The 72,089-nt window shown below is 46.4% G+C and overlaps 1 protein-coding gene and 1 long non-coding RNA gene across 2 annotated transcripts in view; one reads left to right on the top strand and one right to left on the bottom strand.

Annotated features, from left to right (window-relative positions):
- LOC149341321 (uncharacterized) overlaps positions 1–2,018 on the top strand; it is a 3,899-nt gene extending 1,881 nt beyond the window's left edge. Inside the window, exons 2-3 of the long non-coding RNA XR_016282916.1 lie at positions 75–258; positions 1,681–2,018. This is a non-coding gene — a long non-coding RNA (uncharacterized LOC149341321). The remainder of the gene's footprint in view (positions 1–74; positions 259–1,680) is intronic.
- Positions 2,019–36,172: 34,154 nt separating this feature from the next.
- GlyRS (glycine--tRNA ligase) lies at positions 36,173–67,059 on the bottom strand. Its single transcript, XM_089543348.1, has 17 exons — positions 66,719–67,059; positions 66,508–66,609; positions 65,124–65,226; positions 62,852–62,993; positions 61,019–61,107; positions 57,894–57,970; positions 55,163–55,308; positions 53,372–53,521; positions 52,682–52,844; positions 51,789–51,953; positions 45,485–45,592; positions 44,506–44,651; positions 43,830–43,915; positions 43,396–43,505; positions 42,890–42,983; positions 38,089–38,276; positions 36,173–37,515 (listed from the first exon to the last, which is right to left on the bottom strand). Exons 1-17 carry the CDS (start codon positions 66,944–66,946, stop codon positions 37,402–37,404), a joined length of 2,211 nt encoding a protein of 736 aa, XP_089399474.1. The 5' UTR covers positions 66,947–67,059; the 3' UTR covers positions 36,173–37,401.
- Between the last annotated feature and the right edge of the window lie 5,030 nt (positions 67,060–72,089).

Below are 72,089 nucleotides of genomic sequence, written 5' to 3'. Positions count from 1 at the left end.
CTGCCTTTTCCGCCGGACTTGGCGCGCTGACGTCAAGGTGTGCGTCGCCTCCCGCCTTCCCCCCCCCGATCCAGGCGCTGCTCGGAACAATGCCGTCGACGGCGATGGTCCGCAGCTGCGAGCACTGCTCGGCAGACCGCGCGACACTTGGGCACACATACGCCGCCGTGCTGCTGCTTCTTCTGCCCTTGCTGCTGCGTCGCTCGTGACGAGTGTGGCACCCTCCGTCCAGATGCCGGAAGAGGATGCACCGTGGAGGTTCGTCTTCCATGTAGCGTTTCCTCTTTTCTTGTTCACCCCCATTTTGGGGGCGGTTTTAGCAAACTCGTCTTTGCGCTTTCTTTGAGAAAAATGCTAAGCTGCGTGCACATATGGGGGCATATGCGAAACGCAACAATGGCGCCGATGACGTCAGACACTTCCGTTCTGTCCACAGACCATTAGTTGCAAGAGCTCTACCTTGAACTGGAAGCGAAATATAGGTACGCCTCCGCGTGCACGATATTAACCTGTAAAGCTAATGTGAGCATCTTCACTGAGTATTTTTCAACAAATTTTCGTTTCTCGACACAAGTACTTCGTCTTTTCAATGTGCGCTAGGCGTAACCTTGCTTAAAAATGGCGGGAAAAGAAACCGCGGTATTTGCTACAACAGATGGCGGAAGTGTAAGCTGAGCTTCGCCTTTATGTTGCGCATTGACAGGAGGATCAATCTGAAGCCATTATTACCAACCGCAATTTGTTCGGCTTTTTTTTTTTTTCCCTGTATGCCGAAGAGTTGGAACTGTGGGCTGGGGTTCTCGAGCCATCTGTTTCAACCACAGTGTTGCTTAATGCATAGCTGTTCAGTGCATCCAAAGCATCCAAAGACCGAAGCATCCAAAGACCTAAATTGGAACAGCGAATTACGAAGTATAATCGACCATGCGTAATTTAGCGGGAATGCAAGCGCCTGGTTGCGCGTAAACTGAATCGACGACTATGTCAAACGTTGCCAAAAAAAGCATTCTCTGCAGTCGTACCCTTGAAGACGGTCTCACACAAGTCTGCGATGCGCGACTGCGCTGCGATGAGCTTGCTGGCTGCGAACGCAAGGCGGCCAGAGCGCTTGAACGTTGGGCAGGACAGGAATTTACGACTCCTTTTCCGATATCTTCTAGTGTGGAACCAGATTCTAGAGTCTTCTATGGCAGTATCTCGATCCGCCCAACGTTAGCGGTCAACTTTCTGTTGATGGCACTGGAGTAGAGGCAAGGCAGTAAAGGGGAGGCCATGGGCCTTTGTCCCTTCCCGTGGGGAGTGAGTTGTTCGGGCTAAGGGTGAAGAAGGGAAGTTGGATTGACGGTGCGGAGTCGCTAGGTCTGAGGTGAAGCCCCTCTATGGTCGCTGACGAACCTGGTCGACAGAAGACGCTATGCAAGGGCTTTGATCTGAGTTGGCCCTTTCCCCACGGCACAAGGACAAAGGTCCGTCTCCTTCCCTTTCCTGCCTAGGCTTCGCTGCAGTGCCACAGAAAGTTGACCGGCAGTATAACAGCTCGCCATTATAAGTGATGTACACACGTGGTCAAACTATTTCGTGCCAACATGCACCTTACGGAGCGACAAAACAAATAGAGGGATAGAGGTGGGATAGTTTCATTTTAATTTGATTGTTGTTGCTGTTGTTTTACCATTGCAGAAACAAAAGCTAGGGAAAAGAAAAGAGTCACCGGAAAAGAATATTTATCGCTGACAGACTCTGAAACTACTCGGCCCTCTCGCGCCTGCTTCAGCTTTGCATCCCCTCATCCGCTACGAGCGATCGGGACTCCGCGGGACAGCGCACGCCCTGGGGCTGACTCGAGCTGCCCGTGCAAAACTGGAACCTCTGCGTTGTTTTGTTCGTTCGGCTCGAGTTAGGAACCGGCGTGGAAGCGTCGTTGGAAGCACAGCGCCGTCGCTATCTGCTCGCCGTGCACTTAACTTCCCTGTCCGGCAACTCTGCAAAGTGCAATGAAGGTGAATCGCGCTCTCCAAGCTGGCTCTTGCGTGTCGCTCTCGTTATGCGGGGCACCAGTTCGGATGCCAACTCTTTCAGATAAGTCGGAAGGGCAATAATGTATCTGCCCAGATAACCGACATCGAAAGCGTAATATGCGTCTCTGTGGCGTAAGAGATCTCTGGACACGGCCAGATAAGGCGGGATAAGATTGTACACTGCAGAAATACTGCGATTTCATGATTCCTGATACTGCGGTGACGTCTTCAGCCTTCTAGAATAAAAGAGAAAAGGAATCAGTACCGATGCTTCGGTCGATCGCGAACCGCATAATTTTCGAAGAGAATCTGCATTTTCCGCATTGCATTGCATTGAGAAGCGTTTAGAAATGAGTTTCAGTGGTGCGGCAATTACTGACAAGAAAACCCATAGCATATATGTGACACGATAGGCTCAAAATTGCGGGAAAAACTTATTATATGTCCGGGAAGGGGAGGGGGGGGGGGGGGGGGGTACGTCGCTTGGAAGACCTTCACCACTGTCCTACATTTGAATTCGCAATTAGTATACGTGTCAACAGTGCGAGGGAAAAGAAAGTGTCACGAAGCAAAGGCTAGTGGAATAGAAAGGAAATATTAATGTAGAAACCTACTGTCGCACTTTAGGACAACGAACAATGGTGCTAGATGACGCATAGATTCCATTCCAGTCCTATTACATATTTAATTTTTTTCTCTATCCGCCGTCACCTCGTGCGCGACCATGCCGCCGCCGCTGTGTCTGCCGCCGCTGTGTCTGCCGCAGAGAGATGGATACTGCAAGCAATCCCTTTCACCGCTGTGGTCAACATGGCGTCACCACTTTGCTGGGGAACCCTCGCCCACTCACCTCTAGAAATGTCGATCAAGTTCCCTACTTTGCTTCAGCTGCGCCGAACCATCACCACGTTGCGAAGCAGTTTATGGCGTTACTGCGTTCGCGCCCACAGCTGGCGAAGGATGATCCTTGAATCAGCTGGAGGTCAGGAAAACCTGGGCGATCATTGGGAGACAGTCCTGAATAAAGTTTTGTTCATTCTTTTATTCATTCATTCCTGATGGCTGGCCACACAACTCGTGACGAAAAGAGAGCCGCAGCTTAGTAAAATTTGAAGCAAACAAACAAACGAACAGACAGACAAACACAGACGCAGCTGTATAAGACAGCGCAATGGCGCGAAGGCTCCAGTTCTGCCGAAAATACGATGTCGTCGTCGGGCGTTGTGAGCGAAAAATCCTCGAAGAAACAATCTGGGTGGACTACATAGGTCACGGGACCTTGTGACGTCATCACGACCTGCCCACCTGATTGTGATTAAACAGACCACCGCAGCAGGTGACAGTTAAACTCGTGATTGGTCGCAAGAGGTGATTCGGGAAGAGCAACCCGGGGTCGCACAGGCCCCACCAGTGGCTGCACCTGCCATCCCAGGGCAGTGGCGCATTGCTTAACCGCTGCACCACTGCGCCAGGAGTGGTATTAGGACTCCCGGGGATCTGTGAGTGTAAAGCAGAGAATGAGCAATTCTGCATATATGTGCATTACACCATTAACGCTATCTCATCACACCCTTAAGGGAGAACTTATGTCACCCCTGCAATACTTGACTGCATTGGCGGACGTACGCCGCCCTGCTGGTGGCTAAATGAGAAAAATACTAACAGAATGTCTTTGCCTGAGCACATTCAGGTAGACGTTTATATTCGAAAAGACATTCCTTGAGCAGTGTAATGCTCATTGTAAGGGCTCGCAAGAGCATGGACCAGTGCTGTTCAGGGTATGCCGGAGTACAAGGGCATGTTGGACGTTTCTTACAATAGATGATGCTTTAAGATGCCCACAGCGTAGTTGCACGGCCACGGTGCTCTTCCGGGAAGCCTCTCGCTCCCTGAAACTCTGAATTCTAAATAAAGAGGAACAAAATAACCACGTTATGCTGATTTCATTGCACTCTAAACAGAAAGCAGTAAAAAAGGGAGTAACGTTGTTCTCTAGCGCACACCCTTTAAGAAAGGGAGTGCGCTAGAGGACAGCTTTACTTCCTTTTTACTCCCATATAGGCGTATTTGTATTTAGAGTGCACCGTGTGGACATGGCTGTAGGCATATCAGGAAAAATGAAAAATAAAGATGAATAAAAATTCATTTTTTTATTTATTTTGTCGCGTTGGTAGGAAAGAGGTTGTGTCACACTCTCAGCGCCCTAGTGGAGTAAAAACAATACCAGGCCAACATATATTTATTTTTATTTATTTTTTTTGAGACGCACAGGAAAACTGCAACTCCAAGACATATAATGCTGTGGATAAAAAAAAAATAAACAGTAACGACATTTTTATACTACTGCATCACACGGTTCGACCAATGTGACGGCAAAATATCACGAAATCTGTCCTGTCTGGCTCCAGCTGCTACTGGGCCAACAATGTAGAACAGCTTTGTTATAATTACCGCCAAACGACAGAAAATGATGTGCACGAATGTGCGTGGAAAAGAAACAAATTAAACGGCGATAACGATATAATGTCCGCTTGCTACGCTCGGCTGGCTTGGCCGGCGGGGTGAACAGTTTCGAACGTGTAGAAGTAGTATTGAACGGCATGGACTTTTCCGGATTTGTGTTGAACAATTCATGCTGCACGGCAATGTGGACCTTATGTGTCCATGGGCAATAACCTGCCCGTTAAATGTAAGTGAACAATTCGCGAGGAGGTGGCTGGTAGGGGTGGACGTGGGGGGCGGAGGTTTGGTTGGTTTGGTTAATGGGGTTTAACGTCCCAAAGCGACTAAGGCTATGAGAGACGCCGTAGTGGAGGGCTCGGGAAATTTCGACCACCTGGGGTTCTTTAACGTGCACTGACATCGCACAGTACAAGGGCCTCTAGAATTTCTCCTCCAAAGAAATTCAACCGCCGCGGCGGGGATCGAACCCGCGTCTTTCGGGTCAGCAGCCGAGCACCATAACCACTGAGCCACCGCGGCGGCGTGGGGGGCGGAGGCTCCTCACATGGGCTGCATGGAGGTTTCGCTTCAACAGACAGCAGATTTCCGAGGCGGTTACAGTAGCACAGCTTCCGCACTAAAAATTCGGGAGGGGGTGGGGTTTTCGTCTAGACTTGTAGAAATAGAACTACATCCCGGAACTTGAGGGCCAAAACTGTCACATATAACGAGAAATGACTGAGGAGGAAGTGGCGTGGGGGTCCATATCGCTGCAGAGCGTACTTTTCCAAAACCGCAGTGAAGTCAACTGAACTGCGAAGGGTTTCTGTTCAGGTGGTATATTCTGGCAACAGCGATCACTGTACCTGTGCAAGTCACTTCTTCACATTAAACAATACTTCTTCTACCTGTGCCCAGGTTGAGTCTGGCGTCCCCCAGGGATCCATTTTAGGACCACTTTTATTTTTATGTTCTAATGACATCCTGGCAGGGCTTTCAGTCTGCGTAAAATTTTACGCATATGATTGTATCTTGTACGAAGAAGTCTCGTCACATGACGACCAGGTGCGTCTAAACAATAACCTTGCGAAGGTCATTGCTTGGTGTGCCCAATGCAAATGTCCATTAATTTTGAAATACCGTTTATTGAGAATTAAACACAAGAATCCTCTTCAATTTGTGTATGGTGCTAACAACATATCGCTACTGGAAGTAACACAGTACAAATGTTTGGGCCTATGGATAACTAGCCATTTTTCGTGGACAAAACACATGAATGCTGCAGTAGCAAATTTTTTGCTTAAACTGCTTTTCTTGAAGTGCTCACTGAAGTCATCAACGCCTTGTGTTCGTCTTTTAGCATACGATTCATTTATTCACCCAGTGTTGGAATTTGCCTCTGGGACCCTTTCACGTTATCCACGATTAAAGGGAGGCTGGAAAGGATTTTTTTTTTTTTCATAATTCGAGGCTATTTAAATATTCGAATTCATGAAGCTTCTGGGTAAAGCGTGCCAAGTAGTTTTGCGTGACCATTTAAATACGTGACGTGATCGCCGATTTTAAAAACGCGACGATGTTCAGGCTTCTCCTCATTGTGGTTGAGAAGTGCGGAAAAACTCGTGATGACGTCATTGCTGCGAAATTCCAGATGTCCACTGCCTTCGCAACATGCTCCCGTGCGTCGTCCGATGCCGCCAAACAATACTGCGTGGGCTTCACCATCGGTGGCATCGATTTTTTTTTTTCCTTGAAGTCACTGGAAGTGTGGGGCCGTCGTACGTGACGTACGGCCTCTGCCCGTCTATTTAAAGAAGATCATTGCAGAGAAGCCTGAACGCCGACGTCACCATTTCAAACGCCAGCACAAAAAGATTTCGCATGCCTTACCTGCAAGTTTCACACATTCAAATACTTTAAATTTTTAACGTCGCATTCTAGAACCTCTTCAGTTGTACTGTAACAAATTAGACGGAATACAGCAGGAGGTAGTTAGATTTGTTTTGAATCATAAGGCCGTACATCTGTCAGCGAGCTCTTGAAACGCAGCAGGTTATCCTCAGTGACTGTGCGCAATCGTGTTAGCCGAATGAATTTTCTCTTTCAGTTGGTATACAGTCATTATAAAGTTATTACTTCTCAATTTTTTGCTTACTCGTCAGGTTATAAAAAGAGACGAAGGCATGCTCTAACAATAACGCTTTGAACGTGCGTAATAGCTGCTTTCAATAATTTTTTTTTTCCGAGAAAAATTACAGGCTGGAGCAACCTTAATAGCGTGATTGTTACCAAGAATTATTTGCTAATGTTTGCAAAATGGCAGCAAATGTTACTAACTGCGGCCGCCGCGGTGGCTCAGTGGTTATGGTGCTCGGCTGCTGACCCGAAAGACGCGGGTTCGATCCTGGCTGCGCGGTGGTCGCATTAAGATGGAGGCGGAACGCTATGGGCCTGTGAACTGTGTGATGACAGTGCACGTTGAAGAACACCAGGTGGTCGAAATTATTCGGAGCCCTCCACTACGTTGTCCCTCAAAGCCTGAGTCTCTTTGGGACGTTAAACGCCATGAAACCATGAAACCAAATGTTATGAATTGGGTGCTTTTATAGACTGTATGTATGACGTATACCCACCCCGCTGTGATCTAGTACATGAGCGCAGCATAAATAAATAAATAAATATAGCGACAGCATATCTATATACTTAGGACCATTCGTTTTCGAGTTTTTTTTTTCTTTAAGTATTCGGGGAGGGGATCGGGCGATATTTTTTTTTTTTTCAAATACTGGTACAAATCGGCCTAAAATTTCCGCAATTCGGGTTTTTTTTCGAGTCCTTTCTTTTTGCAGCAGCGGGCAATTTACTATCTCGTGTTTGTGTGGGATACAAAACGCTCTACTTTTTGCTCAATGCTTCACAGACAGCATGGAAATGAAAGGTTATCCAGAAAAAGCTGTTCACCAAATTAGATTTTTTTTTCTAACCTATTAAAGATATTTTGTTCGCGTAAACTTTCCACCTCCTATGCAGCACATCGCGTGCATGGAAGACCTGCCTGCTACCTTATACCCTGCGAAAACAGTCGTTAAACATCACAGAGGCTATTTAAAACGAGCAAGAGCCCTGGAGCAGTGTTTCGTTAACTTGGATATCGCTTGATACATGACACCGAATAAATGCCTGGTCGGTACCCGTGTTCTGCCTCTCGCTTCTAAAAGTTACTTTTCTAACATATCCTCAAACTAAACCACGTCATGAATAACTAGCGTTAAAAGAGGTTTAAGAGCACCACTTTAACGAACACTCCTCTAGAATCAGTACAGGATATCCGCTAATGTTCGTGCGTGTCTTGACTTTGGTCAGGTAAACTTAAGTTCTCTATGCCATTTCCTATGTACGTATATCTTAACGAGAAACACATTCCATTGCACTTGTGTATTCTCTAAAAGAGGCCGTTTAGGGAGAAATCCGGCTGCGCCTGATATTTGAGAAATTGGTTCGGGGTGTGATAATCGGTAAAATCGGGTTCTAGCGGAAAACGAAGCACTCTATACTCGATCTCGCAAGTCGTACGCAGTGGAGTCGGAGCTGTAGGAGCGCGAGGCGACGGTTTTCACAACTGTGGTATTCTGATGCGCTCGCGAGCCAACGCGACGTCTGGAAGCCGTCTCCGGCCCTCGTATATCTTGCACTCCACTGCGAACGACTTGTGATGCGTATAAATACCGTGAGCGAGCTGGATCCAGGTTATTTTGTGTGTGTGTGCGTGTGCGTGTGCGTGTGTGTGTGTGTGTGTGTGTGTGTGTGTGTGTGTGTGTGTGTGTGTGTGTGTGTGTGTGTGTGTGTGTGTGTGTGTGTGTGTGTGTGTGTGTGTGTGTGTGTGTGTGTGTGTACAGCAGTGTGAACTTGAGAGCTCATTTCGGTAACACACACTTGCTGCTGTGCTTGCTGTAGAGATCCAGGTACGCAATTTGCAGACAACAGCACTGCTGCGGATGCTCACAGGAATATTACGAGATACAACGAGGCTTTTTTTGTTGGTAAAGATATGTGATATTTGCAAAACGCACCTATACAAACCTATATTGTGACATCTCCTCGGTGATGGAAGAAACCGCCGTGCTTTATCATTTTGGTTGCTGTGTAATGACATTTTGAACACTTTTATGCACGACGTTGGAGCAAAAAAAAAAAATCTGCAGCTGTACTAAATGTGACTCCCCTTTAATTTCATGGTGCCACCGTGTCTTCTCTTTCTCTTTTTCTGTCGCGCTCTAGTTCACGGTCTTGGGCGAAGTGCTCAGAGCAGGCAGCATTCCAGAGGCTTGGCGCTTGCAAGCGCTGACGAGGCATTGCATGAGCTGCGCTTGCTACACAGACACCGCAGCTATGATTGAACTGCATGACTCGCAAACTTGGCGCAAAGGCAGTCAGGTTCTGTGTCGGGGATTTCGCTTTCTTCCAAACCTACGACTCCCTGCGGACTACGTCTCTGTCTTTGGCTTATCATGAGCATTGTTCTAACGTGCATCCAGCATCGCCTAAAAATGTACAACCACAAACGTCAAGCTTCGTTCTTATCTTCCCGGCGGTCCATGAAAGTAGCTAAGGCTTTTCGGTCAAGAGGCGGAGGAATTAGCTTCGTTGTACTGGGATGGCTCGTTCGAGGCCGCATGGGGTTGAGAGATGGCGGGCAGGGCTTCAGTAGCTCAGCTCACTTATTTACCGCGAGAGCTGTATCTACCACGTGCCCCGAGACGCACACGGGAAAGCTTCTTCGAGGTCACGTGACCAGCCCTGCACGTGCCTCGTGCTGCCTTTGTCTCCATCGGATGGGACGCGCGGTTGTAGGAGGCCAACATACGTTTCGAAAGGCCCCTCGGATGCTGCACGTAGCCGCAAGACGAGCGCTCGCAAACATGCGGCACGTTGAACACAGGGAGCACGGGACGCTGCCTGCAAGCGCGATGCCACGGGACATCCGCGCCGGAAAAGTGACAAGAATTGACACCGTTTATGCGATGCTGCATATATTGCGGGAAACTCAGAGATAGCAGTATTGCCTTTTTTCTCTAGTGGTGCTTCATACGTGATTCATACCCCTGCTTGAAGCCGCTTTGCCGAAGATCCAGAGATGCGCGTCTGCAGTGTTACTGTAGGTGGGCACCTGGGCCTAACCGTGGAGTAGAAGTGATTACGGAAGTGGTGAATGGGGAGATTAAAAAAAAAAAAAAACTGGCGGTTACGCTAGCTCTCGCTAAATTTGATTTAAACGACAAGCCTGCTCTTAGAACCCTGAGAGGCTGCGAAAAAAAAAAACCTTTTGATTTTAATTCATGCTGCTTGCGAATTAAGCGCGCTGCTTTGTTTATGAACGTTTGCGGAAAAAACTAATCGCGCGTCAGAAAAACCAACGCCACCACATGCGATGAATTTTAATTTGTTAGTTTTTAAAACTATTTCGAGTGATAAGCAAAACGAGTCGTGTTATTTGCTGCGGACTCCTGTTTAGATTAGTATGCGGAAGTCTTATCGAAGAAGATGTTATTGCGGGGACGATATGCCAATGCAATTAAAACGGTCTGTACGTAACCCACAGCGGCATGGCGAAAATCTTGGCACAAGACATGCGGAGATTTGACGAGGGAATATGCCACTGCGGCACATTTTCCGGCGGAAAACCCTGTGGCGAGCTCACTTCTGCCGGCCGAAAAACTGATCGCTCGCCGCTAGTAAATAGGAACGCAAGTAGGAGATTTGCTATCAGCCCCTCGCAAATTAGCTACTCGTATCTTGGCTCAGTCGCGCGGCTCGCGCCAGCGTAGCCTAAGTGCAAGCGCCGCAGCAATTCGGTGGTTGCGAATTTTTTCAACGTCCGTGCCCCATCACCTGGCGCAACCGAGCGCCGCTGGAGTCAGCGTCGTCGTTCGACAGCTCGACAACGCTTCCGCTCCTGTCACGGTGATTTAGAAACGTTTGGCGAAGGCTGTATACCTTCACAGAAAAGTGACGCGGAAGCAGTTGTAACCGGCCCACGCTGCCGGTCACGCGGTGCTGTGGTCTATTTTTTTTTTTATATATATACACATACGCCCGCCCTTAAAGCGTGAGCAGCGCGGCTCACGTGACAGGCGACACACGCTGCTTTGCGTGAGCCGTCCACATCGAGGAGCACGCAGGACGGGCTTGTTTGTTGCTTCAGCGTGCTGCGCACATGAACGCATCAAATGGCCGAAGGAGGGGAGGAGGAGGTGCAACAGATGCTTACACACGCACACATGCAGCATACACTGTAAGAGCTTTCGGCATTTGCCGATAGACACGTTTAGTGTTTGGTGGGTTCTATCTCCATATCTATATGCCTACCTGTCCGCCTCTGCCTGTCTGTATGCACGTGTGCGTGCGTGTGCGTGCGTGTGCGTGTGTGTGTGCGCGCGTGCGGGCGTGTGCGCGTGCGGGCGTGTGCGCGTGCGGGCGTGTGCGCGCGTGCGCATTATGCCTATTAGTCCTTTTCTAATCATCTTTGCATCTACTTCTCTCGAGAGCTTAAGCAGTGCTGTGCCGAACATGTCATGCGAGCAGTGAACTACTGGGCCTTCGACGTCGAGGTCGCGACTAGGTAAAGCGAGCATGCGTGTGCGTGCTTGAGTGTGCACGCATCTGTGCGTGTGCACAGGCCACCGCGTATACGTTATATAATATGATAACTGTGTAGTTTGCGTCATTTTGGTACAGCGTCCGATTTCCGACTACCGTATGACACATACAACATTATGATTTTTTCTTTGTACCTTCCGCCCACTACACGCATTTAAGGCGCACATATATAAGCCTATAAGGAATCATAAATTTATAACGCTGTCACCTTTCTATTTCTGGCTGAGTCTCGTCTCAAAGTGGGGAGAACTTCGAGCTCGAATAATCAAGCGAGGACGAATGATGAGCAGCCGAAGTATGGTTCGGTTGGTTTATGGGGTTTAACGTCCCAAAGCGACTCAGGCTATGAGAGACGCCGTAGTGAAGGGCTCCGGAAAATTCGACCACGTGGGGTTCTTTAACGTGCACTGCCATCGCACAGTACACGGGCGTTTAGAATTTCGCCTCCACCGAAATTCGGCCGCCGCGGCCGGGATCGACCCCGCGTCTTTCGGGTCAGCAGCCGAGCGCTGTAACCACTGAGCCACCGCGGCGGCGATGGTCGGCATGTCTTCAAGAGGTATGCTGACGGTACGACTTTTCAGGAAGGTGACCTTCAGAAAACGTTTCGTGAATAAATACTTCACAAAGCAGCGAGACAGAACGAGATAGATTTTCGAACTTAGTTAACAAGTATCACACTCAGCTCCCTTACTTAAAAAAAAAAAAAAATTAGCGAGGTTCAGTATCTGCGAGCCGCAAAAGTTCAACCGCTCTGGGAAAGGGACAGGTTTACGGCCAACTCTTGGAGTGAGCGGGGGAGAGCCACACTCCTTCGACAACCAATTTCTTGAACCTTTTCGTCGACAAAAAAAGCAGAGGGGGGGGGGGGGGGGGGGGTGTAAAAGTAGCAGTCCCTTTGCTCTTGCTTTCGACTAATAAAATGTCTCTTTCCAAACAAAACAAACCTAACCTAAATAACGAAAAAAGGACTTTTTGTATCGTTCATTGAAGTTTAGTGCATTCCGGATCAGACCTTAACATTTTGAGCGTGAGTGCCTTCGGTAGCAGTTCGTCACTGCCTCCTTGCGGGGTACACCATAACGAGCTTGAGGGCATTCCGTATGCAAGCGAGCGCGCGCGCCCTTCGCCGTAACCTTCTCGCCGAGAGGGAAGAAGCCATGCATTAGCAAAGCGAACAGATCGCGACATTCCGCGAAGGAGGCCACGGCTGCGGTGCGGAGACACAGCCTCCGCTCCGCAGCGGTGCAAGCGAGGCCGCTGTTTGTCTCGCGCACTGCAGCTGCGCTCTGGCTGGCTGGCATTCCATTGTGCGCGCGGAAAGCCGACCAGTAGAAGCGGACCGGCGCCTTAGTGTTTCACAAGATGTCACGCGCCGAAAGGGCGGCCACGCGACAGCCTCGGCTGCCGCGTCTGCCTCGACCCGTGACCTTTTTGGTGACGGCGACGATCTTCGCGGTGATCTGCCGAGAACGCGCTGCCCGTCGCGCGAGCGGCTGCAAATGGGATGTTTGCAGCCCCCTCCTCCACCCGATTTGACGCATCGACTTTGGCTTTTTCGCGGTACTGTTAGCTGTGTACGCCGAAGCCAATTCAGCCCTAATGTTATGTTTATCGGACGCGTTCGCTTGCGTGTTCCGGAGTCAATATTTACAAGTAAACGATATACTGATCGGTAGCCGATGAAATGCTAAATGCACTCAATCCGTGAAGGTTTCTTGGGCAGTCACAATTTTTAGATGCAGTCGGGAATGGACCCTTCGCAGCAGTGATTTTTGAAGGCACCCCCAAAATTCGTGTTTTTTTTTTTTTTTTCAGACGACGGGGATTTTTCGTAATCTTTGACGTCAGTGTTGGGAGTCATGAACATTGCTAGCCCTAGGCGACACATGGGCGACACAAAAACAAATAATACTAATGACAAAAAATGACTACCTCTTCTCGTCTACCTTCAGACCCCACCCCCTAGAAATTGGTCAGCTCCAACCTAATTTCAATTCCCGGGGAAACTTCTGCTGCGCAGTGCATGTAATTCGTGACATCCGCTTCGAATCTCCGGAGTCAAACGAAGTTGCACTCACTGGGCACCCCTGAAAACGCATTGGGGAACTCGGCGCAGCGCCAGCATTGGCTAGCACATGTACTGGAGCTGCCTCTTGCAAAACGCGAAATCTAGGCGGACAAGCATTGGCGAACAGGTGCTCACGAGAGCGGCCGCAGCCAGCAGCTCCTGCAAAGAGCACCTCGTAACTGCAGCGCTATTGTCGACGGCCGTGTCAGTGCTGTCAACGTGACGTCCAATTTCATGTCAAAGACGCTTTCTGTTTCGAGCAAATCGGTGCACTGCGCTGGCTATGCGTTGTGCACACTGCAAAAGAAAGAAAGAAAGAAAAAAGAAAGAAGGAGCGCGGGCTATGCGTTGTGCACTGTAAAGAAGAAAGAAAGAAAGAAAGAAAGAAAGAAAGAAAGAAAGAAAGAAAGAAAGAAAGAAAGAAAGAAAGAAGGAAAGAAAGAATGAAAGAAAGAAAGAAAGAAAGAAAGAAAGAAAGAAAGAAAGAAAGAAAGAAAGAAAGAAAGAAAGAAAGAAAGAAAGAAAGAAAGAAAGAAAGAAAGAAAGAAAGAAAGAAAGAAAGAAAGAAAGAAAGAAAGAAAGAAAGAAAGAAAGAAAGAAAGAAAGAAAGAAAGAAAGAAAGAAAGAAACCACCCAGTAACCGAATGCTTTGGAGGTCACTTTCGTGTTATCGCACAACATCGATAACGGGAGCACATGTCGACGCATGACTTCCTCGAAACTCTTCTACTCCACTTATACGGAGAAAAAGCCCTCCACGTATCTCCTCGGGAATAATGCGGCACAGTGGAATAAAGCGTACATACATTAAAATTTATTTTCCTACGATTCAGTTCTATTCGTACCCCCCACCCAACATGTAGCCGATGGTATCGATAGCGGAGGCGTGGTGTTTTCATCCCAGCCATTAACTAATGTCAAAGCAGAAGTCGCAGTGGAATAAAATTGGTACATACCTGTTTAATTAATCTGGCCAGCGGTCGCGCTTCTCTACGGCGCTCCTCCGAGCAGGCCGACGGATTGTGCTGGCATTGAGAAACAGAACTTAATTTCACGTCGACTTCAACGCAACCACGTATATGCACCTCATCTTATGGTCATGAAATTTCAATTCGTCGTGAATGTCACTTTCACTGTGTCCCTACGACAGCTGTAAAGCAGTGTTTCTTCATTCAAAAAATATCGCAACTATGGGCAAATTGTGCCTAACGAACAGCAAAATTGGACAACATTCAAACAGCAACAGCGTGTTGAGACACTTGATAATACGCAACAATTCTCGACAAAAGCACTCATCTACGGCGAAGAGTTAATGAACGAAATTTTTTTTTTTTCATATAATGCACGACTTCACTGTAGCAATCAATATATCCACATATCTCCTGTCGGCAGGCTTGCATTTTCTCTCTACTAACGTTTTTGCTGTTGTCAAAAACGTTCCCTTTGGTTTTCTATGGCAGTCTTGACTGCTCGATTCGAACAATGGAAAAACTTTAAAAGAATGATTTTTATACGCACCGGAAGAATGGTCCATTAACTTCAATATTCCCGTAGCAGTACCTTGTACAACATTTCAGTATTGCCGGGGACGATGTTCTTTTATTGGCTCGAGTGCAATTGCAATGAACACAGTTCATTCAGTGTGTTGTGTACAATGTGCTCCTCTCTTTTCTTTTTTTTTTTTCTGGTACAGATCTGTTCACTTTGTTTTCATGCATTACATTCTCAGTTATTTCAGAGTATTGTGCAAGTCTATTCCTCACTTTTATTGGCACAAATCTGTTCGATTTGTTTTCGTGTATTTATATGGATATGTTGCTGAACAATGAACGAGCGTAAGAGCCTTGTCAGGCAGAGCATATCTGCCTTTTTCCCCAACACCTCAGGTAGCTTATGCATCTTAATAAATTGAAAATTGTGATTGAAAGCAATTGCGTGAACCTACCCAAAGGACTACCACGGTTTCATTGCGAGGGCTCAGCTGGACCATCTCCAAAGTGTGCGGTAACTGAGGCATTCAAATGAGCCTAAAAACTACCGTTTCGAAGTCGTATCAACAAAAACCCGAAGCAGCAGTAATGGGCCCTGTCTGTACCCTTCGGCGCGCTGGCCGCACATTTTGATGGGCGTTGAAGGCGAAAACGGAGCCACGGGCCGCCGACATCCTTCGGCACGTACTCACGTGCGGCCTGGAGCTAATCCGAAAACCACTCTTCGGTATGCCGCACACATCGCGCGTCCCCTCGCACGAGCTAAACACCGCCAGTGTTCGGCGGAGAGGAGGAGGAGGCCGAGATCGTGTCTGTCGCACCGCGGACAGCGTAATCGAAGGCCATAAATTTCGGATGAGGGAGGCTTTTGGGGCAAGGGGGCGGAGTCCTCGGGCTCGTGACTGTCAGCAGGCAGGGTATCGCTGAAAAAAAAAAAAAAAAGTCAAACGAAACGGTCGGCATGAGGAGAATCAGTGGCTACTGTTACATTACCGCGCTATGTACTTTATCGGACGGTTCAGCGCGGTAACTGCCTCTCAATGCCCATTCTCAAACTCACCGCTACGGGACCTTTTCGGACATAAAGACTACCAGTGCCAGGAGTGAAACAACTATCCCAGCTCTAAACCTTACCGATCATGTAATCGTTCTGACTTAAAGTGATGACACTAATTTGAGGACAAACGTTGGATCTTTGAAGCAAATTTGACGAGCTCGGCTACATCGATGAGGAAGGAAAGCACAGGCGCGAGTGTCATCCCTCGAAAGTAATGCTCGAGATGGGTCAGAACGGCACTATAACGCCAGGCGCCGTCGCCGCTCCCGCAGCAGCGCATGAAGCACGGGAGGAGCGCGCGATGATCGGTGCAGGCTTGCCGAGCTTGGAGCGGTCGGCGCCGGCGGCGCAGGTATGGGCGGAAGGACGGAGGGGAAGGAGTGCGCGGAAGGGCGAGATCCCCACCACCCCGTGGGCCCGCAATCGATCGGCGTGAGCGGCAGGAGGAATCCAAATAAAGCAGCCGACGTGGGCCGCCGACGCCCAGGTCCCGCGGCCCCTAGCACGGCACACGCCCTTGCGCGGCCACGGCGACGCCACTCCGGAAGGGGGCACGGACACACGCACCACTGGGTGGTGGTGGTGGAGACCGCAGGGCGCCCCCTCTCCCTCCGCCGACATGACGACAGTGGACCCGAAGGGGAAGCCCCCTGCGCCGATTTCTTCCGTCCGAGTCCCCTCGTCGTTCGTGACACTGGGTTCCAGAGGAACTCCCGCAGATTCGTCTTTGATTTGCTTTCTTTGTTTTGGACGGGATGCGAAATGTTGGTGCGGAAGGAGGACCTCCCGAAACAGCAGCTACGATGACAGCGTTCAGCCCTTGACGAACGCTTGATTGAAACTCAGGAGCGGACTGTCCGCTTGAGTATCTGTTCCAGTATGTTACGGAATCCTCTTGGCTCAAAGCTCCTAGTTTTTTTCGACCGAAGAACTCTGACGAGTCGAGTGTGCAATATGAATGAAGTATATGCAACCTGCGAAGTGCCTGAATGGGCAAAGGACAGCTGCATACCAAACTTCGATTACGCGGAGCTTGTGCGATAAGCTGCTTTCGCCGCTATGATTTATCACTTCGTTATTAAAGAATGAGACTCTTCTCTGAAGATTAAACCGACATTGAAAGTCATCCTTGGAAGTGACAGCGTTCACCTTGAGGCCTGCAAGAGAACGGCGCTGGAGATTACGATTGTGTAGAGAAAGAAAATCACCCAACCTACGGCGGTGCATCTGACGATGGTTACGACGGTTTGAAAGGGGACGTACGTCCTTGCCATGGCGACTGAGGAAGGTCACTGGGAACTTTTAACCTGTAGCCTCAAACTGGACGGCTCTAGAGCTAGGCCACAGGCCTGCTTTTACCTACAGAGGCGAAAATTTCGTAAACAGAATAGAAGCGGGTAAGGTCCATTTGGCAGGTACTATATGGTTATGAAGAGCAGCTTACTAATATCCCTCACGAGTAAAGTCTGTAATGATTCTACATTTCCAGTACTCAGTTAAGGACCACAAACTTGGAGGATAACGAAATGGCCCGAGCTTAAATTGCTAATGATGCAGCGAACAACAGAAAGGAAATTGCTAAGAGTAACGCCAGGAGAGAGGAAGAGAGCAGAATGTGTTAGGGAACAAATACAAGTTAATTATATCCTAGCTGAAAACAATAAGAGGGAACGGATATGATCAACGCGTGTAACGTAGCTAACAGAGGTGATTGTCCCTCAGGGTAACGGAGTGGATTCCAAGAGTGGGTGGGCAAGCGCAGCTGTGGGCGACAGAAAATCAGATTGGAAGATGAGACAGGAAGCTTGATGTTCATGGACGGTCGCAGCTGGCGTAGGACAGGGTTGATTGAAGGTCAGTGGGAGAGTCGTCTGTATTGCAGAGAGCGTGAGTGGACTACTGATGATGATGATAATGAAACATATACGCTATCACTGAAAATATATTCCCCTCTTTCACTCCAGCACCTGTTTCCATCGTGACATTTGTATCGGTGATAGTGCTCGTCTTGCCAGTGACCTCCTTTTTTTTCATTCGAGAAGTGCGCCATGAGGCATAAGTTGAGAAAGGGGGAGTGGAATGTAAGAGATGGAAAAAGAATCAACAGAATTAAAACGAACAGACTGGGAGCGGTGTGAGAGGAAACCCGCAATCAAATTAACGAGCTGGGAGATATTGAGAACGACATTAAGTATGCATAACAATTTAGAGCGAAGGACTGTGTCAAAAGCTTTTGAGAAGTCGATGAATATGGCATCTATTTGGTTTCCGGCGTCTAAGAAAAATTTCATTTGCAAATTCAGTTAATTGAGTCACTGTTCTGAATCGCCTAAGATATCCATGTTGAATCCCTGGACAGAAGATTACTTGTTTCAAGAAATTGCATAATATATTTATAAACAATGTGCTCTAGGATCTTACATGGGTATACTCTTAAAGAGATGGGCCTATAATTAGAAATAAGCACACGTACGCTATACGCTACTTTCTTCGCTGCATGGGCCCAGTAACGCTAGATGACGGAGTCAGAAACACCGTGATCAGACGCAGGTAGATTTGCGGAAACGCGTCGTTAATGCCTAGTAGGCCGGGTGTTGCCTCGGATGACTACGTTCGTGCGGACGACAACATCGCAGAGCCGTGCTTTGTCGAAGCCTTTGTGCACAAAGGACGAACGCTCCTGCACCGCTAGGAATCTGATTAATGTGGCCGACCTGTCACCAGCTGCCGCGGACGCTTCAAAAAGCAGATTTTTGGCAGTAAGGATATCGGCGAGGAGATCACTGCCCCAGAGAGTCTGGAAAGCGCCGTGGTAGGGCCTGGTTTCAAGAAATATACGCGCGACGTGCAGTCTAAGAAATGCACGCACTTTTGGCGGACTCAGTATTTTTGGCTGTAATGCAAGGAGTCGACTTACTACGAAAATCGGATACAACGAACTCAATCCGCGTGACCATCAGGCTCGTTACAAGTGGGCTCGACTGTAAACGGCTTCGTAGGCCCTTTCTCTTCAGGGTTCCCCCAAATTTCCTTTCGCCATGGGCAGGGTTCAACATTACGTTTTGTACACATGTTGAGTAATGTACGATTATGTTGTATAGTTTACAAAACTACTCCAGTCCGACATTTGCGGACGCGATGCTTCGCCGTTATATAGCTTCAAACATGTAAAACAAATGTTTTGCGGAACCATCAAGAATGCCCTTTAAAATAACGCTTTGTGCTTGCTCAAGCAGGCAACACGTCCCTGGCGACGTGTTGCCTGCTTGCTTCGCAGCCAGTCACACTTCATGAAGCTGGCTGTCTACCCGATGCCGATGCGACCGATCGCTGTTGCCACGCATGCGCCTACATCGCGGAACAATCGCCTGTCATCGTACCAGATATCAGGCTCTTCGCTACCACAGCGACACCGCAGCAGCCTGAACACTTAAAGGCCCTGCAGCCCGTCACCATCTTCAGTGGGCAAGGGAGCAGCCATTGCGCCAGCATGGCTAACACGCATCTGTTCATCGCACCCCAGGTGTGTAACCGGCACTCTCTTTTCGTTAAGAAAAACGATAACAGATTCCTTATTTCGCTCCCTTGCCCAAGGGTGATCTGTGCTGTTGCCCGCGATTGCTTTGACTCTGCATATCTGTTGCTATGCTGCGGCGACGTCGAGTCCAACCCTGGTCCCAACACACGTACCGCCTCTGCCTCTAATGATCCGGAACACGATTCTCAGCAAATGAATGAGATAATTAAATTACTTAAAGGCATTGACAAAAAAACGTCTGAACTCACGACTGGCCAAACTAAACTGAGTGCAGACGTTAACACAATCAAATCAAGCCAGGCAGTCCTCGAAACTAAGTTGGTTGACGTGTTCAACCGTTTGGAACTGATTGAAAGCAGATGCAAAACTCTGGAAACCCTAGAACTCGACGTCGCCGCAACTCAAGATACTGTCGAACAGCTGACTTCGCGACAGTATGAATTACAGGCTCGTATAGATGACCTTGAAGACCGTTCACGACGGAACAATTTAATCTTACGCGGTATACCCGACGCACGTGAAACCTGGGAACAGACTGAACAAAAAATTATCACTGCATTTTCAACTTCTTTAGGCACTGATTTTGATCAACCGGTCATTGAGCGCGCCCACAGGATAGGTACGTTTTCACATCAGAAATGTCGGCCTGTAGTTATCCGGTTCGGCTCATTTAAAGACCGTGGCAGAATACTAGCATGTCGAGCTAAACTTAAAACTAACAACATTTCTGTATCAGAGGATTTTTCGCCAGCAACCCGTAACGCGCGCCAGCAACTTACTAATTTCGCTAAAAGCCTGCCTCAGTCGCCAAAGTTCCAGCTTCGTTACAACAAACTCTACGTTAACAATAAGTGCTACATGTACGACAGCGTGACAAACAACATCGAACTGATAAAGGAATTTCCCACCGAAGTACCCGAAGAGGACACACCGCGGTCGCCTTCATCAAATGCCCAAAACACCGAAAACACCCTGTAGCATCACGAGAGGGGACGTGGGCAGTCGTCCCCTTCACCACGCACATCTGTTCTTTTCGCTAACGTAAGAAGTATCGTAAACAAACGTGACGCATTTCATTCCGTAGCTGACACGTGTAACGCAGGTATTATTGCACTTACTGAAACATGGCTTCATTCTAACATTCGTAACACCGAAATTTTCCACAACTCATCCCGATACACTTTTTATCGCTGCGACCGCACGTCACGTCAGGGTGGTGGCGTATTACTTGCCATTTGTAAAACACTCCGGTCTTACGCTATTAACATCACAACAGATCTCGAGATTGTCTGGGCATGCGTGGAACTTGGACACTCAAAAATTGTTTTCGGGGTATGCTACCGTCCTCCCAGTCACTCTGCTAACTTCCTCGATGATCTGCACGATGCCATAAATGCTGTTTGCACACGACACCCCCTGGCGCCTGTTTTCTTACTTGGCGACTTCAATCTTCCTAACATATCTTGGTCTTTTGATACCCCAGTTCAGAACCCTTCTTCTAACTTAAGCACCGATTTCTTAAACCTTTGTTCCACTTTTTCCTTTTCCCAACTAGTCTCTCAACCGACAAGAATTACTAATACCACTGCAAACACGCTGGACTTAATACTGACTACCCATCCCGATATGGCCTCAGAAATCACTTACTTACCTGGTCTCAGCGACCATCTATCGCTCTCATTTGACATTTGCATCGTTACTACCCCAGCTGAGAAGATTTCTAAACACATCCGCGACTATAAAAAAGCTGATTTTCAGGCCATTAACAGGGAACTCGTCGAATTTCTCGATTATTATTGCAACGGGTTTGATGACCGCTCTGTCGATACTAACTGGAATCTATTCGTTACCAAAGTTAAAGAACTAACAGATACATACATACCATTACGGACAATCTGTTCCCACTCGAGAGCCCCGTGGTACAACTCCTATCTTAAACGACTGTCCAATCGAAAAAAACGTTTTTACAGAGTTGCGAAAAGGTCTGGTAGTAACGCAAAATGGGAGGCGTACCGCGAAGCTAATGACGTTTACGTAACTGCACTTAAAAGCACGAAAAATAATTTTCTTCACAATACACTTCCTAGCATTCTTTCCACTGATCCTAAAAAGTTCTGGCGCATTGTCAACCCCAGCCACGGCGATACCATTAACTTATTAGACGAGAATGGCCTTGCCATCCCAGATACAGAATGCCCAGCGGTACTGAACTCCACATTCTGTAATAACTTTGTTCATTGTACTAACACCATTTTTCCACAAGCGCAGACTTACAACTACATAACTATGAATCCCATTTGCATCGAAGCTTGCGGTATTGAGAAGATTATTGAATCCCTTAAACCATGCTCCAGTCCAGGTACTGACTTAATCAACGCGAAATTTCTTAAGGGTTCTCAAACTTACTGTTCATTGCTGCTTTGCAAGATATTTCAACAGTCCCTCGACACCGGTGCTCTGCCTGCTGACTGGACGGTCGGGAAGGTGGTCCCAATCCATAAATCAGGTAACAAGAATTCACCCCTTAACTACCGTCCCATATCTTTGACAAGTATTCCATGTAAAGTATTGGAGCACATATTATACACAGGTATCGCGAACTTCCTGGAGTCAAATTCATTTTTTACAGACATGCAGCACGGTTTTCGTAAGCGACTGTCTTGCGAAACTCAGTTAGCATCATTTACGCATAAACTTAATCTCATCCTTGATCGCCGCTCAACAGCTGACTGCGTCTTCCTCGACTTCGCAAAAGCCTTCGAAAAGGTATGCCACAAATTACTACTTTTTAAGCTAAGCAAACTAAACCTTGATCCGAGGCTTTTTTCCTGGCTCGAATATTTCCTTTGCAACCGCACTCAGTTCGTAACTGCTAACAATGCCACCTCTCCATCAACCCCCGTCCATTCTGGAGTGCCACAGGGATCCGTCTTAGGCCCTCTCTTATTTCTTATTTACATTAATGACCTACCTTCTTGCGTAACCTCTAACATACACTTATTCGCTGATGACTGCGTAATTTTTCGCGAAATTAACGACACTAACGACGTATGCGCTCTACAGAATGATCTATCTGCTATATCTGCATGGTGCAACTTATGGTTAATGCAACTTAATTCTTCTAAATGCAAAGTTTTACGTGTCTCCCGCACATCATCTACTACAGGTGCATATTGTCTAAATAATACCATACTGGAGGCCGTCACGTCATATCGCTACCTCGGAGTTCATATATCTTCCACTCTAAATTGGTCGCTCCATATTAACGTCATAATTAACAACGCTAACAGCATGCTAGGCTACCTACGCCGGAATTTCTCCAATTCCCCTACCTCCCTAAAACTCATGTTATATAAAACCCTTGTCCGTAGTAAACTAGAATACGCATCTGCAATTTGGGACCCCAGCTACGCAAATTCAATTAATGCACTCGAGCTTGTACAAAATAACGCCTCCCGTTTCATCCTACTTAACTTCAATCGTACTGCAAGTGTCACCTCCATGAAAAATACGCTCAACCTCCCACCCTTAGCCTCCCGTCGAAAATTTTCACGATTATGTTTATTTCATAAAATTTTTTACAACTGTCCCAATCTACGCGATGAATTGATATCTCCTCCGTCTTTCATCTCTCCACGGCTAGATCACGTTCACAAGGTCGGTATAACGTCGCACGAAACAAAAGCTTGTTCTCAGTCGTTCATTCCCCGTACATCAGCAGATTGGAACCACCTTCCCGGATCGTCAGCCTGCATTCAAGACATCCTGCGCTTCCGTAACAATTTAGCTAACATTGTATACTAAGGCTCACAACAAATGTACTTATCATTCTCCATTTCCTTTGTTTACTTTAGTTTCCTTTGTTTGTTCTCTTACCTTGCACTTACATATTATGCTTACTTCTTTTACTGAATTGTATAACCAGGAACATGACGCTTGTATGTTGAATTTTTGTTTTTGTTCACTTTCTGTAATTTGTAACCACTCCCCTCTGAAATGCCTTTGGCCCTGAGGGTATCAATAATAAATAATAAATAAATAAATATAGGCAGAGAACGTACGAGTGATAGTGAGGGAGAAAGAGAAAGCGCAGAGAACAATAGGATTTCCCTTCGTTTCGTTCTTTGTATATTATCGTTCACGGCAGCACGTTGCGCGTATGGCACACAAGGCGGCACTATTTCGTTTCGCATCTTTTCTTTCGATTACTTGAATTTATTTGAGCCAATAAGAAATCTCCCCTCGGTCAATGCCGGCTGAGCAGTAGGAGTGTGCATGCACTCCTGTGGCTTCCTTCGAGTAACGAGTTTCGTCGACCAGCCCTTCAAATCTGATGAAACCAAAACTATAGGACCACGTTCACAAGATCGTGTGTAATGCCGATTTGCCCTTATTGGAAGCTAGTTACCTTTGGTCTCTCGATCGGTAGTAGTTAACCAGATAAGATGGGACAAGACCATTAGGGGTGACTGATTCTAATACACTCGCTTGAAAGTGGCGGCTGCACACCCTTTCCACATTCTTGTTATTCGTTGTGCCAGTCGTCATGGTAACGCCTCTTGATAGTCAGCCATCACAATGCGGGTCAAATACAGGGCGCACACTACTCCGCCAACAGCATTTGCTCAATATTACATGATTCTAACCAGAGGCTACAGTCAGCATATCTGCAACATTTATGAGGTCGGACATTTCAGAAATACAAGAACATTATCTTCAACGCTTGTTGAAGCAATGGGTCAACTGTTTTGCGCCTCCTTTTGTGCAAACACTCTTGGCTGCACCATGAAGTGAAGCAAACAGTTAGCACATCGTCCACTGCGTATTAGTTTCCTACAATTCGCGTTCCCGTGTCTTTTATTTTATTATTTTATGCTGATCTAAATCTTGTTCACACTCTACTAGCTTTGAGAACACCGACAAAAAGAATGTTCACCAGTTAACAGATTCCCCTTTTTAACCACTATCAGCTTCCTCTCTCCTAATGACCTGCTCTCTCGTTCTCACGGTACAATCATCCACCCTGTTCCTAGCTTCTATTCCTCAAATTAACACCGCCTTGGCTGGTTTTTAAAGCACGACTAACCTCGATGCACTCTACAGTTTCCACTCCTGCTTGTCGCAATAATTAGAATATTCAGCGTCGTCAACATCTTCCTTGCAGCATCCCATCCTCTCACAATTTGTCTCACGAGGATTGCATAGACCTTTGGTATGGATATGCAGCTTCTCTGTTTCTACCTTACATGAAGTCTTTTGCGCAGCAGCTGCTCCCGACGATCTCTTGCCTCAGTCAGCCTAAAGTGCACTCTTTCGAAACAATCTTTCACTGCCGAAAATGAGCCTGCGACGGAAAATGAGGTACTTAACGTCACCCTAAACGGCGAAGCTCAACAACGGGCACCCTATAACTAACTATATCGGTTCTATGACGGCTGACATCAAAATCCCGCCACCTGTTCGCAAGAGTACGAGACATCGTACATTGCTTCTAATGGCTCTTCCTCGGATTCATGCACCGCCGCTCGCGGCTGACGCGGTAGCAGCAACTCGAATCCGTGGCGTTCTTGCATCTCAAACCCGAGCAGCGGAGGCAAGTGTGTGCGTGCGTGTGCTTGCTCGGCGCTGACCTCCCCCCGCGCTCGTTCAGGCGGCGCGCGCACAATGAGCCATTCGTCATCGGCGCCGACGGAAGGGTCGCTTCCACCGCGAGCGCGCGTCTGCGCAGCCGGTGGTCGCCGCCGGGGCGACATTCAGCGCGCCACGCGGCGCCAGGCCTGCTGCTGCCGGCCTCGGAGGCAGGCTTCGTCTTTCCGGGGTTCGCGCGGAATCGCTCGACGGAGCGAGGCCGTCCATGCATCGGCGAGGAAATCCCCGTCCACTCTCCCTTCAGCGATATGGCTCTATCAGGGCGGCATTTTGCAGCGGTTGAAGGGGTCGTCGTATAGTGCGTACACATTGCAGGTTGACCGTGACGGCTATACAGTTTACAATTGGGAGTGATGTCGTCCCCTTTCCGCCACTGTTTACTGTTAGTTACCAATAGCCCGTTGTGCCTTCTGGCGGCGCGGTCAGGGCACTTTATTTTTATTTATTTTTTCTGCCCAAACTAATCTCTATTACTTACCAATGACGCGGCCTCATGGCTAGTGAAAATAGAAAGCTCCTCTTTCCTCCCTTACGAGAACTCTTTTCATTGCTCGTCAGTCAGTAAACGTGCATCTTCTTACCGAGGCTCACAGATAAAAAACCTAGAAATTAATGCGTTAGCATTACTACCCTTGCTTTCGCAAAATCTGTCGGTCTGGTGTTGTGTGATGCCGCTGCTAACCGATGGGAGGCCTCCGCGCCCTCCACCCAGCTGCCTTCGGTCTACTTTCACCGTCCAGGAGCCGCCACCCACCACCAATCAAACACATCCGGTCCATCCACCAACAGGACCTACCCATCATCCGTCCACTCCCTTCCACCCTCCAGATGCCTACATCCACGAGAAGCTCAAGCTACACTGAAACGAAAAGCGGCGGCGAAATGCAATTGAAAGATGCAGTGGGAAGGCGATCTTTGCAGAAGCGAAATGTGCAACTACTACTGCTAATGTAGATTTGTCGCATCACATTGTATAATCGCCCGCACATTTTTTGCTGTTGTTGACGCTGTACGCTCCATTAAAGGAAATTTGAAAGAAAGAGGGCACAAAGCATCTCCCAATGGGAAAACAACTTTGGCGCCAGATTTTTAGAGTAAAAAGCTCGAACGCCCCTCGTCTTGCGCCCGTAAATCCGCGCCTCATCCACATTAGGAATAATTCAGGAAGATATCGATGACAAAGATGTTGCCAAAAGAGCGCAGCCAAAGCAAGGGTCTACGAGGTGTCCTAAAAATATGATTGAATTCCTGGTACGACGGAATGTAGTAACTATGATGCAAGACTGTATCACGGTGGATCTGTATACATCTTATTTAATTAGAGTGCTTAAGCGCTCTGTTTTATAACTAGGTGTCAGATTTTTCGGTTTTTACTTTTCGAAAATTCGGCAGTCTTTTTCGGTTTTTATTTCAGAAGACAAGTTCCGGTTTTTATTTTCCGGCGAATATTATTTTCGACCAGTGAATTACTGACTTTTTTTCGGTGATGTAATGCAGCAATCCTGTGTGGTCAAAAGTCACTGAAAACCAATCTCGGCGTTTTTGTTCTATTTAATTGTAATTAACGCGCAAATGGCAGTACTTGGAGCTATTCTTTTAGAAGAAATTGCTATCACCATTAAAAGAGTAACTCAAGTTAAATGAGATAGCCGGCGGACAAAAACGCAAGAGGAAGTTTACTTCCAGGAATTATGGTGACATGCTATCGTTGGGATGTCGAGCTGGGTCGTGTGCGAGAGAGGGTCATCACATTGTCTGTATGTTGATGGCAGTGATGTAACTGCCGCTAAATCGTCGCGGTAGCCAGAACATGATACTTTTCATGGAGTCCATGTGCAGTTTCGCGGCGGTGTCCTATATATGCACCTGATTAACCTACTTAACCGTCAACTGCTAGTGATGATAGTGAACAAACAGCGCTATAGTAGGCGGCGAGGAGGTGTTTTTTCCGGTCTGCACCCGTGTAAGCTAGCAGAGCAAGTGATGGTGGTGGTAAAACTTAATTCCCACAGTAGGGGTCCTGAAGGACACTCGGCTAGGCGCCAGGTGTAGAGGGCAGCTCCCACGTAGGCACAGAGAGCCCGAAGCTCTCCGCCGCCGCGCGGGCCTCCTGGACAGCCCGAAGCTGGTCGTGAAGTGAAGCACTTTTTAGTACTTTGTCCCAATGTTCCTTGTTCTGGGCGTAGGCGTCACTTGATGCACAACCACACAGCATATGGGTCAAGTCTACACGTTCACTGCACTGGTCACACACATGTTGCCCGTCGTAGTCTGGGTCGATGTGCTTCATGCGCCAGGGGTTGGGGTATGAGTTCGTTTGGAGCAAGCGTAACGTGACCGACTGGCTGCGGGTTAATTTCTTATCTGGGAGGGGAAACGCTCGTCTGCCTAGAAAAAAGCGCTTAGTGAGCTCGTGGGCTGCAGAGCAAGTGATCAAATTACGTAGTTTCACTGCTTATCCGACGATATCATCGTCGCATCATGTCCCTGTTTTCACTTCTTAGTTAATTTTCAGCTTTGAGTGCAACTCATACTCAACAGCTGACCAGCTATGCCTTGCATGCAAGAGAGGGAGAGATAAAGCTTTACTGGTTTTAAAATGTTTGACAAGTTAGGTGGGTAGACTCCTTAGTTCAGGACTCCGGTGGCTTGCGCTGATGTCTGGACCCGTCGCATGGTCTGACGTTGATGTTACAGACCATTACTGGTCAGGGCTACTTCCCATTGCTCGTATGAGGCCTATGAGGTTCTCAGGTGGGATGGTTTATCTCATTCAACTCACGCGACAATGTGGTTATATTTGGCTCCGTCGACGAAAACAACATTGTTGCTGTCTTTGCAGCTTTTTTCATTTACGAGGAAATGACAGCTTCATACAATCTTCACGCTGTGTGGGAACTGCGTACCACTTGTGACAGCCACAAGACGTCTGTACATCATGTAATGATGATCATGTAGGTGATCATCGTCATCACCTATTTTGAATCAAGCCGACATCATTAGTAATCATTATATCAAGATGAAATAATGACTTATGAATATGTGGGTTTCATTCAGGATAAGAACAATGTCTTCCGGCGATGGGTCCCTATTGATAGGTTTCAAAAGTTGTTTGTTCTTAAAGGGCAATTGAACAGGTTTTAGAATTCGACGAGCTTAAAGGGGTCGAATGTGTGAAGCGTGCAGATAAAGCATGCGAAGTCTTTTTCTGCTAGCATTTGAAGTGATGAGTAACCGCCATTCAGGCGTTCAGGCTTCTCTGCAGTGTTCCGACGGGCAGAGGTCGCAATGATGACGTCACGTACGGTTGCGCTACGTTTCCAGAGAAGAAACGCTTGCTCCAAGGAAGAGAACCGGCACTACCCAAGGTGAAACCCACGAATCATTGTTTGGCGACATCGGACAACGCATGGCGGTATGTGCGTGAAGAGCGGAAATTTCGGCAGCAATGACGTCATCACAAGTTTCCCCGGACTTCTCCAACGCACTGAGAAGAAGCCTGAACAACGTCGCGGGTTCAATACGCGGTTATGTCACCATTTTAAAATCTAGGGCAAAAGTACTTGGCATGCTTTATCTAGAAGCTTCATATATTCAAAGTCTTGAATATCCTTGAATTAACAAAAAACCATTGCAGCTTCCCTTTTTAAGCGTTTTGGGTCCCGTCAGCGGAAAACCCGGCGTCGTCGTCGGCGTGAGCGAAAAATACCCAGAAAACAACCTAGGCAGGCCACATATATCACGTGATCTTGTGATGTCATCACAACCTGCCCAAGCCACCCACTGTGGCCGATAACAATTAACGATTGGTCTCAACTGGTTGCTCAAGAGAATCAACCTGGACCTCACAAGCCCGACCGGTGGCAGCACCTACCATCGCAGGGCAGTGGCGCATAGCTTAACCGCTGCACCACTGCGCCAGGAGTGGTATGAGGACTCCCAGGGATCTATGACTGTAAAATACAAAATGACCAATTCCGCATATGTGGCATTAACTCACTAAGGCTATCGCGTCATTCCCTTAAAGGGGCTTTGAAATATTTTCCTGAAGAGAACATAAACCCGCCCAATCACTATATTCTCTCGACATGAACAGCAAAGCCAAGTAATACACTTCAACATGCTGCACAAAAGCCACAATCGCGCGCGAAAGTCCTTTCCGGCGACTTTTTCATGTCCGCGCCGTCGTCCATCGCACCCTCCTGCGTAATTCTGTTCAGAGGAGGCTACTGCTTAGATTAAAGGGACACTGAGGAGAGCACTATTAATATATTTTTATAGCAAAATCCGATAGTTCGGCATGTCATGGCTTTGTTGCCACTTGGCCGGCAGCGAAAAATGCATTTATTTCTAAGAAATTTGGATTCGAAGTTGAAAAGGTTTTTCCCGCCGCTGTGATTCAAACTTGGGATTCGGCTATGACGACAGAGGACTAAGTGACGTGAAACATGACGTGACATGACGTGATGCAGACTCCGTGATTTCTGACTGCCAGCAGTGCGGCCTAGCAGCAGCCGAAAAGAAAGCTACCGCCGGCCGCACGTTGAAGGCATCTATCGGCTATTGCGGCCGTCGCTACAGTCGCTTCGCTTACGTTTGCACCGGCGTTTTGCAAGCGTTACGATGGATCTCGTTTTCGAAGTCGTCAACGAAGTTCTCGCAAATAGACACCTTTAGCATACCGTGTACCTTGATACCGCTAGCGGAATACCGGGAGCCCGCCTAACGCCGGCGAGCAGGCGCTGATTGGTTCCGATGCTTCAGGCGAGCGCGTAGCTGCCCGGCACGTGGCGCCATCTGGCGACGTCAAGGAGATTTGCGCATGCATTGGCTGCGCCTCAGTGATTTGTGCTTCTCGTGTCCTAGCGTTGCTAGAACCATTGGTTCTAGCAACACTGTTTTGTTATATGACGTCATGACGCTTGTACTTGCGAGTTTGGCCTGTGGCGGCGATACCTGTATTTTGGTTCTTGCTCTTTTCTACGTTACAAGAGCTTTGTTGTCAGTATGAGTGGCGTTTTTGTAATCAGGAGCTGGTATTCTGTCGATACAAGCCAACTTCAATTTCTCCTCAGTGTCCCTTTAAAAAGGGGTCACGCAGCTACCATGGCCGCCGCCAGTCAGCAGTGTCGCTCCGGAGGGTCAGGAAGCTGTGCTCCTCGGGGAATTCCCGCGCGCGTCCCCCGATGGGGGGGGGGGGGGGGGGGGGCGTAGGAGCGCCGACCTTTCAGCGTGCAAAAAGTGACGAGAGGAAAGAGAAAGGCGCGAAGACGCTGACATTCAAATTTTGACTGCAGGTAACTCAACTTCTACAAAATGCATTTAAAAAAATTGTTGCTGGAGGATATTCGCGAAGGGGCATCATTAACATTCCAGGAATACCGCACCCTTATTGCGAGCCCCTTTCAGAGCCCATTTAAGGTGCAGCTTAAGTGTCCCCTTCAGTTTTTTGATCCTTGAGATAGAGATACTCCCCTATGTTGCTCGGTATCGGTGACTGTTGACTTCCTTCATTGTTTCGATATAGTTATATTTTGCTGACCTCGCGATAATTTCGCCACCACGTCTCTCGAAATTTTTAAGGTCGAAGAATTCAAACGTTTCACTTAAGCAGTAGGAATGTTTTATATCAGCTATGCTCTTTTTTGTCACTCGAATATTTCTTAGGAAAGATTACGCCATATTCTTCATGACTATTTGCAAATGTTTCTTCCCTATCCTTTCTTTAATTTTATGCAAAGCATATTACTAGAGCTACACTACAGCCCGTCGAGCGCGGCGGTGGAGCTACCATTGACCTTTAGCGTGACCACGTGACACCACGTGACAACATGACGTCACAGCAGAGGAGAGATGGGCTGCCGGCTCGCGCGGTCGGCCGCGGCCTATGCCGCGGCGGTGGAGGCTCCACATCAGAGGCGCGGCGGCTGACCACGTGACAACATGACGTCACAGCAGAGGAGACATGGGCTGCCGGCTCGCGCGGTCGGCCGCGGCGGTGGAGGCTTCACATCAGAGGCGCTGCAGCTGACCACGTGACGCTACAGCAGCGGTATAAAGCTGAGCTTGCCTCGAGTATCTGTTCTCGCTTCGGCGAGCGCGGCTTCGGCCGCTTCTTTTTGAGCAGCGTCCGCTCCGGCGGACGCAGTTGTTGCTGCGACGCGCGTCTTTTCTTTCCTTTTTCTCTTTCCTCTGATCTTTTAACTCTCCTTTATCTGCACGTGGCAGCGGTGGTGGCTTGGCTCGAGCCAGTAGCAGGCCCGTGCAATTTCCTCTTCATCCTTCTCTCAGTCACAACAACAACAACTCTCCGGGCACTTACGGCCAGGTGTTGGGATGCCGCCTAGAAGCAGGGCTGATTTGAACGAGAAGCGAAAGCTTCAGCGTGCCACAGAGACCGATGAAGAGCGGGATGAACGTCTGGCTAAGCGGCGTGCTCAATATGCGGCTCGGCGACAACGTTCTACAACAACTGAAGAACAAAGCGAGGAACTTTACCAAGCCTAGCCATCAATATGCTTCGCATCTGACTAGGCTTAACCTTAGCTAAGCCTCAGCCATTTTTTTTTTTTGGTGGTCAGATGGATTATATCTACGACCGAAGCTTCAAATGTAAAATGACTGCGACGCAAAAGGACACCCGCACAGTCTCGAATAACAAGCACCTCTCTCTTCCGCCCAGTGACTGCGTGTTGAATGCTGGGCTGTCGGGAGAACGCGATATCTGCTCGCCCTGCGAAGGCACGCCAGTCGGCGGCCAGCTGCGAACCTGCCCAGCGTGCGCGGCCGACCCAGAGAACGGGTTGGAGACAATAATAAGGCGCTCAGCACGGCTCGCTCGCGGTTCGGCCCCACGCGTGCGAACACTCTCGCCCACTGCACGCTCACGGTCGGCGCCTGAGCCCTGACCAAGCATCAGGAACGACCACACAACTGCCGTTGACGATGGAGACATCAGCGCTCGACGGAACAAAAGGGGAAGCTAGAAAAGCACTCCCATGGCTCATGTAGCGTGACCAGCGTTAAAACCAAGTTAGCACTGAACATCGTGTTAGAAAAACGTTAAGTAGGAATCCAGTGCTTAAAGATTGGCTCCACAGAAAGGGGGGTCTCAATTATTCGAGGGCAGGTGGAGAGGGAAATAAAGATGGAGAGAGAGAAAGTGGATGGCGGCATGTTTTACATGTCGCTTTATACAAAGCGCTGAAATTATTTCTAAAGGCCATTGTTTGCTCAATTACACATATACCTGAAACAAACTATCCCTACGCTCTGCCAGTGTGTTCGTTGTTGCTGTGTGTTGTCGTATAGCCTTGGAGCTAAACTAGTGGTCAGCTCTAAACCGACTCATGGTGGAGGGCATGGATTTCCCTTTTTCTTCCAGCTTTTGGTAGTGTTGCCAACTTGTATTATTTTTATCCGCGTTAAGTTTTAGAAACCATGTTAATGGTTCTTACTGAAAATCGTAATACAAATTTAGAAATGATAGAGAAGAAATGTACCAACTACCATTGACACAAAGAATAAAAAATGGTCGCCTGCTTCCGATTCATGCACTCTAGCACATGCGGTCCCAGATCCCTTCTCAATACTGGTGGGGGGGTCTGAGACCGCCCAAGACCCCCCTGACTTTAAGCACTGCGTAAGTAGCAAAAACGTATATGTTACATCGGAGCCTTACATAAACATTAAAAATAATCGTGCAACGTTATAAGTTATATAGAAGACATATAGTTCAACATTGACAGTAACAAAAGTTGCTCACAGAGAGAGCCGACCAGGTCACCGAGATCCAAAAGATCAAGGCCTCCAAGAGACAGTAGCCCACCTGCGCCAGAAGGGAGCCTTCCTCTTCAAAGACTATAAATAAAGCTTATTCTCTCTCTCTCCCTGGCAGCGTTGCAAGACGCTGTCGCGTTCCACTCTTAGAGGCGAAGCTTAACATCTTAACCACACATCAGTGACACAAGCAGCAACACCGCGCTTAAGGCTTTCGCCTCGCCGCACTTTAGGTCAACAAAGTGCCCCCATGATTTTTTTTTAGTGACGAACACTACACCGCGTGCCTCCCAGGTCAACACAACTACTGCTTAACGCGTCCAACCAGCGGAAGAAATTATAAAACGAAAGGCGCAGCAACTATCTCACTTTTCGGTGGACACCTCAACGGCGCCTTGAAAGAAGGAAAGTGGGAGTGAGAGAGAGGTGCCCCAATGGAGGCAAAGCCACCTAGAAACTTTTAGATAGCACTGGTAGAGGGCTCCTGAATGATTTCGCCTCCGTGTGGATCTTCACAGTATGCGTGCGCTGACGTTGCACAGCACATGGTAGCCTTCCGCCTCCATCAAAACGCTGCCGGGTTCGAACCTATCGGAAGTGAAAAATTGGTTTTTCAGGAAAGGAAATGCGCATTAACTGTATCACATCTCGGTGGACACACAACCACACCGTTCGGTTAGGGAGGAAGGAGAGGTGCCATAGCAGAGGGCTCCCGAGTAATTAGACCCCTTGCGATTCTTGAACCCGCACTGACATCGCACAGCACACGGGCGCCTTGCGCCTCCACAGAAACGTGGCCGCAGCGGCCGGGTTCGAAACCAAGTACTCCGGCTACTGAGCCGAGCGTCCCAACCTTTTGGCCACCGCGAGAAAACATGAAATGCAGAAGAGGCCCAGCACATTACAGCACGGCTCCCTCCACGTCTTCCAGGGAGGTGCGCGTTCTTCCCCTAGGATTGGCTCGCGGAAGAACGTGCGCCACGCCTAAAGACCTGGACGGAGCAGTCCCAGAATGCACTGCGCCTTCCCGGCAATGCTTGCACCCACTTTCGACCACGAAAGAAGCCACAATTTTTTTTAGAGCAAAAAACTCTACTCCTCCCAAGCCGAGTTTGAAGGTCACCTGGCTCTTACATTTGACCTCTAACAGGAGGCACGCTGCATGTGCAAAATCGCGCGTGGCGCAGATGCCTCGATCTTCATCTTCCCCTTCGTTGACCCAGCTGCGCGCTTGGCAGTCACGTAAGCCGCTGCCAGCTCCTCCTTGCCAGTTGTGGCATGTGATGCGTCACGTGATTCGATCTTCCACTTGGCAATTATGTCCGCCTCTCGCTCTTGCACTTGTGGCACGTGATGCATCACGTGGTTTGCTCTCGATGAAGTCTTGAAATAAAGATGAATCAAAGCTAAACTGTGTAAAACTATGCTTAACAGAAGTACTTCAAAAGGGTGGAAATTTGGGCTGGTTGGTGCATGATCTGAGGCTAAAAAACAGTGCAAACGGGGATGAAGCAGAGAGAGCGTCGTGTCCCTCTCTCTGCTTCGTCCCCGTTTGCGCTGTTTTTTAGCCTCAGAGCTTAACAGAACTTTAGCTCTGTATATCTTGGCTCAGCTGAGTTCAGCCACAGAAACTTTTTTCACCTCTCACCATAGGCTGTAAACCAGCCACCCAATACGCGCTTTACTGTAGGCTTGCATAAAACTCAACTTGGCTTAAAAAACAGGCCAAATCAGCAACATATAATATCATACAATATTTTAGGAGTACTCGATGTCTGGGGGTGTCGAGAGACACAACTTTTGTAATAATAAAGCGAAGGAAATCTACATTCAAAATAACACGTGTGGAGAAAGCTGCACAGTATATGCTGAATATGCTTTGATTTCAGTGCCTGGCAATTTCATTTCTAAGCAGACGTGGATAGCCACATATTCCTCACGTCCACTTTCCTTGTCCGCAACTGAGAGCAGCTTAAGCAAAATATATTGAGTGCCAAAACAATAGCTCAGCTGGCTTCTAATGCAATGTGGCTTTCTACCGAATTTCGGTATTTACTTCTCCCATGCTATTGATTCTGAAGTATGCTCAGCACTGGTTTATACTACCTGCATGCCACATTATTTGAAGAGCAACACTACTCCACTTTCCACTAAAACTTTCCCTGCCTAGTAGTGGATGCTACAATTACTTCTGTTGAAAAAAAAAGATTTTCTTTGGTACTTGCTTCCAAAACAAAAAGTCACTACACACCCTAACACATGACAGCAAGTTTCAAGCTAAGCTCACAGCTCACAGTATGATACTCAAACAGCACACTTAACGCATTGCAAGCACAGGTGTCATATGTGCACACACTGAGCCAGTCTTCATGCATTCATGCCTGGTGATGTACTGCAAGAGACATTAATGCTGCATGAGTAGCCCATGTCGGCCATTTTCTGGCCTTCCTTAGTGAAGGATGACATGCGTCCTAGCTCCTTTACTGATGCATTCTTTACCGACTCAACACAAGCGTTTACGGCTGGTGAAAGTGCCAGTGCCAAGCTCTGTGGGCTCACACACACTGACTGGAAGCCATATAACTGCAAGGATAAAATTAAAACAAATCAAGGTTATCTGTATAACACACCACAAGCCAATCGCAACACTATACAGAGGCAAAGCTCGTGGCTACTCATTCACGGCCCTTTTCCTGAGGCCAACTGGATGCTATAAAGGCGAAACCATGATGATGTCACAGTTATGAAACATGGTTACGTACGCAGGCTTTATATGAATTTTGTTTTTTTGGACACACTATATAAGCCATGCTGCAAAGTGCCAATTTCATGACAAGAAATAAGAAAACACGCCAGCAATACTTAATGTCTACAGTCCTTTAAGAAGGTATTGTGACTGAGCTAGTTGAAACTTCATTTTTACAAAAGCAGTGCAGCTCATAAGACCCGAAGGAAAGGCCAACATGATGGGCAATGAAGAACGATAGCATTAAAAAGAATCGCAGCTACTCTGTGCACTGAGCTTGAGCAAAAAGACTTGTAGAGGATGTTAGTGCAGGGTGTTACCAAAGCTATGGCACTTTCAAAGGACAAGCTGCTTATATTGCCAGTACTGAAGCGCCATGAATATGACCAAGTCCACTTTTGAGAACATGCACATAAAACAGAAGCAATTCCTTTAGAGCGAAAGCTCTACTCCATGGGGTACAACTTCAGATTTCGAAGTGGATGAGACTATGACCTTCAATGCTTCACAAGATCAAACCAAACTTAACTGCGTGGTGGTATCGCCCAAGCTATGGTAGTATGACCATGTGATCATATGATTATGGCTATTCGGCACCTGACCTTGACCCTCGACATTTGATTTGAGACAGTGGGCGCCACATCAACAATGACCTTCTATCCAACTGCGTGGTGGTATGACCCAAGCTATGGCAGTATGACCACGTGATCATATGACTATGACCATTGGGTACCTGAACTTGGCCTTTGACCTTGAAATCTTATTTGAGACAATGGAGACCATGCTTAACAGAGCTTTTGCTTGTACAGCTAGGTTCAAGCCACTTTAAACCCCAGCCATTTTTAGGATAAGTGAATGACACGAGCAAATTTCCATACAAGAAAAGCTCTATCTGGATGTGACACCCAGTGATCAAGGCAAGACCACTACAGCAGCAACCTAAAGATTAAATGCATTTGTAGAGTAGCCAAGCACATATACTGAAGTAGATACAACTGAGACAGTTTAATTTATTCATAAATTAGAAATGTGCAATGCTCAACATCCCAGCACCATCACTTTCATACTAATTCCTTTGTTCCTCTACCAGCAGGTGTAGTGCCAGTCAGAGAGCAGAGTACCAAGTGAATGTGTACCAACGCCTAAGTAGAAAAGAAGTACTTGGAAGTTTCCAAGTTGAAAAACACACAAACTGCACCTCTCCACTGCTCTAAGTATCCCCCACGAATGTTTACAAGGCTGAGCTATTTCAGCCCCCCGAGCTGGCACATGCAAAGTTGGTTGACAACAAACATACAAGAGCTGTGCATGAAGACTGGAAGAGTCAAGCTTTTGTTCTAGTAGAATGCCAGTTAGAGACAAAGATCTGCGACATGAGGACTAAGAAAGCAGCAATACTTCAGCCAGTCAAATTCTTTACTGAATATAAAAAGTTGTGCCGCTTCCATCAGTAAAGTTGTGAGGAGCACTTGTAGCAAAAATAAGTCAGCACAGATAGAGTGAACTAATTCGCAGGGCCAGTAAAAGAACCTTACAATTTGGTACGTTCACATGGTGCAGCAATGCCATCGTTCTTTGCTCTTTAAATTTATTTGCCGCAAGCAATTGTGCTCAAGTGCAAAAATTAACCTAATAAAAAATATTTGGTTTCTCCAGCACACTGATCACAAAGAAATGGGCACAAGGAGATGCATGAACATATTCTGAAATAGTGCTTCAAACATGCCAATACGACTGGTGCTGATTGGCAAGCAGGTATGTAGCTGAAGATGGCCAAGAATGAACAGAGCTAGTCCCTTTTCTATAACCGAGTTCGCAAAGGGAAGACACCAGTGAAGACCTAATGAGAGGGAGTCCTTGAAATGCACCCAGTGCTAGGTGCAGTGCTTTTGTGAAAACTGATTTAACAAAAGCCTCAAAAGTAGGCCAGTCAGCAGTCAGCCTATACACATTATCATTGTGCTTTAGTGACTTCCTGCTGCTCGAATTTTGGGTAGACCGAGCAAACATGGTCCCAGGTGACCTTTCCACGCACAAGGTCTTGCACCAAGGGAGCCAGGTCCTCCAACTGCACAATGGACCAAAAAACAGATGATAATAAATCACCGATTTCATCCCCATGTCCCAACTAGTCTTACACTCGATTTGTTCATGCGAAATATATTAACATATTTATACTCATGGCTTTCATAAATATCAAAGCCAGTATTGTCTTTTTAATGTTTCGTCTGCCACTCAGATTTCAAGAATGCACTAACATAACAATATACGTTATGTCAGTGCAAATGATGCACTTTGCATTGAAAACTACAAAAATGTAAAAGGACAGGCCTCAACACTCTAAAAACAACTTGTAGCAACACCCTGTCTACCCTCAAATTCGGCTTCCACTCACTGACCAAGAACTCTCGCCTTTCGTTGTACTGAATAACATGACCTTGGTGTCACATGGGCCCAATGCAAAACGCTGTCACTGCGGATGTCTTTGAGGCTTGCTTGGACATGGCAGCACCTGAGTAGTGCCAGTTCATTTTGCACCACGCTGTGACACCAGAGTGATGTCAGTTCACACCTGTGCAGTAACAGCCTGCTTAATAAATAAGTAGACACGTTCTAAACCAAAGTAGTGGAGCTGACTTACCGGACACCGCACTTGTAACATGGAGTCTCGTTCACGTAGGGTGGCTGTGTGTGGCTCTCGCAAGGTGTCAAAGTCCACAGTGATGCCATATGGCACTGCCACCTCATCAGTGCGGGCATAGCGCCGACCTATGGATCCGCTGCTATCATCAATCTTGTGTGCCACGTCATGCTGTGTCAGTGCAGATGCTGCAAGGAAATAAAAAAACTCATTAAACCACATGCAATGCACTGCAAGCAAGCTAGTTGGTTTATTTTACTTCGTCAGCTTGAATGCTTTAGTGACAGGTAGAACAGCACAGCACCCATTTCCCCTGCTTACGAGCCAAATGGCTCTATTTTCTTGGTTCCTTCCACATTTGTTAATTTGAATTAAGGAGCAGCAACTACAGCATTTTATTAAGGAGGAGATCGCTCATTGTCCAAACAATAGAAAGTGTGGCTTGAGAAAAAGCAAGGGCTGTGCTGTGGCTCACAACGCACTCCCTTTCTGAAGCCTTAAAGAAAAAAAAAATGCACAAACTGCGTGAGTAAATATGGCATTTATAGTACCCAGATTTCCTATATTTCTGCTACATTTACAATCTACATGTCTTTGTGCCTGTCAAAATGGCATATTAAAATAAAGAACCCTGCACTCTAACTAGGAAAATACAACTCCAATCTCCTCTCATATTTTACCGAGGCAAGAAGGACAAAAGTAACAAAAAAAAAAGGGAATGACACAGGTGATGCACCATGCCTGCTTTCTTTTGTCCATGTGTTTTTGTGCCGAGAAAAACTAATACATTCTGATTCATGCATTCTTCAATTCTCCTGCAGATTATTCCCATCCCCTTCATTAAAGAAAGAAAAAACTTGGAGGGGACACTTAAGCTTCACTTTAAGGGTATGACACGAGGTTGCTCTTCCTGAGCAACTTCTCACGACCAATTACAGTAATCCCTCATTATAAACGAAGTCAGCGGGATGGCGAAAAAATTCGTTATAAGCGATAATTCGATATAAGCGACCGCTAGAAAAAAAGCTGAAACAGTCGAGATTTAATTGCGCCACAACTGCGAGGACACAACTGCCACAACTGCGGCGTCCGCCAGCTGCGGCGGTTGCTAGGCAACGGCTCAAGGTCGGTCTCTGTGCCTCCTCCGAGCACTGCCACAGTGCAATCGCACGTTCGTGGACAATGTAGCTTTCGCTACAAAATTTGCTCGTAGCACATTTGTTACTTTTACCAGCAACTCAGTATTGGTCAGCGATCCTCAAAGATGATACAGTTTTCAAATTTCTTATACCAGAGTTTATTATCTATATCAAGAACAAGCTTTAGCTCAATTTTGTGATCCAGACGGGATCCAGGCTGATCGACAGGCCGGCAGGCTCGGCTTACTTCACATTCGCACAAGAAAATACAAAGCAGCCATGCTACCATAAAGTCTGCCTCCTAGATTCGAGCAACGACAGCATGCCTGTGCAAGAGCGGAGCTTTCGGCAACGCCGCCGCCTGCAGAAACGCCGGGTGACAAACTGTGCGCTGCTCCCTGACTGCCCTGGTCGCCGCTAAGCCTAGCCGGTTTTGCATTGATGCCGCAGCTGTTAGCGCTTTGGAACTGGACAGCACTCAAATAAAGGCGCTACACTCGGCACCCCTTTACTCTCAACTAGTCCCATAATAAAAGATACGTAAGACTTCCACGACGCCTTCAGCAAAGGAGCTAGCAGACGGCAGGCGAACTGCATGAGGCAGGAGCAGTACCAAAGCGGCTATTGGATGAAATTTGTATCACAGTCATCACCTCTACTACCAGCAACTCGGTATTGGCCAACGATCGTCAAAAATGATCCATTTTTTACATTAATCTATCCCAGGGCTTGCTATGAACTTGAAAAAACAATACTATCATGTTTTCAGACGCTGGCAGCCGGCATCAAGGCTGGCAGGAAACGACCGGTCTCGACGCGCGAGCGCATCGAGACCGGCCGTGGGCAGGCCGGCCCGGCTCAAAGGAGTGTGCCCTACGTCATCATGACACTGCCGTTCTCCGCGCTCACATTGGCTCCCGCTTCCCGTCGTTGCTGCCATTGATATCTAGCAGGTTGGACATAGGCGGCGAGCTGCGTTTGGACGCTGCGGCGCCGTTCGCAACTTTGCGCCGTGGTAAATCGTGCTCGCTTTTTGCACACGTGTCCCCGCCATAACAACAAAATTCTGTCACCCTACCACGCATTTAGACCTTTCGTCTAGTCCAATGGCGCGAATCGAGCATGACCGGCCACTTTTCCGCATCCAAGACACCGCAGTTTTCTGGCATCGCAAAGCGCGAGGAAAACTTTATTTTTGTGTGGATTCTGTCATGGTGAACACCAGGAATGCGCTTCCGACCAAGATTAACGGTTCGGGCGCACTGCACCATGGAATTTGGCCCCGCTGAGCAGGGGACACTCGGCACTCTCTTGGTGCCCGTTGCTAGGCAGGTCATTGATCGTGGGTTTGGTACTTTTGTGGCTTGTTCTATGCCTGCATGAGTCTAATTCGTCGGCGGTATTAATTTGGCACTGCATGCGCAAAGGGTCGCCGCCACGGCGGCGATGCCTACGCTCGGTGGTGGCGATTCCTTCGCTCGCCACTTCGCTCTAAGCGGGCCAAGCTCTTCGTGCGCTTCGAGTAATGCGGCTTAAAATGCGTGCGCTTGGGTTGGGACCGGAAGAAATTTCGAATAAAGCGATATTTCGAGTAAAGCAATTTCGTTATAAGAAGGGATTACTGTATTAATTTAACTGCCACCTGCCCCCCAGGGGACAGTTCCCAAGAAACCTCTTGCGACCTATCATTAATTCAAGTGCCACCTGCCACAGTGGGCAGTTTGCTCACAATCCGGTTGGGAGGTTGTGGTGATGCCGCAAGGTCACATGACCTAGGTGGCCCACCTTGGTTGCTACTCTAGTCACTGCAGCTACGAGCCTTCACGCAGTCGCCAGTGCCGCCACCACTGCGGCCGATGATGAACAATTTTTTCCGACATAGGTGTACTAACACTCTCGCGTTAAAATGAGTCAAGATGTCATACATGGACAGTGCTCAAATGATGGAAAGCTAACACTAAATCTGAGCATTGTCAATCTGAGGGCAGTCAACCCGCCAGCTTTTTTGCAGAAATGAACCTCCCTTGGCTGGGGTCTGTGTCCTTTTAGTGCATGCAGGAGAATTACCGAATTTACTCGCATAATAGGCGCGCTTTTTTTCCTGAAAATCCGGCTCAAAGTTCAGGGTGCGCCTATTACGCGGGGTAAAATTTCCGGAAATTTTTCAACTCGCAAAATTGAACATACCGCATAAATGCACCCGTGTACGGGCCGCACCCTGTTTTCCCGAAGGAAATATTAAACAAAAAAAAAATCTGTGTAAGGGCCGCACCGAAACTTTGCACGACACGCGGGAATAGCCTTCGAAATGCACGCGCCGTGGCCTTCGCGATCAGCTCCGGCTGTAAGCAATGGGTGCTTAATCGTGAAGGCCACACATGCGCACAGCAGCTTCCAGGCGCTGCCCACGAAGGGCGCCTAAGGCCAAGCTCATCATCATCATCAAAGTTTTCCTCCACCGTGAGCTTTCGCTATCCATACCGCCATCAGCATCAACAGCTCTGTTTTTTTTTTTTTGTGGTTGCCAAAGTGCCGGGACCTGTGGTAGCGTGATAGTTTATCGTAGTTGTGGCTTTACCGCCGAGTGTTGCTGTTTTAGCACGACGGGCAAGCACCTTAATAGCTACACGGCTAGGAGTTTGCTCTCGAACACGGCAAGCGTGCAGCAGGTCGGAAATTTGACGTGGCCAAGAAGTGTGGCAGTTGCGACTGCGGCATGCCTAAATTTTTGTACGAGACTTCAAGCACCGAGGTTTTCGTGGGCCTAAGTCGGGAACGTTTCTGGCTGGAGATGAAGCTTTCCAAACAGACGTTTAAAATGAGCATGTCTGAAAACTGTGTGCGGCTGTTCCACACGGTGTCGTTGTACGTGCTGTGGGTCCGCAGCAGCTGCAACGGCAGCAGCCCTAGTGAGGACTAGTAGTCAGTTCAGCAAAAACATTGTTAAAATAAAGATGGGGGGGAGGGGAGGCAAGGCGTCAGCTTGCAATAGTGTAAATGCAGTATTCATCACAGTGCCAAGTTCAGGGTGTGCCTATTATGCGAGTAAATCCGGTAATGAGCAGTTTGTTGTGAGAAGTCATGCTGTTCGTGCCCTGGAAAGCGACTAGCAACAGTGCTTTTATAACTGTGCATTGTGTTGGCTTCTTGCGCACTGCTGTCAAGCAGTGTAGAGAGACAGACGCCACTCTTTGCACCCCAGCAAACACAGACCCTGTGAATGACTTACAAGCCTCCCCTGTAAAACAGAAGGCAAACAGATATGCCAAAGACAACAAAATGCTTCCTCAAAAACAAACCTACAAGTAGAAGATCAATTTGCCCTCATCCTCCCTTACAAATGTCATTTCCGAAATGACCTCTCTACTATTCAACAACAAAATAAACTGGCCCTGAATCTGGGACTTGCACTGAGAGATGATACTACCACAAGCTGCGATGATAAAGGCTAATTACGTGATGAGCAAGCGTAAACCACGAGAAACAACTACTACAATCTTGAAACAAAAAGATCTGCTTGCCAGAGAGGATTGCAGGGAATTGATGGGATGCAGAAGGCTGCTTACAAAGCGATTAACCATTCAAATAAAGGATGACAGTATCTCATTGCTAGCAGGACTTCTCAGCAACATCACAGGTTACAATGCACAATGAAAACTCACATATCTGCTGTACAAACTTGTTGAAGTCTGGGTTGTTGCTGAGTGGCAGCACAGAACACTTCAGTGGTGCAACAGCTGCTGGCAGGGAAAAGTACTGCAAGCCAATGAAAAAATGCACAGGAAATCCTTTAGAATTCCCCAGAAAACATGTGCGAATAGCCTTAATCATGACAAAGAAGGTTAAACTGCTAGAAAATTTTTTTTCCAGGTATACTACTTTTCTGCTCACATTAGGCAGCATTGAGAACTGTAGCATATAAAGAGTACTATTCATTAGATATGGACAGCACCTTTTTTAAATTCTAAAAGAACCAAAACGAAGAATTAAACATTCCCTGAGAGGTTATCACATTCCACTGACAACATGAAGCCAGTTTTTTTTCCAGCATATCACGGCAAGACAATAATAAGAGTACCAAGCTCTGCATTTGCAAGGCTTGCACATGGATCACTATTTGGAGGAAGTTCCTCAGAGGCAATCTCACTAAACGGGACGTTTCACTCACCGTCCTTTGCTCATCTCCTTCCCGGACACGGAAACTGTGCTCAAAGATGGCATACATGATACGGCCAATGCCAAATGACGGCTCGATAACACCAGGCACCAGTTCATCCACTGCACAGAAGAGGAGGTCATGTGTGCTGGAAGATCTACAACAGCCCCTTCAGCTTCAAGCACTTTGCATTGTCAACAGCTGACTGGTACCACTGTGACTGCTCTGCTAGGACACAAAAAATCCTGAGCTAGCGCTCAAGAGTTATCAATTGGCACTTGAACTTGAGTATGTACCCACTGAGCCAAGTTCTCCTATATGTATTTAAGGGCCAGGCATACACATGCAGGCCAAAGGTGCCAAAAAGAGGATGTAAAAAAAGAAAAGTAAAATGACCACTAAAAGATGTAAAAGGAGCACTTGTAGGGAGCCAGACACAAGCGTACCATGCACAGTCTTTTGATAGCGTTTCACTTGCACCATGTCCTTTGTGATGGTCACCTTTGAGTCGCCCACTGAGAGCTCAGAACCCCTGCACAGAGACAATGGGCACCTTCATGAAAGAAGGGAAGAGAAGAGAATGAAAACAGGAAGAAAGCAAACAAAGACCCGCGACAATGAGAAAACTTCTTGACCTAAATGCTCGATATATGGGACATGAACAGACATGGAACAAAAAAATATGCATCACTACCAATTTAACTGTGGCACTTTGTTCACAAGCATGTAAACAGAGTTGCACAGACCTCGGGTGTAATTTTTCAGAAGGATTAAATGTGCTTTAAACTGTAAACTCTTAAAAAAAGGTGCAAAATTTTCCTCCGTACTTTTATGGCTACATTTGGGTCCGTGCTTAAAGGTGTATGTGTGTACTTCAGGAAAAAACGATATCAATTTTTGTTAACTGAGGATTTCAAGTTACGGAACATGTAGGGCTATGCAACACAAACACACAATTGAGGTTGTTGTACTGCATGATGAAACACAATCAGTAAAGCAACAAAAACATACACATAAGTGCAGCCATGCAGATCCAAAGGCAAGCTAGCGCATAGCACTCTAATAAGCACGTTAGACAAAACAACAACAATCTGTAGCTGAGCTTCAATGCAGAAAGCTCACCCTTGCTCATTTATCTCCTTCTCCAGTAGGTCAATCTGCTCGTGACTGAGAGCTGCCAGCGCGTCTGAAACTGGCTTGGCTTCCTTCTTGAACTGCTTGCCCAGGGCTGCCTTGTTGGGGACGGCTTCCACCACATCAACAGTCTTGTACTGGCATCAGCTCGAGAATCAAGGAAACCACCAGACACACCATGCATAAAACTCAAAACTGCACACTTACAAACAAGACTATCTCAAAGGATCATTACACAAAAGATCACGTGCTGAGCATTCAGCTTTCAGATACAAACTTATAGAGAGGGGGGCTTCTCCTGAGTAATACTATTGTCACATGGGCCCGCTTAATCGCGGTTAAGGTAACCACGGTTTTCGCTAACTGTGGTTACTGCTGTTCACACGTCAGACCAAACCACGGTTATGCCACCAATCACGGTTACTGCGAACCGAGCTTGGCAACCTATATGGTAATGAGTGGGAATACACTGATTCAGGAAAAAATAAGCGCAAAATGGTGCAAACATAAGGCAAATAAGGACGGATATATTGAGATACCCCCTCCCCTTCTGAAAAAGTTTTATTTTCTTACTGTCTTCAGAAGACGTGAATGCACGCTGCTTATGACTATGACCTTATTAGTTCGCCCGCTCATTCCCTTACTGATTCAATTTCAGTTTTCCGAATAAACTAGAATTGCTGTATAGTAACCCTATGCACAAGGCAATATAACGCCAAACACTTAATGAAATTGAGATCTAGGTTTACACCAACAAATGAAGTAATAGCACACAGAAAGAATTCCTTGTCGATGCAAGAAAAATTCTAAAAAAAGCCTACTGTTTTATCGGGTGACAGCTCTTGCCTGAGGAAACGGAAATTTTTTTCTAGCTGGTGGCTGGCTATATGCGACATGGGTAGGGATGCCACCGGTTCAAGTTGCTCCCATAGATGCCACCGTGCTAATAACCACATCAAAAGGATATTGGCTGTGGCAGTGTCTTCTCAGCTACGAGGCGTACACCTGTGGCCTTGGTGTGCTGGCTCAGGTCAAAGCAGGAACGGTCTGCACAGCCGACGCACTCGACCCAGCCCTGAGCAGACATGCACATAATGACTGATGCACATATCAAACAGCTACAGGCTACAGGCAAACATAGGTCATTTTCACGTAGTATGTGCTAACCAGAAGGTAAGATTTACATACATACATAATGTAGGTTGAGATCGATAAAAGAAGACCTTGCCCGCACCACTAATGTATTGCGGGTGATGAAGAAAATCTAATTAAAAATAAAAGAAAAGGGCATAGTGCCAAGAAAACAAAATAAATCAATTTTGATAACGAAGAAAAGGGGAAAAAGGTTCAGGAGATGAAAGCAGGAAAGAAAGGTCAAGTTAGGCTTTTCACTAGATGCCCCAGGGGCGCCCTTCCTTCTTTCTTCCTCCTCTTCGGTTGCCAAAGTCATTGTTGATGAGTAAGATATCTTACTCCGCAAGCAAATTTAATCAATGTATTGAAGGTCCAACTTAATTGTCAAGGTTTGCTGCATACACTGGAAAGGCCTATACGTGCCAAACTTTCTTGCTTAGTTTTTTTAATCTGCAGATTCTTGCCACTACTTCTATACTAGTACTATGTGGTATCTCTCAACCTTTTCTTGAAATGCTATACACTAACGACACATGCGCAGTCTGATAGATGTCTGCTGATTGTGCTGAGTCGATCGATTATGTTGTTTGGCCAGCCACGTTGCCCCGATGGAAGCATGCTAGCCCCCTGCCTTGCAGCCACAGGAGTGACTTCGGGGCAACACAGGCATGCTGTTAGCAGTAATTTTAACCATGTCCTGGAGTCAAAAGTTTAATGCAAGGGAACCCTATGCTGTTTCGGAATGTCCGCCCATTCTGCTGACTTCGCATGCCATGCTACGCATGCATCCTTTGCAGCTATGGCTCTTTTAAGAGTGGAGACACCCCCGGCTAGAGCATAGCTGCACTGGTGCCAGTTGACCACTCCTATGAGGCTTTAAGCAAATAAAGACAGGCAAATGTTTCATGGCCATTCTTCCAGTCTGCCACAGATCAGTCCTTTCATAACAATGACTTCCTTCACCTTGCCACTGATTACAAAAGAACTCACACCAAAAATGGCGGAATGTCATAGATGTCAGAAGTTCGAATCCTGATAGAATGCAGGGATCTTTCACAGCTTCGTGGCTGTGATCATGCAGTTTCATGCACCTCAGATTACTGCTTTGTCAGACCACCCTCAGCTGTAGATGCCCCCCAGGATGCACAAATGTGAAGCAGGCTAGTCTCTATTCCCCGATCCGTGACAGCCACGAACTATGCGTGCCAGTAGGTTGCGCTGGCTCCATGGAGTGACAGACACTCATTTTACTTTTCACCAAACCCATGACTAAACTTCACTAAGCAAAATAACGGCAAGCGGCAAGGCAGGTGGGATAGCACCACCCGCGCTGCGCAACGGTGCTGTCCCACAACCATATAGTGCAACTACAGTACGCCCCTTACACGTAGGATTCCCGGCAACACGACTTTCAACTGAAGCTGGCTGTGGGTGTTCAAGATCTACTGTGCCATATCACGGTGCCAAATCTGCGCCGGACACACGACGCACTTTTCACGGGTTGCCTCGTGACTGCCTAGAATCACATGCCATTGGTCCCTTCATCGCAGCGTCGGTATAAAACATCAAGCATCACCGGAAACCGGCATTTGGCGGCAGTGGCAGCAAGAGGCTCCGATCGGACTTACAGTACGCCCCTTACACGCAGGTTTGTGCGAATTTCGAGCTTCTTTTCTTTTTTTTTTTCTGCTGCCACTGCTGCCAATTTGTGATTTTGTTCCTGAACCATGGTGTCTAAAGAAATAGCTGCATTGGTTGACGAAGTGAAACGTGAGCTACGAGCGGAGTTAAAAGATTTTAAGGAGAGCTTTGAAAGAGAACTTAGGAAGGAAATGAGAGAAATAAAACAGAGTTTAAGCTTCATGAGTGCGGAATACGAGGAAATTAAAGCTGAAAACAAGGAGCTGAAAGTTGCTAATACTAAACTAGAGACGATGTGTGAAGAACTAGCTCGTAAGGTGAAAACGCACGAGGATAGGATCCTTGGAGTAGAGCAATATTCTCGAATCAAGAACGTGGAAATAAAGGGCATTCCACGCAAAGTGGAAGAGAACCTTCACGAATTGGTCGCAAAAATTGGTGAAAAAGTTAATGTACCAGTGCTTCCTGCTGACATTGAAGTCATTCACCGCGTGCCGATCATGAACTCTGACAAGACAAACATAATCGTTCAGTTCGCCCGTAGGCAACTGCGAGACAGCCTTCTGGAAAAGTGTCGGCGTCTGAGGCTAAACTGCTCTGACCTCGGTTTCGAAACAGAAGAGCTGGTGTTCGTGAATGAACATCTTTGCCCAGAATTGAAACGGCTCCTGGGCCTCGCAACGGCGCGCAAACGTGAAGCACATTGGAAGTATGTGTGGGTGCGTAATGGCAAAATTTACGCTCGAGAAAGTGACCAACTTCCGTCAATCAGGATTACCAGCTCAGCTGACGTAGATAAGATTGTAAGTTCCTCCTGAAGCTTTCTTTTCTTTGTCTTGTGTACCAAAGTCGCCAGCGACGCGACCTACAACAGAGTGAACTGTAAAACGCACCTAGTTGTTTTACTCCTGACCTTTTATCTGACACCAACTTCATCTCTTGATAAGCATTGTCAGTGCTGTGCCCGTTCTTCCCATTTTAAATTGTACGTGTATACTTGCGACCACTCGTTTTACGTTATCAAGCCAAGCAAACAATGTGCATTTTTTGAGACATGCATTGACACTGGAGCCTTTGTTCTTTGCACCGAAATAAGCGCTGTAGTACGTTTTTCTTCTCAGTACATCTTGCTTTCCAACGTTGCCACACGCTGTCCCGAGATTACCATACATGTGTTCATAAGATGCCTGAACTCCAGTCATGTATCAATGTATTTACCTCATTGCTTAAAGAATTGCAATGATTAAGCAACAAGATTTCGTCTACCCCGGGGTTGGCAAGCACATCAGTTTTTTTCACTGCAACATGCAGTCAGCGAAGAATAAGCATGACGAACTGATAGCCTTTCTACCAGCTTTATCTTTTAGGTTCCACGTCCTGATGGTGACAGAAACCTGGTATACATCCGAGTACGATGTGCTAAACCTGCCGGGGTATTCGAGTTTCTTCCTAAACAGGCAGAATAGACGCGGTGGTGGTGTGGCGATGCTGATTGAAAATTCCCATTCAGCAAGCATATTTCCAGCTTTTAGTATTTCGTGTGTAAACTATGAAGCCTTGTCGGTGCACTGTGGAAATAGTTTGTTCGTTGTTCTTTATCGTCCTCCAAATGGCAACGAAGGCAGCTTCTTCCAATTTATGGAAAAACTTTTAAGTTATGCGAATGAAAACAAACTGGCACTTGTTATAGGTGGTGATCTGAACATCAATATACTACAGCAAGGAAGCCCATCTAGTGAATTGTTGTTGTTACTGGAATCAAATAACTTCAGAAATGTCATTACCGAACCGACACGTATTACAACAGACTCTGAGAGCCTCATTGACATGTTCATAACTCAATGCTACGTAGATGCAGAGTGTGGTGTTATAGAGACTTCTCTTAGCGACCATTTACCGATATACATGTTCTGGAAAACAAACTGCACCAAAAAAACACTGGCCGCTTCAGACACTTTCTTTATACAAGATATAACCCCAAATACTCTTGACAAATTTAAGTACGAGCTTTCTATGGCAGACTGGGCACCGGTATACAATTGCAACTGCGTAAATGACGCTTACAGGAAGTTTATGTCAATTTTCACTGACATATATTCAGTCTTTTCCCCTGAAAAGAATAAAAAAGTGCAAAAAGTTACGTAAGCCATGGATTACGCGCGAGTGCCTTGAAATGATACACAAGAAAACCCACATGTACGCCAAATTTATCAAATCTAGAAAAAAAGAAGACCTGGTTCAGTTTAAAAAATTTAGAAATACTGTCACGAACGTTCTCCGAAATGCCAAGCGTGCGTACTTCAACAATCTGTTCGCAAGAGCTCACATTGCTCATGCTGACGAATTGTGGAGCACGTTAAACCTGCTCTTAAATCGAAGTAAATCCAGCAAACCAATTCTAGAAATACAGTGCAACGGCAATACTCTTACAGGAAAGCCTCTAGCAGATGCCTTTAATTCCTATTTCGTTAACCTAGCAGATAGCAAACATAATATGTCCTACCTTCCGTACTTATGCGCCTCCAACAAAGACAGCGCTTTCTTCTCTCCAACGACAAATAGTGAAATTTGCGCAGCGTTTCTCGGATTAAAAAACAGTAAAGCTAGAGACATTGACGGTCTCAAAATAAAACCAGTGAAGTTCGCTTTAGAACACATTTTGTCGGTTCTTGCCCACATTTTTAACCTGTCCATGACATCCGGCATATTTCCAGAAGACATGAAGCATGCAAAGGTCGTAGTGATATACAAATCAGGTGATAAGAACAACTTTTCAAATTATAGGCCAATTTCGGTCCTCCCTGCCTTTTCCAAAGGACTAGAAAAAATTATTTGCACTAAAATGAATTCCTTTTGCGAAAAACACAGTTTAATATCCCCATGCCAGTTTGGTTTTCGAAAAGGAATGTCGACCGAACTTGCTTTATTAACACAAAAGGAAATCATAATAAAATCTTTAGAAGCAAAGGAGCTAATTATTGGTATTTTTGTAGACTTCTCAAAAGCCTTTGATTCTTTGAATCACGAAACACTTTTAGCGAAACTAGAACACTATGGCTTTTGGGGAGTATCAATAAATCTCCTGAAATCTTATCTCACAAACAGGCAACAATCCGTCGTAATATATGAGGACTATTCTACTCCGGAATTCCTGAAAGCCGGTGTTCCACAAGGTAGTGTCTTAGGACCTTTGTTATTCAATTTATATATAAATGATATTGTAAACATCACAGACCATGCTTCCTTCATTATCTATGCAGACGACACGAGCGTATTTATAAGGTCTGACAGCCTTGACGATCTTCATGATGCAGCCAATGCCACCCTTGAGGCGTTACACCGTTGGAGCCAAGCAAACTCACTCCATATTAACACTAAAAAGACTAAGGCAATCCTTTTTACTGACCTTTTACTTTTTGTCTGACCTCTATATTGGGTCAGACAAGATTGCACTTGTACCAGAGACTAAGGTGCTCGGTGTCATATTTAATGAACATTTGGTATGGAACTCGCATGTGAACTATGTCCTTGCTAATTTGGCGAAAGTAGTTGGAGTACTGTGTAACTGCCGTCATGTCTTACCTGCAAGGCTTAAACTTCAGGTATATAATTGCCTTTTTTCATCCCAAATAGACTACTGCTCTTTAGTTTGGAGTACAACATCAAAGGTAAATATTAATAGAATCCACATATTACAGAAAAAAGCTCTCCGGCAAGTTGCGGGAGTGTCTTGGGACGCACCATCAATGCCTCTTTTTCAAGCGTACAACGTTTTACCGTTCACTAACTTGTACAGCTACCGACTGATAACGCGATATAAGACATGCCTGAAATTCAATAATAAGGCATATCTATCACTGTTTAATCTGAAACGGCCTCCTGACGTGCAATATTCTCTTCGGAACCAGGAATCATGGTTGGTTCCGTTTTCTAGGACGAGTCAGGGGTGGAACAGCATTGAAAATCGTATAAGCAGGCTTTTAAATGAGTTAATCTCAAAAAATGTAAATGTACACAGCATGAAACCGGCCGAACTTAAGACGTATCTGTTGAATTTTTAATAAATGTGTCTGCAACTGATCACTCCTCAAGGTCAAAACAACTAAATCTTTGTAGTAGTTCTTTTGTGTACCTAATTTCGTTTTGATTGTGGTAATTATGTCATGTTATTCAAGTCTTTAGTGATGCTTTTTGTTGCACTGTACGCCAGAAATTTGTAAGGGCGCAGGGGCCCTGTCAAGCTGTCTTCTGACAAGCTTTTTTGTCCCTGTGCCCTGCATTTCTTTGTATGAAGTGCAAAATAAACCTTTGATTTGATTTGAAGTAACTCCAACTGCCAGCGAGTCCTACATAGAAATGTTCCAGTACACCCAAGCAGAAAAATTACTCGAAAACCCCTGGAGACTCCCTGAGCTTGAGGTTTGTTAGGCCACCCCACGAAACTGTTCACACCAAGTGGGTGCAAGAGGGAGGAGAAGAGACTGCAGGGCACTAACATAGGAAGTCTTGCACTCGGCATCCCAGCAGTCACAGGCGTAGTGAGCCATCTCGTTGCCCATGTGCTGCCGGAATCGGAGTCGTGCGGGGTCAACACCCACACGCACCAGGAACAACTGGATGCGGGCCAGGAAGTAGCCCAGAGTCTCGTTGGCCACCAGACCCTGCACCATGGTCAGAGTGGCTCATGAAAGTGCTGACAGCATATCTGGGCTACACAAACAGAACAATAATCCAGAAAGCACATTTCTCTAGTTCCTTATGACAGTTCCCTCTGCACTGAGCAATCACCATTCTCAGCAAAAACTGATTCTTTGGCTCTTTCCAGGTATGCTGATGTTTGCATGGCAGCAAAAGATGCATTTATCACAGAGAAAATTGGATTGAAACAAATTCCCACCAGTCGATTCGAATTCTTGAAGTCCTTACTGAAAAGGATGGGTTACCACCGATTTAAAGTGAATGGTGGAATAGCGTAGCCTGCGGAATTTGTGGCTGAAAAATCAAGAGTCGACACCGCAAGCATATGACTTGCAAAATCGGATGCTTACGGTGAGACATGTACATCGATTTTTTATTTTTTTTTTTACTTTTTTAGCTTATAGCAGCTCCATTTCCAGTAAAATCTTTGGGATTAGAGCGTGGTATTTCATCGATACAGCCAACATTAGTATGTCCTCAGGGTCCTTTAATAAAAAATTACAACTGTACTAGCACTAGCCTGACCAAAGAATGCTTTGTCATGTATCTTTACTTCACAAAGACGACAAAAAATATTTGTAATGTGAACAAAAAAATGTTTCCATGAACATGGTTTTAAGCAAGCTATGCTACAAACTCTAAAATATTGTCGCGGAAATGCTCACGTTCTGGACAGAAACCACTCCCCTACCTTCTCAACGGCCTGTCCAATGGTGATCTTTTGTGCTGGCTGCCCATCCATTTGGTTGCAAGCCGAGTAGAGAACCATTTCCAAGTTTCTCACAGAAGCAAACTTGGGGTGTGCCTTGTCTGATGGGTCCACAAAGTGCTCAATCTCAGCCATGGTGAACTCACTAGGGAAGGAAAAAGAACACAGCTTCATCAACCCAGCTCGATTCCATTTATCTTGCAAGATGCGACCGTTAGAGGAATAAGAACACTGGTCAGAGTGTGTGCTAGCTCAACCAGGGCTCAATGCAACCTGTGATGAATTTACAACATTGAATGCAGCAACCTATTCCTGATTATGCTGATTCTACAAACAAGATCAAGGACTCTCGAACTTGCATGCATTATGCTTTAGCTTGCCGTTGCTGATGTGCTGATATAATCCGGAACAACAGGTTGCAGAAAAATAAAGCAATATGTCAAGCTGTTGAGTGCAATCTCATCAACAATACACCAAATAAAATTTACCACTAAGGCATCTTGAGAGACATACATCTGCATGGAACTTGCACATTCAGTGCAAAGCTACAACCTTTTAAACATCCACACTTTGGCCCTTTTTGACAGAGAATCAGTTTTTATCATTTTTTTTTTTCCTGTGCAACAATGTATAAGCACCTTTCTAACACAGGGATCGTATTGCTGGACTTACCGAACCCGAATGAGTCCAGACCGTGGTGAGATCTCATTACGGAATGCGTTGCCAATCTGAGCCGCAGCAAAAGGTAGGCGGCCTTGATTGAACTCCAGCAGACGCTTGAAGTTCACAAAAATTCCTTGTGCTGTCTCAGGCCGGAGGTACCTGCAAGGTATCGACACGAACAGCATATACAGTTGTGCGTCATTCAATACAGACGCTTCGGTTCCCAAGCAAAACTGTTCATAAACCGACTCATTCATAACAACACATTGTGAAAGAAAACAAAAAATATTCAAGACAAGCATCTTGTGAATAAGGTCTGCTTCTGAGCATAACGGAGTACAGTGGAAAGTAAATTAGACAAAATCTTTGGAGCTCCAACCTGGCAATGCAGAGCAGTCAAAACTGCCTAACAGGCCATGATGGCATCTCATGTCACATTGACCAGACCCCTGCAGCATTACTGTTCACACACTGCGAATCAGTAGTGCTTATCAGCACAGAGTCAGCCGACAGCTGTTGAATGCGTTTCGATGCTGCAGATGCTGCTAAATGAGCTCCCTTCACAGCCACTCATGCAAAACAGCAAGTGGAATGCCACACTGACCTGGCACCTTACCAAACTAATGCATGAAACCTCTAAACCAAGACAGTCATCGCCAAGGCACTTTCACATTGCCCCTCTCTGGTGTCCTATACTTAAAGGGGCCTTGAAACACCTTCTGAAGAGAGTACATAAACTCGCTCAATCACTACATTGTGTTGTCATGAACACCAAGGCCAAATAATACACTTGTACAATTGTGCGCTAGCCTTTTCCGGCGGCCTTTTGAAGCTTTCGCTCTCCTCTGTGTCAAAAAGTGGCTATTGGTTAGATTCTTTCAGGTTTCACGCAGCTACCATGGCCACGGCCAGTCAGCTGCATTGCTCTGGGGGTCAGGAACGTTCACCCACCTCAGGGCACGCAGCAACAGCCAACAGTGGAGCTGAGTGGGTGTGGCCGGCATAGTAGCACCGACCTTTAAGCGTGCTAAAAATTTACAACAGGGAAATGCACGAAGACGCTAAAGTTCAAATTTTGACTACAGGTAGCTGAACTTGTAACAAACGCATTAAAATAATTCCTGCTTGAGGATATTTGAAGATATTCGTGAGGCGGCACCCTTTAACACCCCAGGCATACTGCAACTTCATCCAGCGCCCCTTTCAGAGTCCCGTAAATGCACTTAAAAAGACAGGAAAATAACCATCTCATTAGGATAGTCAAGCTTTTGCTCTAACCAGTGTCCAAATTAACGCAACAAGAATACACGGGCCCCAACGGGCTCTGTGTATTTTCAACCAGTCCACTGTCTGAAACAGTGAGTTTCCATAATAAAGAGATGAAAATACGTGCTGAAAAAGTTATAACCCAAGAAAAATCAAGTTGTCCATATTAACAGGTGTCATGTTTATGGGGCACGACTATACAGGACCACAAGGTGATAACTCTTAGGTGTTCTCAACACTCTCTTGAATCAACAAAAAATTCATGCCCTCAGCCATCAAGTGACATGCAGATTACACACCAGAAAGGGCTACTGCAAATGTCCAAGCAAAACAGAGGGCTCCTTTTCAGGCTAGGCATTTCTAACCCATTTTAAGCTACGGTACACACAACAAAGAAAGGAGGAGTGCTCCTTTAGGCATGAACAGGAATGTGACTTCGTAAACAAAATAAATCCATTGCAGTACCTTCAGACAAGCTTCTCACATGCAAAGTTACCCCAGAGCCAAACGGTCAGCAAACAAGACACCACCCACCCTTTCACAAGCCCCGATGGGCCAATGTGCGTGGAGAACATGAGATTGAACTCGATGGCATCACTTAGTTCGTTTCCGGTTATGGGTGACTTGATGGCGAAGCGCCGCAGAATGCCATTCATTTCATCCTTGGTCATGCCATCCAGCTGCATCAAAAACAGCATGCTGCCAGGTTACCAAGCCAAAGAATACCTCAGTTTTCTACATGCAAATTCACAGCACTGAAAACTGTGATCGCGATCTTGCACACCTGCCTCGGATCAGTAACTATATATATGACTGCCTGCTTCAACACTGTGGAATGATTAGGTTGGTTGGTTGGTTTATGGGGTTTAACGTCCCAAAGCGACTAAGGCTATGAGGGACGCCGTAGTGAAGGGCTCCGGAAATTTCGACCACCTGGGGTTCTTTAACGTGCACTGACATCGCACAGCACACGGGCCTCTAGAATTTCTCCTCCAAAGAAATTCCAGCCGCCGCGGCCGGGATCGAACCCGCGTCTTTCGGGTCAGCAGCCGAGCACCATAACCACTGGGCCACCACGGCGGCGGAATGATTAGGCTCTGCAACCTACACTGCTAGCATTTGGGTGAGGAGGACAGAATGGGCTAGTTCTTTCTTACTTACCTGATTGGCAGAGCTACAAGAGAAATGAAAAGGGGTGCAGGGATCAGAATTTTCTACGACTGGTCACTTAGAATCCAAGTTCAAAGATAAAAAGAGGTAATTCACATCAAGTCCAAGTTCCTAAATAGTTGTCTAACCACCGAGTGTTCTCGATGGTTTGCCATTTTTGAAGTAACCATGTCAGAGCAAGCCCCTTAAACAATAAAAAGATGGAGGGGGTTATGCCAAAGATAAAGACAAGTGAAATTCCCAAACTTTTGCAGTGAACAAAGAGAATTGTACTTAGCACCGATTTTCACTTACTCTGCTGGTGTCAAAACAAGGACTTTATGCAACTTAATTTCATTCTGACTTTTAATAACTTCAAGCAACACAAAAACGCTAACAAAGAGAATCTTACTTCTGCAATAATGTTATAAAACTGAGGGTAATACTGAGTTATACAAAGTGATTCTTGACAGTTTGAACTTGCAAGAGTTCAAAGTGGTGAGAACCTTTCTGATACACCTGACGGCGACAGAACAAAATTTACGTGCTATATGAATCATTAACTGTGTATCAACAAGTGAATATAATCAAGCTCAAGAACGCCAGTAGTGAAAAAAAAGTACACATATAATATGTTCATGACTAGGAAACTGTGTCTACACCACCTGCGCACAGGATCGGTTTCTTGCTTTCATTGATTTGTATAACACTTCCGCTCATAAATAATGCTGCGTATCAGTGGACACCAAGGACTACTCCATCCAATTTTTGTCCTAAAAAAAAAATCAGTTCCATGGACCTTTGTGCATAAGCTGATGTTTGCCCAACAAACATACTGCTGAGAAAGCTGCATTTAAAAATTTTCCCACCTCACCACTCAATTAAAACTCATGACATCTGCACCGAAAATGACTGCGTACTCACCATTTGAAATGAATGGCGATGTAACCTAGCCTCTCGGATACGAGTCCAAATAACTGTGACAATGCTCTACAGTTTACTTGTGAAACCGGCTGATGACGGCAACACCTGTATTTCATATTTTTGCCTTATAACACCTCTGTTTTCAGTGAGAAGTAAGTAATCTACAGATGCAGGCCAACTTCAATTTGTCCTCAGTGTCCATCCATTACCTGTTGAAGAAGACCTTCTAAAACATCCTTATATTAAAAAGCAATAATGTTCTTAGCTAACTACCAGAGCTGTATAACACTGTTAAAGAGTTAAAGAGTTGCTAAAGGTGCACTAAATAGGATTCTGAACTTGTCTTTTTGCAGCGGGAACTCGATCTGCACGTTCCTAGCATTCTTAGAAACTGCGACTTATTGCCATGTGTGGCCGATTTCTCTAATTAAATCGAATTAACGTCCGGCTCCCGCCTTTATTTATTTAATTCTCCCCGTACGGTGGGCGGAGTCGACCAACACGTGAAGTGCCTTTCAGCCAGCTCCGTGGAGGCTTTGCTTTCGCTTTACTTTCTTTTTTAGGTTTCCATGAATAAATAGTTTCATTCGCAGATAATATAGCCGCAAAATAAGCCCGCAGAAATAAAAATACGCGCAAACTATTTGCTACTACGGACTACTACGTATTACTCGGCCGATGGCAGAGCGGCAAGCCGCCACGGGACTGGGTGAAAGGCACTCCACGCGTTGGTCGACTCCGCCCATCGTACGGGGGAGAATTTAAAAAAAAAAGGCGGGAGTCGGACGTTAATTGGATTTAATTAGGGAAATCGGCCACACAGGGCAATAAACCAAGGTTTCTAAGAAAGCTCGGAACGTGTAGGTCGAGTGCCCGCGGCAAAAAGACAAGTTCAGATTCCTCTTCAGTGCACCTTTAAGAAAAATTCATTGCCAGCACATTTCACAAAACGTCATCACTGTCAATTTCAGTGATCACTTGCTTTGCATTTCTTTTGCTTTGACACCAAGCACCTGCAGAAACATTTGCTGAGACAACGCATTTCAGCCAGAAGTGATGCCACATTAGAAGGTATAACACAGGTATAATTTTTAAAATGCATGCTTTGCACCACTGGTCGCCACTGACAAACGGCTGCCTCTTTCACAATGCAATCAATGGGGGGAGAGAGCAATGAGAGAATGCAACACACCTTGACCACAATGTCCTCATACTCTGACTTCTGCTCCGTTGTTGTCTTCCTGTCAGCACACAACTTCTCCAGGTGGGCTGCGTTAAGTACAGTTTCAAGTTTCCAGGACAAGGGTATCCATGAGTGCAAGGTTAATAAATTTCACTACAAAAACACTGCACTTAAGACAAACTCTTTTGCTTGAAAATTCGTGGCTCCTACTCACTTGGCTAGCTAGTGTCAAAGTGGAACATAAAGCATTTGTGAACAGATAAAACAAATTTACCGCGTAATAAGTGGCTGAAATGGCTTACCTAGGTTACTGCCACTATCAAAAACAGTGAAGCCAATTTATAGTGACCACAGTTACAATAAATGGCAGTTTGTTACAAATGAGGGTGGTGCCACTGTCAAAATATGCACTAGGCAATGGCACTGTGCCTCAGAACATGTGCTTCCTGCAAGGTGTGAAGACTGAGGAGCATCCCCCAGCTCCCTTGTACCCCCAACCCCACTTCTCTCGCTAAAACAACTCGGCGAACCCAAAAAGGCGACAAAAAGGTGGCACTGAAGCTGCCTAAACCGTTGGCCAAATCACACCGAGGCAGGCTACAAAGTCACTCGCTGCACGCGCATGTGCCAGGCTGCTTAAAGCGTCTGAAGTGGAAGCGGAAACTGAATGGTGGCCGCGGGACAGAGGAAGTGTCAAAAGCGAGACTACTGCATACAGTCAGTAAACAACCAATGGCAGCGATTTGTTTTTGAATACTAGTCACACGGTATGCCTTGCTGGCCTAGCCAGTCATGTGGCGTGCCTCACCTCCCTATTCAGCTCTCCATCTTTTCTGCTGCTGCTGCATGCAGGCAGAGCACAGACAGTAAGCTCTGTGTGCATGTGTGTTGAGCTAACTCCGTCAAGGAACAGAGACGACGAAACAAGCCAACCACCAGTTGCCATGAAAACTGCAATCGCAAGTACAGTTGAATCCCGGTACAACGAACGCCGCTTCAACGAAATTTTCGCCACAACGAAGTAATTTGCATTCCCCGTGAAACCCCCATAGGACTTAATGTATTAAAATTTCGTCAAAAACGAAGTACTTTGCGAGCACGTGTTCGCTTCTACGAATTTTTTTTGCGAATTTTCGCGGGTGAGTGGCCCCTCCGTCTTGTCTTTCTTCAGAAGTTCAGTGCTGAAGAGCGACTTTCCCGTTCCCGCCGTTAATTTTTTTTGCATCGCAGACTGTTGGGGGGGTACGCGCACTCAATCGCACATTCTCCTCGCGCACACCCTCGTGTGCTTTTTTTTTTTCTCCAGATGCCCACGTGATTTTTGAAGTGACGTCACGCCCCGCTCATTGGCTCTTTGCTGGGCTTCGATTGATGTAGCTCGCTGTCATGGTGCTCGCGGTTTCCTGTCAAGCACGAAAGCGCGTCATGATCACTTGCTAGCGGTGTTGGCTGGTAAGCGTTCGCGGCCTCCAAGCGAAGAGGGGCTCCTCGAAAGCGCGTGTAAAATGCGCCAGCGCACGCCATCTGCTAGCGTCTTCGGCCGCGTCCTCCGTGGCCGCGTCGTCCGCTAGACACCGAGCGCGTTTCAGGCAGTCTGTGTGGACCGGTGGGCGGAGCCATCGGTGGGCGGAGCTTCGTGTCCTGTCGGAGAAAAAAAAAAGGAAAACGCGAGAGTGCAGGAAGAAGCCCACTCCGCTTCACCATTTCTTCCTTTGTGTGTGCACCGTTTAGCGTGGTCTCGTCGCGTCTCTGCTCTGCTGAATTCCTAGGATGTCGCCGCCAGCGACAGAAGAAAAAGCGCGTATTATCGCCGAAGCAGAAAGCGGGAAGAAGAAGTCGATTATTGCCGCAGATTTTGGCATCGCGCCGAGTCCGTTATCAACGATACCGAAGAGCAAAGAAAACATCGGCAAGGCACTTGCGTCGGGCACTTCAGCTCAACACAAGAAGTGACGCAGCCAACTGCGATATTAGCCTAGGGCGGCTTACAGCCGGCGTTTTGTCATCGCAGGGGTCTGTCGAACCCCGAGTAGCAGTATCAAGACGTTTCGTTGGAGCGCGCGTGAGCATTGACTTATGCAACGCCAGGCCGGCGGCAGCAAGCCCGCGAGAGCGCCGTGGTAGCACGCAGCGGTGCAGATGCGATGAGGCCCGACGGCTCTCGAAACGATGTGGGGGAGGAGGCAAGTAGAGGAGGTGGTGAAAGAAGGAACGGAGAAGAGGAGGAGGAGAGGCGGCGTTGGGCGAGAAGAGAAGAGGAGGAGGAGAGGCGGCGTTGGGCGAGAAGGGAAGAGGAGGAGGAGAGACGGCGTTGGGCGAGAAGGGAAGAGGAGGAGGAGAGGCGGCGTTGGGCGAGGAGACATATGCAACGCCAGCCCGGGATCAGCCGACTCGTCTGTAATTTCTCGACAACGAAATTCCGCGACAGCGAAATTTTTCGTACGCCCCGCCGATTTCGTTGTGGCGGGATTCAACTGTACTAGTAATAGTGCCCCTAAAGCAGCTTGTTGGCAGCAAGGGTCTCAGTGTGACCTCGTGACCTCGAAGGTGAGCTCGGAAAGAGCCACGATAAAGAAGTGGATGTGCATAACAAATTTTGCAAGAAACAATTGCTGTGTCTGTCTGACTTTGTACCTTTGCCCGTGATACAGCAGGTACACTTACAACAAACTTTGGATAACATGAACACAATCCATGTGACCATCTGGATTATTACAATATGTGAGCTTAGCCATATGTGAAAAAAAAAAAAAAACTAACAAACAGTATGTGTGCATTTGTAAGTGCAGCAGCTTAAAAGGTGCTTGGCAACCCGAATACCACAAGTGTAAAAATCTGTGCAAGACCTTCAAAGGCAAGGATAAGAAGGAAATGAGATTAATTAGTAATAAGCGAAAGGCTGTTTGAAATGCAATGTTGCACACGTAGCTTCACGAATTACATAACTCGATGTCCACACGGTTATTTCAGTCTGCAAGATAAGCAAGTAAGTATGTCTTGAGGTGCTCAAAGTTCACAACCCCACACCATTTTGGAAACCATGGAAAGGCCATATAACTGGGAGTCTACGTGGTTATGTCGGCCGCAGCATCAAGTATAGCGGTAGGATGTTGCGCAGGAATGCTGGAGCTTACCTTTGATCAAATGGTCCAGCCTGAAGCACTCGCCATTCTTGAGATCCTTCACCATCAGGTCAGCAAAGCGCTCAACATGTCCCGATGCCCTGCATCGCAAGTACAGAGTCACATTAAAGCACGTTTACTCTCAGCATACAAGATCAGGAACCTGGTTTCGGACTCCTTGAAAGCATACGATCTGAAAGACCAATATTCATAGGCTGAGAGAATTTTATACCCACGTCATATGGCACTCTTCAGAGGCTTTGACAGCAAAGACATCTCATTTCCCCAAAGGCCCAAAACCTAAAAGGAGGAGTGGCAGAGCTACATAGCACGGCTAAAAAATGGAACAGTTGAATTTTCAACACCAATCGCTGTGCACCAGGGTTGGAAGAGAGTTTCAAAATTGAAGCATGTTTTTTTTTAATTGTTCATAGAGCTTGCAAATTTACTTATTTCTGCTTTCTGTTTAACAAGAGAACTAACTATTCTCTGTAAGCAGTCGCAGATTTTTTTTATCCTCTTGGACACCATAAGCACTCACTGCTGTTGCTACATTTTTAGTCTTGAGATGAAAGTGAGAAAGCCTTCCTTACACTTATATAACCTTAGTAAACATTATCAGCTGCTTAAATTTTCTCGCTGGGGCTTTAGTTTTTCTATGCTGAATGGTGCTGTAATCACAGTTCTCCAAAGCCTGCTCTCTTGGGCTTCAAAGGTCTTTAGCCTCAAAGGCCCTTTTCAAAAAAGGCACATCACTTGCACCATACAGCTGCATAGCCGGCAAGTTCAAAAAAAAAAAAAGAACAGATTTTCAATGGCTTTTGAGATGCTCACGTGACAAGGTAATTACAATCTAATCATGCAGAATGAAACTGAGAACAGCCAACAGTTTTGTATACAAATGCTGCACAACTCGATTACATGCAATGCAATCAGGTTACAAGCTAAATTGAGTTTTTTTTTTTTTTGTAACTGATGCTATCAGCTATGTGATTTCATCTCTAACAGTCAGACTACTCCTTATAAAATCGCACACTGTCACAAATACAAAACAAAAATGTTCCACCAACCGTGAAATAAATGTCATGATCTATCCTGGAAAAGCTCATTGAATGACAAAAACCAACAATCCCCATTACAGGCTCTGTATCATGAGCAATCCGATGTTAGGAATTTGCAAAATTATTGTCAGATACAACTCAAGGAAACAGTGGCAAATGCCCCTCAAAGGAGGCCCTCTGACCAGTGGGGATGACCAGTTGTCATGATGTCACAGTTAATCCCCTTGCATCAGCTAGTGGGACATACCAGGGGGATGGCAGGCGGAAAGGGATTACCTACGATGTCATGAGGCTAAAAGGTCTCCTTTGAGGAGCATTTGCCATTGTGTTCTTGAGTTGTATCCAACTATAGTCCTCACGTATCAGAAATCTGGCTTCACTAGCAACTTTAAAGAACACTATGGCAAAAACAAGTACACAAATGAGTACATCATCTGAGTCACACAAAAAAAAAACAGCTTACAGAGTATAAAATCGGCACGATCAACAACAGTAGCAGCACAAGGGTTGAGAGAGCAGCTATGATGCCTAAGGAAATAGATTAGAAGCGTTGACATCTCTTCGAAAGCCCTCTCTACGTGGTGGAGTAATATGGTTTTGTGGGCGTGCTACATCTGCCTCTGCACTGTTGACTGCTACGTATGAAATAGAGTGTACAAATACAAATGGAACATATAAATACACACAACATCAGGGCTCGCTGTCTATGGCAGCCAAATCCCACTAGACAAAAAGCATAACACCTTTGCAGTCAGTTTCAAAGCAGCAGAAGAGCAGTGCCTACTTGAGCACAGGCTCGGGTGTCAGAATGGTGCAGTCCACTTCAAGCATCTGTTCCTCTAGAATGAAGTGACTCCTCCACAGGTTGAGCAGCTGGGTCTTCATGGCACAGCCCATGGGCCCAAAGTCAAACTGTCCGGCCACACCTGCATGCACAAACATTTCTCAACAAGTATGGCCGCGTTGAACACGTGCAGCACAAAAAGGTGCCATGAATCAATAATAATAAGACCATCAAGCCAATGGGTAATGCTGCTGAAATTTCTAATGAGTTGGTTGCAACATCTAGTTTAGGGCCCCACTACCACAAAGGGCACTTACATAAGTCATCATGTTCATGCTGGTGAAACACTGACTGTAATACTTTAAGCACATTAAGTTCCATGTTTCAAATTAACACCTGGCCATGAATTAAGCATCAGAGCGGTCTCCTAGGTGTTCTGCGGTATTCATAACAGCAATAGAATCCGTCTCTGAGTGAGGGCGACTGTGCACATCACACCTCCTAGAGGACATGCGGTGATGCAACACCTGGTCCCGATTTCTCCAGATGTGGGGGCACTTCGCCTTTGTCGGCACGCGTAGGGTGCACCCTGCTGCTGTCCTGTGTTTCTTTCCTCTTTTGGTTTCTTTTCTCTCAACTCCATTAATTTCGTGCATCTGTTCCGTTTTTCCTCTCCCGTCTTTCTTTTGGCTACACTGTCTTAAGAGCAGCACAACCCCGCTCATCAACACTACGGGGTATAGTTTCGCGCCTTTTAACGCGACAGCATTAAAGGCCCCATTCACCAGAATATCCAGTCCTACATCCTTGTTGTGGTAGATCGAACAGAGAAGAGAAACCTTTTGTGACCTGCCGTTGTTTCTACTGGCTCTTCATGCAACATTTTATTGGCCGTTCATTCAGTAAGGTGAAATATCGCAGTCTTGACATTTAACAAATGGTACTTTTAGTACAGCATAGTTGTTCCAGAAGTCACAAAAGGGCTCCTGCTAACATTAACTACCATAGGCGGTGCACTGCGTTTGAAAAGAATTATGTGCATCTATTATGTGAGGAGAAAAAAAGAATTGCACTTTTTGAGAGCCAAAGTGTGTGTGCGTAGGGGGGGGGGGGGGGGGGTGCATTCATGAGAGTGCGTTTGTTATGCGAGTAAATACAGTATTATGCTGATAAAGCACAAATTGGGGACAAATTTTTTCACTCTGTAATGTATTTATTTACGCATACCACTCATGCACGTACATCAATACTGATGCACTGTCCTTTCTAACAGCAGTTACGCCTCAAGGCGATTAATTACAGCAGATATATAGTGCACTTGTACATTACAGAGTAAAAAAGCTGATAAGCTTTTGATCCAGAGTGGTAGTGAACACACAACCTTCTCCACAAAACTTTATGTCATGCTAAAACCTGAACCACAATTTATATTCTTTAGGTACTATCGCGATCAAAATAATATGGGACGCATGTTCTCGGAAAAAATTTTAATGGAGATCTACCACGCTACCCAGTCACGCGGTGTTGCTGCCAGCGGATAGAACATGCATGTCCCCTCACACAACATTTCAAGCGACTGGATTCAATTTCAATTCAATTGAATTCCTTTTATTTCCTTTTTCAAAGGAGGAGACAGGACAAAAAGCCGTGACAACGGCTTGACGCAGGTCCTGCCCCCTTACAAATTGGCAGACATACAGATACTTTTGTGGCAGAAGTGTTTGACAGGTCAAGAGAAAAAAAAATAAATAAAGGAACACACAAATATTAGCAACCCTTGAGCAGTCATTCAACACAAAGCAAGTTTCGGAAATGAACGCGGATAGACAAACAGTAGTCATTAAAAAACATTAATTAGGAAAGGCTAAAAACATGCTACACACGTCATATAGGTAAAGACAATAGAAATAACTTAATGTTAGAATTCGGGTTAGAAAAAAGATCGAACGACTCTTGCTCCAAACGATTTAACAAAGAGGGGGAGCGTTTATGACAAAGATTCTTTGCAGTAGTTTGCTCGTGGTGTGGGCACATTCCACTTTTCACTATGACGGGTACGGTGACAAGATTAGTTTATTTCAAGCTTCGCATACATGAGTACACGAAGTCTTCTGCACACTCAAGTCTTGTAATTTTTTTATTGCAATAGTGCATAATAAATTAAACTGAGCTTGAGCAAACACCACATAAATTTCTTTTCAGCCCAAGTGTTGTTTGTGAAGCACATGCATTGCACAAGCTTCTAAACTGGGAAACATTACTGCTGCCATACCTCCATAGATAGAAAAGGACTGGTCATAAAAGAAACGCCTCTTCAATAGGTCCTCCATCCGTATCCTGTCAAAGCCAACCTCTGGAGGGGCAAGTTGGAGTTCCTGCATGAACAAATAACTACTTCACATCCCAAGGTATCATGTACAGAGGTGAGCACGCTTGGCTAGAGTGCTCAAGTGCTGTGCCGGGGAGCAAATGAAGCAATATCTTAATGGAGCTGCTTTGCTAGGGGCAAGCTGACTGTGCCTAAACAGTTTGTACGTCTATCCGGCTGCGTGCAAGCGCAAGTATTATCTGGGAAATTAAGGACCTGCTTTAAAATGTCGCTTTTTTTCCTCCACAGCACACCGCTAGAGAGCTCTATACAATATTATTTGTGGGGGCAGCCTGAACACTGAGACTTAGGAAGACGCACAGATCACACTGCTGACTTACAAGTTTAATGAACAAATGCAAAACGGAGTGGAATGTATAGGAATATATACATAGCGGGCAAAAGTAAGAGGGAGGGGAGATAGAGGGTTATGCAAATGACTAACAGGAAAGCAACAGAGACAAAGTGTGAATAAGGTCACCTAGAATGGCATCACCAGGAACACGTACGAAAACCAGTGATAAACAAAAAAAAACTGAAGGCTATGCCACATCTAAATCGAAAAAGTGCTAAAGAAACACTGAAAGACAACAAAACAAGTCTGAAAAACAAAACTAGAACTAAAAACAATCTAGTGTGATTTCATTTCTGTGGGCCAGCCTGAACATGTTCAAGCACGAACAATGTTCAAGCTGAACCCCACAAATGGAAACACACTCAGTCGCTGTTCCGGTAGCACCTTTGCAATTGAGATGAGACACAGCCTCAGCCTTTTGTTTATAACTAATTTCCGTGTTCCCGTTGACGCCAGTCTAGGTGACCTTATTCAAGCACGATGTTCAAGCCGGGCCCCACAAGTGGAATCACACCAAACAGCCCGTAAGAATGCCATTCTGCTCTATACAAGTGTGCTCACCTCTTTGCGAGCACTTTCCCATTCGCGTAACCACAGACGCCACCGCCACCATGGCGTTTCCATAAAACGTACCGTGTCCGGCCTGACGGAAGTGTACGGAAGTTGCCCGAAATCACTCAACTTGAGAAACAACGCCTCCGAGTAGTCTGCATGCTACCAGTTAACTGCCTGCGGCAAATATTTCGAGCGTCCCGCGATACAGAACAAACAGTGGCGGTTTCGGGACAGGATGATGAAATTGTGTCAAGCAGCAGCTGTCAAACGCACAATATGGTTACACCAGTACGCTGCAAGCACGCCGTTCACTCAACGTTCAAAATAACAGCATGAGTATGAAGATGAAAGGAGAAAGAAAACGACAAGCCGCCGTACCTTGTCCTCCAGGACCTTTTTTCGAGCCTTTAATTCGTTAACTGCTTTCTTGACGTCCAGCTCCGGCGCTCCGCTTTCTTTGAGCTTCCGGACCAAGTCGCCCTGCGATGAATGGAAAGAAAGAGAAACAACGGACAATTCTTTCTGTCAGTTCACCAATACAACGAAAGATCACAAATTATTCGACCTGCTGTAAAAGAGACGCGGTTACCTGCTCCTTGACGGCATTTCTGAGAGGTTCCAGGACCTGACAAACCTCCGGCGTGGCCATCTTCTGAGCAGCGATTAAACTCCTCTGACGAACTTTCTTTGAACCCCAGTTGGGAGCGAGTTTGCAGCACACGTGGCACCTGGAGAAGCGGCGAGCAAGCGGCCAAGGCGACCTCCAGGCGGTAGTACCTACGGTTCCTAAAATATAGGCGAAAGTCCCAACAATCATTCGCCCCGGACTCGTTTTACCTCGCACATGTCCACTCGCTCAACCGGCGCTTGATAAAAGTAAAAATAAAAATAAAACCAGAATAAAACAAGACTGTCGATCACCTAGACATCAACCACGACAGATGGAAGTTAAATACTTTGAAGCCTCTTTGTTGAGCGGCGCCATGTTTATACCAAAAAAAGAAGCAAGTTATTTATTAACACAGTGTAATCTCATACTTATTTCAAATCAAGATTTCTAGTTTTATTTGTTCAATAATATTTGCTTAAACCTTTTGTGTTCAAAAAAAAAGTCCTACAACTTGTGTGGGGTTTCCAAATGTCGCTAGGTGTCAGCACACATAACTGCACTTCTAAAGTTAGTTTTTGTTATTTCTCTTGATATAACATGTTTTCAGCAGTGTTTCCAGCATTGGTTTTCAGTTTCGTTTTTGAGCCTAAAGTTGACGAGCTGTAAACAAATTTCAAAAATTATCTCAGGTGATTGAGCTTGAGTTAGTTCTCCTACACAACAAGTGGCACTTTCTATTAAAAAAAAATAACAAATTCAGTACACTGGAGGCACTGAGCACTACTGAGATGCATAGCAATAACGTAACTGTGTGCAAAAAATAACAATTTAATTAAAGTGCTTTTTTGTATAGCAAAACATTTTTTAGTCAAATCAAGTATCCTAACACTACAAATGTTTTTGTTGCATTTTCGCATTTTTTTTTTCCCAGGTTATCAAATACATTCGAAAGGTGACGCTGCGTTTACGCGCTAGTTTTGATTTTGAGCGACGCGTATGGGTACGCGACCTCTTACCAAGCTCTTTCCGGCAAATAAAATTTTTTACAATCAATAGCATGTGTATCGCCGTAAGATGAAGTGCAACGTTTATCGCTCGCATTCTGTACTCCTGCAGAAAAGCAGTGCACCAACTCCTCAAAAAATTCTTGGAGTTAAATAGTCCATAATAGCAACTACCCACTGTTGCGCACAAATTTCGCACAAAGGTGGCATATGGCGTTCAATTTAGTTTTGTATTACGTTTGGGTGGGGTACTTGCCTGATTTGGTCAGGATTAATCGAAAATCTCCATCGTCTCCAATGACGATGGACAAAAACAATACGCTTTCACAGCAGTGGTACCGGTGGCGCCATCTGTGCCCATCGAAGGAATGAGCGCCCTGCCGTTACAGAGCAACGAGAGAAAGCTACTGCGCGGTTGGTTTGAAAGTCCTTAATCGAGTACTGTATACAAATTGGGCTCAGCAAGCACTGCTTGCCCGTGAGTGCCCCACTTCCTTCACCTTGCGTTTCTCCCATCCGTTTCTCATATACGGAAGAGTGCTCATGACTTCAGAAGGATCGTGATGGCGTTACCGGCATCATCGTTGTGTAAACTTGCTGTTTTGGTCCGCCGTCGCCGCAGGCTATGGAGACTTACGATTAATTTTGACTAAGTCTGGCAAAGTGCTCTACCTAAACATAATATAAATCAAAACTGACCGTCAAATGTTACCTCTGTGCCAAATTTGAGCCTGAGGAAGAGGGCGGTGAAGCCGAAAGATTTTTTTTTTCGATTTTTTCTGACCGACGCAACAGTCGGTATGTTCCTGCCTATTGTGTATGTGAATATATGAGTTATTCACTGAGAAACGATCATGCGCCATCTTTGCATACCTAGCTCAAGCATGTAGCGCCTGTTCATGTCACCTGGATAGCAAAGGGGGCTTCCACCTTTCCGTGCGCAAGCCTGTGCTAAATCTGTTTGCGTATGAGAGCTTGGCATGGCATATAAACGCATTCAATAGTGGGCGATTCCAGCGCCGCCACTACGATCTGAAAACGTTGCCAATGGCAGGGTCAAGTACTTCAGTGCTAGTCCCTGCAGCACGCTGCAGTCTTTTCTAGTGCACTGTACTTCAAGTCTGTGAGCCCAGTTCAAGGCTAGGTTAGTTAACAAGAGGACAAGCACCTCTGTCAAGCCTTGAGCCTTTAGCTCCTGCTCAAAGTTCGAGAATAGGTGGCATCTGGCGGTAAGTTGTTTTGTACCAAGGTGTATTCGGGTGCTTGTCCGAGTCGGTGAGAATGAATCGAAAGTCCGCATCGGTTTCGCAACAAATGTACCAGTATATCCAGCTCTTGTCGGCGGTAGACTGAGAAAGGAAGATGGACGCGAGGCGCGAAACGAAAAGAAACGTCATAGTGACGGATTCTGGAATATTTTCGTCCACCTGCCAACGACCTCCCGGACTAGGGATCCCGACCATGCATCAAAGAGCCAGTACCAAAAACAAGAGATGAAATTCGTAATACGAGAGAGTGCGTCAGGAATCGCTAGCAAAACAACTGCTGTTTTTCAAACAGAAAGAGGAAACGACATATAAACGAAGGGGAAAAAAAAAACACTGCAGTTGTGGCGTTTCACACAAAGAGAAGTACGTTGGGACTAGGCAAACTTTTACATCACGTTCGGCTCAATAGGTGACAAAAATTCGCTAAAAACACAAGGCAGCTCAATGCCCGAAACTAATAGACACGAAATTAAGGCACTTTTCTAAGCAACAAAAAAGGACCAGTAAACACATGGCAGCGATGCATTCCAAGAACAGAAATCACCAAATCGGTAACTACTTGGGGTGAACGCCCATCGAAGGAATTTAAAGCACTGCGAACGAACTTGAGCAAGGTGTGTTGCTGGGCGAGTTGGTTGGGGTACATATTGAGAAAAACAGCGCTTGCAGACAAAGGACCAGAACAAGAAGGAAACACAACTGCGCTGAAAGATGGGTGTTGACGGGGGCGCAAGCAGAAGTTGAAGATGTTGCCGGAGCAGACGGGCTTGGTGCTGCCATTCGGAGCGCAAAATCTTGCAAATCCGGTTTGCATGGCCGGCCGAGGGTCGAAAGACCGCCGAACAGAGCGAAAGCTCTACTAATCGAGGTACAGCTCAGAGTTTCACCTGGCTTTGCGCGTTTGACCTTGAAGCCCGACGAAGGACAAACCAAGCACACACCCCAAGACTAATAATGAATGACTGTCTCGCTGCGCATAGCCATGATATGCCTGTATGGTATGCTGATCGCTAATGACCGACAACCACGTGACCGATGACCAGTGGTCACTTGACCTTTGACCTTGACCTTTAGAGCTGATATTCGCATCGCATGATGTAACGTCTTGCAGTGACGTAGCAACGACAACACACCATTCGCTATATATATCGCTGGCTTTGCTTTCGCTCGTCTACTAGCTTCAGCCGGGTTGTATACCTCAGCCATTTTTTTTCTTCTTGCGGGTCGTCTGCTTTCGTCCTTCTGCCACCGAATAAAAATTGAGCTATTAGTACAGGTTATGAGGAAACTATGTTTTTCTGCCGGATTCGCCACAAACTGTATATCGAAAGCTCATGTGGCGTGTGCGTTTGTGCCCCAGACGGGTACACAACGTTTCGGCATATGGCATTCGCGCTTCATATTTCGAAAAACTTTACCACAGTAGCTAATCAAGGACTTCCAAGCCGCATTTCAGCCTCCGGTCTTTCACTCTACGCCATATGTAAGCCGTTTATTGTCAGTGGGCCCGGGGCAACTTTACTAGAACAAGATCGTTCTTGTAACCATGGTCCGGGGACCCGTGTTGAGGAAAGCGACAGGTGGCCACAAAAGGGTTCTCGGTTTCCCGCACGTATGTACGCCATATCCGGTAAGTTGTCTAACTGTGCGAAACGCCACCAGGCGAAGGCGTCGTCTGCTGGAGAGGTTTAAAAAGGCTTGTAATAAAAGTGCTAGTTCTCTAACAAGAGTGGCACTTTGTCAGGATTAGTCTCATGACGCGCCCAGCAGATCGAAAGGCGTTCTAGCCAAAGTAAAATTTGATTTCAGTTACCATTTAAGTGCACTGTCATAGCATACCACACGGGCTTCTTTCACATTTCCTAACCAGGGATCCATCGCGATAAGTATGTATGCGAGAGGCCAGAGCCTCAGCCACAAACGTGCGGCTTGTCGAACACTCTCGGGACACTGCTCCCAAGCGTGCTGATCGAATCCGACCGCTGTGGCCGCGTTTCGATGGAGGCGAAACGCAAGAGGCGCCCGGGTGCTCTGAGATATCAGTGCACGTAAAGATCCTCAGATGGTCAAAATTATCCCGGAAACCTCCACTACGGCACCTCTTTCTTCCTTTCTTCTTTCATTACCTCATTTATCCCTTATTCACGGCGCGATTCGGGTATCCACCGAGATATGCGAGAAAGTTACAGCGCCATTTCCGCTTCTCAAACACAAATTTTCATTTTCATTGAACACCATCCTTCAGAACCGTGCCCACACACTTCTTGCACGATAAAGCACACATTGTAGCCCTCGCTATTGAAGGGCTACAATGTTCGGATTTTCTGATAGTCCAAACTGCTCCATGGAGTTTAACAAACGATCCCCAATCATGATATTCATTGGAATAGCCTTGCTGTGAAAAGAGCACAAAAGGATGATCCGAAAGTGCTCCGAATCTTCGTTTGGTATTCTCCGTAAGAGGAGAGAGAGTAAACTTTTATTCGTCGACAAAAGTGAGGTGGAAGTCTGTGGGGGTGCAGCCTCGTCAGGTTGACTTGAACCCCTGGCGTTTGCGACCTCTATGGCCCTGCCCACGACCTGGAATTGGACGTAACAGAGTTAATTTTTAAAAATAGGCTTCTTGAGTTAGAAGACCTCTTTCTGCGGGATAGCATTTTCAGCGGTAGTGTGCATAAGAATACAGGTTAGATGTGTTAACTATAAGGCTGGTAGTTATCTTTTGAGCTATTGCAGTTAGGCTAATTTATGGAGAGGTTTGTAGGCCACCGTGAGAGGGCGCTTGCCGCGCTTACGAGCGCACGTCACACAACGGCGCGCCTGTCACGTGCACTCTGTCCGCTCGCCGGTAAATTCTTTGTGGTGCAGCTATAACGAGAATAGCATTTTCGAAAGTCTAAAAACTTACATCGATATCACTTATGATGAGCTGCAAACCTCTCTATAAATTGGAGCTTAACAATAAAATTTAAGAAGTTAACTATTGAATATTAGCTAACCAGTCTACTAGTTAACACGTATTTGTATTCTGATGCACACCACCACTGACAGTACGCCAAAGAGAGCACTCTTATAGAA

The sequence above is a fragment of the Amblyomma mixtum genome, chromosome 5, assembly GCF_055824585.1.
Source record: "Amblyomma mixtum isolate Tamu chromosome 5, ASM5582458v1, whole genome shotgun sequence".
Classification (NCBI taxonomy): domain Eukaryota; kingdom Metazoa; phylum Arthropoda; class Arachnida; order Ixodida; family Ixodidae; genus Amblyomma; species Amblyomma mixtum.
The sequence above is the reverse complement of the archived record's forward strand: the minus strand, read 5'-3'. Positions and strand labels throughout refer to the sequence as shown.

What these genes read in the sequence shown, in the direction of transcription:
- GlyRS (XM_089543348.1), bottom strand. Translation starts at nt 66,946, where the DNA reads ATGATTGTTGGGACTTTCGCCTATATTTTAGGAACCGTAGGTACTACC. An exon ending in CCATCGGGGCTTGTGAAAGG is followed by an intron (nt 53,522 to 55,162) that starts GTGGGTGGTGTC and finishes GATACCTTGCAG; the next exon opens with GTACCTCCGGCCTGAGACAG. An exon ending in TCTGGACTCATTCGGGTTCG is followed by an intron (nt 52,845 to 53,371) that starts GTAAGTCCAGCA and finishes TTCCTTCCCTAG; the next exon opens with TGAGTTCACCATGGCTGAGA.